Consider the following 72,089-nt stretch of genomic DNA (forward strand, 5'->3'; position numbering starts at 1 on the left):
ATACAACTATTATTGCAAGTTGTTCTTCTCAGGAATTCAATAAAAGAAAAGGAAAAATATAAAACAAAGCAAACAAAGCACTCCGATTTACGAAAAGAAAGTAAAAAATAACATGGAACTATCTCCCCGGCAACGGCGCCACAAACTTGTTTGAGATTTAAAATGTAACCGCAAGCGTACGGATCAGTGTAGCCACGGGTCAAACACAGGGAGAGCAGCCACCTTATTTTTTATTTCTTTTAATAATGCGAAAGTGAACTGATTAATGGTTGTGATCTAATTCTAATTACCGTCCTAAAAATAACGTCCTAACCATTCGTCATCTAAGAATTTAAAGATGCAAGCCACATAATTAAAATTAAATAAATAAATAACTGAAAATAAACAACCCACGCAATTAAAAATAAATAAATAAATAAAGGAAAAAAATGCTGAAATAAAAATAAAGTAAAAGAAAGGGGATAAAGCTAGAGAGAGACTCACAAGTAGGTTTCTCTACTTAGCCCGAGGGATGCATCATAATATGAGCTTCCCTACTTGACCAGAGAGTCACTCTTATAAGGGTTACTCTACTTGGCTTTAGGGAAAGGGAGACAATTAAAATAAAAGCAATAAATTGATGGTTCTATGGCTAGGAGGGGCAAAACCAACACATACACTAGCCATGAACCTTGGGGGAAAGGAATAGCAATAATGTAACGACTGAAAATAAAAATCCTAAATTAAGAAAGAAAGGGTAGTCAGAAGAGGGAATGAGAGGGGGGAGAGAAGACTACTGAAGGAGCCTACTTACTTGAATCAATGCTTGAACTTGAAAAAAAAAATTGCTCCACGGTTCGTGATCTTGTCACCTAGATCTAAGCCTAGAACTATAACTTAAAAAATTACAACTCAATTGCATAAATCATAAACATAAAAAGAACTGAATAAAAATAAAAGAGTGCTTGCATTAATTGACATAAAAAAACTATTACAAAAGTGATTAAAGCAAAAATAGAGAAGAACTAAAACCAAAGAGTGAGAGAGGGAGAGAGAGAGCAACTAAAAAAAAACTAGAAGAAGAATGAATTGTCTCTCCTCCTCTTACATGAGTTGTATTTATAGGGAATGGGGAGGTAGGGTAACAAATTTCTCTTTCCTAAAAGGGAGAAACCCACAATTGATTGTGAGATCTTTTGAGTCCAAAAGTGCTAAGATGGAGGAGAGAGAAGAGAGAAATAAATTTAGAGAAATTTTTTTTGCTTATTTTCTTTCCTCTTTTTTTTCTAATTTTTTTTCTTCTTTTTCTCTCTCCTAGGGACGATTTTTTTCTTCCTTTGTGTGATTTGGACAATCTTTGGTGATGATGTGGAGGAGAGAGAAGATTTGGACAATCTCTATTTCTCCCTTTTTTTTTTCTTTCCTTTTTTTTTTTTTCTTCTTGCTTCCACGATTTTCCTTTCCTTTTTTTTATTTCTTTTTCTTCTCTTCTTGCTTCCACGATTTTCCTTGCTTCTAATTTGATGTGGAAATCCCCTCCATGCCCTTAGTGCTTTAAGTGAGTGAAAAGCATGAAATCTTCAACAAAATTCTCTAAAAAAAACAATCATGAGATTCGAACTTGAGACCTCTTGGTGAGCAAGGGAATTTTGTACACCATAGCTCACCAACTACGCTAGGTAGTTGTTGTTACCAAAAACGAATCTTCAATCAATTAAGGATGTAGTCCATCGATCCTTGTTGGTATTTGGAGTATTCCTTGTACCTCTTGGACAATTGCAAATAGGCTGGTTCTGCATCTCGGTTCAGTTCTGATCCATTATTCTTTTTCTGACCCGAAAAGAATAATCATTTGTACGAGTGACCAAACGAATATGTACTTTTAATTGAACACGTCTATCTTGCTCAGAATTTTATCCTCTTCGCAACCATGAAAAGAAATAGGACCTCTTTACTTGTAAAATTGAAGATATAGCGCCCGATAGTCCTTAAGGCCTTGAAAATATAAAACCTGCAAAAAGAGAGTAAAACCCAAGGTAGCTCCATTCTAAATATGTAAAATGCATGTTTTACTACCCTAGATTTCACACATAAATGTGCTCATCACCCCCCCCACCACAAAAACCCCCCTCACCTCACCTCACCTCAGGCTGGCTCCTATAAATTGAATTGTGAAGTTGCGCGTAGAAGGCAATCCATATGGATGAATGAACTTCATCATCAGGAACCACTTAGGAACTGCACTGGCGGCAAAATCTAAACCATACTCTTTCAATTCAGTCCTGGAAGGAGAAGCTATGGCCATCAAATGTCCGTCTGGATCAGGTGGAATCTCAGTGTGGGTCAGGTAACATAAGAAAACCATTCTCGTACAATGACCTAATCCGGATTCATCAAATGTGTTATGCTTCAGACTATTATTAACTACATTGATGAAAGGATCCATGTGGAGTCGGACAACAAATATATCATCTCCTACCTTGCAAAGAATGTTAACCAAGTGCCTATGGCCATTACCTAATTGTAAATGACATTGTCCACCTCTCATCCCTTTTTCTGCCATGCCTTTTCACCCATATTCCCAGAGACAACAATTGTTTAGCCAATACTCTGGCTAGGAAGAACCTATCCTAAATGTGTAGGATAGATTGATTACTCTCCACTCTAGATTCAGGATTCCTGTAATTCTAATGTCACTCACTTTTTGAGTATTAATGAATAGTCCAATTTTTCAAAAAAACGAAAAAGAATAGTCCTATTTTGAAAAAGAAAAAAAAACCTAATTTGTTACAAGCTTCTAATAAGTCTTGATTCAATCTAATTAACAACCATGTCTACTTAATCTGATCAAATGAATTCACATTCAAAGTGAGAGGGTTTCCCATGCTACCCGTGTAAAAAGAATCTCCTATGCTACACCATCGGTAGCACACAAGACGATATCATAGGTATGAGGCCCACAATGGTCAAGGAGGAAGAAAAAAAATGAATAACAAAAACCATGTGAGAAGACATAGAGACAGCATGAGGATCTTTTTCCCATGATCAAATTCTATCTATCTAGGTCGGAACCAAATTGATGTCATGTTGGTTGAACCAGTTAATAAGGGGGTCATAGGTCAAAGACATCATAGATAGATTTGCTTAAAATCAAATTTGAGCAGCTAAAGTGGAAAAATCCACTTTTGTGTTGGCCAAGACAGATTCATCCTTACATAACTAAATTATAATATTGAGGTAACCCAGTTTTGGGTTCACCATCAAGTAATTTGTGATTATGTCATCCTTGTGTGCATGTGGTTAGACCATAAGGGTTCCATTGATTTTCTCAATTGTTACATCAAAATGGTTGTTCTATATGTCCTATGTGAACCCCATTTAATAATGCTCCTAAACACTAATTAAATCTCCTTATCACCAAGTTAACCAAGATGGAAATAAATAATTAAGTCAAAGCTTACATATTTAGAACTCTATTATAAAATTATTGTTTAAATTATTGTTGTCATTCTCTTTTTTTTTTTTGGATTTAATAACTAGATTCATTAAACTTACCAAGAAAAAACCAGATTCATTAAACTAGAACTTAGAATGTAACAAAAACATTCATGGATGTGATGAAAGGTTTCCTCCATTAGTCACCCTTTTTGACCCACTTGGATAATAACCTAGTTAACCATTTCAACTTTTATATAAATAGGAGAAAATTTCTGATTGACCATACGTCATGTAAACTCAATTCAATCATATATTCTTTTTTTTTTTTTTTTTTCGTCATGTAAACTTGATTCATCCATATTTTTCCTCACCCCTTTCTTTTAGGGGGTGTTCTAACTCTATTCACCGATATCACATACAATGTATTAGATTCTTCCTCTTGTAGTTTTAAACATTGTAAAAGAAAATTATATTATCCATGATATTAGAATTTTATCCTACCAAGTGACAAACTCATTTTTCTCTAAAACTAAGATAAATATAGAAGACATCATGGGATACATTTTTTCTAGAACTATTTTTTTCTTTAATACAATACAAAATGTAGAGAGAGAGAGAGAGAGAGAGAGAGAGAGAGTTTTGGGCTTAAGACGAAGACCCAAAGCAACCCCAAAAGACCAAAACCCATTTTCGTGGAACTCTATACCCTCATCCATTCTTTAATCCATTGATATATAATAATTTCATTTAATTAAAAAGTCTTCCGAGTAACCCAAACAGAACCAGACCCAAGCATGCACCCATCCATGAAACTTCCCTACTATTTTGGCCCTAAAGATCGGTTCCTAAAATATTATCCTCTCATTGGGGAGTGGCATTTACGTCTTATATTAGTTAATGTTATCATCTTGATTAATCAAAGAATATTAGGGTTGGTTTGTTTAGGTTTTGTTGTTTAAGTCTTTCATATATATATATATATATATATATATTTAACTAATCTTGAAAGTAACCAAACAATAATTCAGATTCCTTCTTCCACTCGTTTAGCAAAACTAAAGGGAAATTTCGGTCTGATTCTAAACGCTAAGATAGTTTAAACCATACGAGCTCAGGAAGTTTCCTCTAAGCTGCACCTATAGACTTGGGCTTAGGTGGTGGTTGGTTCAACAATATATCCCCAACAAAAGGAAGAGATTAGAAAAAACAGGGCCAGTGGGGAGAGAAGGGCCCATCTGGGATGGCTTCATTTTTGAGTGGTGTAAGGAACATACTTTATTGATAATGGATTGAGTTTTCCTTCACCCGTGGAAAAAGATACGTGTACGCCAAATTTGTATAGTTAAGGATACCTTTTTTCTTTCTTTCATTTTTTAGAGAGAGAGAGAGAGAGAGAGAGAGAGAGAGAATGAGATTGTTGTTAATATGAAAATGGCTTTCGTTAACATGTTAAGCAAATGACACTCTATTTTAATTTGAAGTGCAATTCTCTATTTAATATAACTTCTTTTTAACCATTTTATCAAATATTCAAGGACCAATTTTCCTTGCACCCATGGTGATTGGGAATTCATTCATGGTAGGGGTTGATAGCGCAAGAACAATATTGGGGCGAGGGACGTATTTCCATGAGGCTGTGTGATCAGGAAAACTTTGTCCAATATGTAATATCCATAATTTTTTAAGAAAAACTTTGATAGGTCAATTAAATTGAGCAATTGGTGCAATTTTAAAAAATTAAACTGCAATTCACCTGACTTTATCCCTCTAATGTGAATACTGGCTAGATCGGCCGATTCAGCCAAGGTTGATGAGCTGATCTCAATTCTGGTCCGATCGAATCGGTTGATTAGATCTATGTACCAATTCTATGATCGGTTCTGGTCGATTACTTACTGATTCAACCCGATTTCAATTCAATTCAATTCTGATTGAAATTGGTGGGATCCGATCCAAATTCCAATTCTGGATTCTTGAACCCTGATCTACCTCTAAAATTGAAAGCTTATCTTCAAAATTACATTATCTTTTTACTGGTGCAGAGGTAGGTGTGCCTACCAGCAAAGGAGACAAGCTCTCTAACCTAAGCTGCAATTATAAAACAGTAGGAGGGATAAAAGAATGAGAAAGTATTTGGTTTTCTCGGCCTTGTTGTGCCACATGGAATGATGATGTAACAATTTAAATTATTGAATATTTAATAAATAATTTTGATTGTCACTTGTCAACTTTTAGTCTCAAATTCAATTATATAGACTTTCAGCATTTTTATGTACCATTACGATCTTTTATCCCAATAACTCAAAAGATTAGGAATAACAAAAGATAATACATATCAATATTGGAACAAAGAACATCTGCCTAGCACAATTACTACATAGTTGGTGAACCACTAGTCAATAATAATCGCTTGTCCCCATAGCTCAAGTTGTTAGGAAAACTATACAACAATGTATATATATACACAATACTATCGATATTTTAACATATGAATCAAAATAGCGTGGGATATGCCTGTCCACAAAATTTTCAATCTAACTACCTCATAACCTTTCCAATGTTTCCCGCACAAAATCCCAACCCCTTTCCTACAATAAATTCATTTCCCAGGGTCTTTACTTCAACACCCAAACGTCCAAACGGAACCTATATTAATTCCTAAATCACAAGTACATAATTCATTTAAGACTCATAATTCAACTCATAAATTGTGTTACCCAAAAAAATAATAAAAAAAAAAAATTCGACCCCTAACCCTAAGTCATAACTCATAACCAATGTTTCCTCTCTATCTATATATATATATATATATATATTTAAACAAATTTTGGAATTAAGTAATGATGAAACAAAACCATCTGGCCTTGCCAGACAGAATCCGCCTGTGTCTGTCAATATACCCTTTTAGTATTCTCCCATCACACACAAAACACAACCTGGCAACCGTATGGTCCGTTACTATTCCTCTGCCCATCGAGCAGGCAGGCGGCAGGCCATGAGAAAATACATAAACAATGCCAGAAGCAACGGCAGCAGCAGAGCAACCACACGCCAACTGTTTTCTGGTCAAACGGTCAACACTGTTAATCTAACCTCATCTCTTTCCGTGCCCCCATTACTGGATCATGTACCACTGTTTTCCCTTTCTCTCTCTCTCTCTCTCTCTCTCTCTCTCACATATCGATTAATGGAGAAGCACCCCAGTTGCCCAATCACAATTCCCCATTCACCAGAACAACAAACCACCCACCTCATCTCACCCCACCCCACCCCATCCCATCCCCTCTGCTCCCAGAGAGGAGGGAAGGGGAAAATAAACTCACAAAAACCCAAATCAAAACCAGACTAAAACCACAACTATTAATCTTCATCTTCATTCTGATTTGATGATCAGTATTACTTGTACAAACTCATTCAATCAGATATATTAAATTATCACTTGAAAAATGAAAATTGAAAAGCAATCATCACTGCCAAAAACAGAAAAAAAAGCTTTTTTTTCTTCCATTAGTAGTGGTAGAAGATGATAAGCCATCAATGATCAATCTGTTCTTTTTTTTTCTATAGTGAAGGAACAATTTATTCAGTTATGTTCATGAACAAATGGGTTAGTAATGAATCTAAAAATCGAAATATTACCAGACCAGAAGAGAATCTTCCATGGAACAAAGAATTAACAAAAAAGAATTCAGTTGAAATCAGACCCTTCAGTTCTTCCAAGCATAAACGAGTAATGAAAACCCAGATGGGCTCTGCAATTCCTTCTCCTCTGTACTAGCCCATTCCATCACAGAAGAACTGCAACCCGACGAAACTGAAGACATCGACGATGACGATGAGCTCCCGGTCTTCAACAGACTCTTCTTCATCTTCTTCCACTCGAACCCATTCATCCCAAACCCACACAGCTGCTGTTGCTGCTGCGGCAACATCACCATCCCTCTCTCATCCTCCAATTCCTCCATTTTCTCGAATCTGAACATGAACACCGCATGCCCATTCTCAGCATCATCGAACAACCAATTGTAAACGTCCCAAGAAATCTGAATCGGGAACCCATCCACTTCAATCCTCTCATTACCTCTGAACTTCCACTTCAATCGCTTCACCTGCAAAACCCTCTTTCCTTCGATACTGAAACGGAGCATGAGCTCATCCCCTGAACCTACTCTGCAATCAATGGAGATATCTCTGGTTTTACCCCCAAATCTCGCTTTCGTAGTGTAATACTTGTTGCCCACAACATGCTCCCTCCTCAGAATCAAAACCTGGGTTCTCTCTGGCTTCCTTGCTCTGGTTCTGCTGTAAGCTTCCTTCAAGGAGTCACCCACGACAAGAGTCATCTCGCCGTCGATGACAACAGCGACGTAGGACCCAGACTGGGGTTCTGGGTCTGAATTAAATTTGACTTTAGTGAAATCCCAGAAGATTTCAACCTTCTTTGTTGGGCTTCTAAGATTGAATCTCTTCGAACCGCGTCTGCGCCAGAAGAGAAAGGGCTTGATGTAGAGGCGGAAGGAGGACAGATCCTCATCATGGTCGTCGAATCGGAGGTCGATATGGAGAGCCCTGCCGATGACGTTACGGCACCAGGTGAGAGCAAAGACGCCCAAGTCGGTGTGATAGACACAGGTGGTGAGGTTCGTGCCGCCGGATGTTGGCGGCGGCGCCGGTGGCTCCTCCGTTGATGGGTCAAGATCCATGGGTTGAGTGGTGGAACGGAAGCAAGAAACAAAGGAAGAAGAGGAGGAACGGTCAGACATCTTCTTGTGTCTCGTGGGGTTTAGGGTTTTTAACACAGAAGATTTGGGTATAGGAATAGGAAGAAGAAGAGGAACCAGAGAGAAGAGGAAAGGGAAGGGAGAGAGGAGACCAAGTGACTTGGAATTTTAGATGAAAGGACCACTTTTTTTTGTATTATAGCTTTTGGCTTGTGTGATTTGCTTTTAAATAAGAGATGATTGGATGGACTGAAGAAGAGAACAGTGCTATCAAATATTTATGTGATCCATCTGATATATATGTTTTGCGTTGTTCTATTTGGACTTTGGAACTTTGAATAGTTTTGGGTGGCTGAACTGATTTTCTTCCCTTAATAGGTAAGTGTCTATGAAATTTCTTTTTGAATCACAATTTCTGTTTGGATTGAGGCCATTGATTCCTTTTTCATGTATGAACTATGAGAGGGAAATGAAAATATTGAGCGTCTAAAACAAGGGTCTATTGAACACAAAAACCATGATCAGGTGGTTTGAGAAAGGTCTCATAAGTTGTATATTTTTTTTTGACTTGGGCCAATTTACCATGTAAAACCTATTGAGTTAGAATTTTCAAATTTATTTTCTATGACCATTTCAATTTGATTGGCAAACGAGGATCCACGTAGCCAAATTCCAATTGGGATAAAGGTAAGTTGGGTTGACTTATATGATATGAACCAAATAAGAGATTGTCTACATCTTTGTCAATACATATAGATAACTTTCTTTCTTTGGCCATATGAGCTGCCCTAGTCACTATTGAGATTGTACATCTCAACTTACAAGAAAAAAAAAAAAATAACATCAAATTTAGACATAATATTAGTAATACACAAGAGATTATCAAAAAATTCTCACGACCATCATTGTTGATTGATTTGAGTTGACTTATATATCAATTGAATTATAGCTCTTGTTACTTGAGACTTGTATTTGGTTTGAATCATACATCTTATCATTTATAGCCATGTAGTAGCAATTGAACCAATATTTTTAAGGAACATCCAGAATAGTTATGATTTATCCTTCCCCATGGTAGATCTTTTCTAGTGTTACTTGAGATGTCGACGGAATTCAAAAAATAAAAAATATTTTTAATTCTTTTTAGGTTGTTCTAAGTGTCACTATACCTAGTAAAATATAGTGTTTTACTATTTATCACTTGAAAATACATGAGTTGATCTATGTGATAAATGACTAAACATACTATTTTTTTTATAACTTTGCATACATATCAATGGCCAAAGTTAGTCTAAAGTAAGCAAGTAAAGTTGTTCAAACTCTGAATCAAAGTTTTAATAAAATTATCAAAATGCCATCAAATGGAGATGAATAAAAAACACAAAATGGCATCTTTTTTGTAATTTTAGCTACTCTCTATTCGTTTGAAGTTGAAACTGTACCATGAGATGCTTGCATAATCCTCTATCATATGCACCAACTTATGTCCTACCAAGTGGTAAATAGTGAAGTATTATATTTTACTAAGCATAGTGATGGGAAAGAGAACCCCTTTTTAATGACATTAAATTGGATACTGATGTGAATTTTGTTTTCGTAGTTATTTCGACTAAATTATTACAATCAATCTTTTAAATTTTATATAAAAAAAAAAAAGATACTATTGGTCATTTCTAGTAAATCCTGTGATATGATTTTAATGTATTGTAATTTTTACAATGAATTGATAGACTATTTCAGTTCCAACTCAAAAATCAACTAGAAACCAAAGAAATTGACAACTAAGTTTTCACCTGAGATTAAATTCTGTGACACTTTTTTTTTTTTTTAAATTCAATGATACTTCTGGTTAATGCATAAATACCCCCTTTTTTTTATTATTTATTAATACAACTTTATGGGTAAAAAACTAAATTACAAGCACACTAAAATGAATACTCAACTTATAACTAGTAAAATGATCAAATATTAGTTGTATTTTTTTTCTTTTTTCCTTTTTTTTTGATAAATATCGATTATATAGTTGTCATGGACCAAAATATTATGTAATTTAATTAGGAGTGAAATCTAAAAAAAAGGATTGATTAGCATTTTTTTTTTTTTCTCTTTGTTATTAGAAGTTGCGTCCACAGTTTTGCTTAACCTCTAAACTCTACTCAACCACACCTTATCCCTATCAAACCAAATTTTCAATCAAATATAATATTAGAATATATAAGATTAAGATAAATATTCAAGAATACATTTATATCTTCGAGGGAACAGGAAAAAAAAAAATACTTAGACAACTAATATTAGATTGCAACATTCAATATAATATTCAGCTGGGAATATTAAAGATATACTTATGATTATTATAAAAAGGTTTGTGATTATAACTATGAGACCAAGTTGACTTCCTAAAAACAAATTTATGATTAGAGAACAATACCTCATCAAACATTCCTTATTAGAAATGGCACAGCATGTGTATACCCATCATTTGTTAGTGTGAAAGCTGCAAAATATTTTAAATACAATATATATAAATTGTAACCACATTATCATTTTTTTTTTTTTTTTTTGGTAATGAAAAAAGGGTGTTCCGTGGTAGTGATCATATCCCCCAGGATAAACCCCAGTACAGCAAGCAGTGTTTCCGCAGGACCAATGGACGATAGTGGGGCATGCCAAGACTCGAACCTACAACCAGCCGACTCAAGCGGTGATGGGTTGAGGGCATTTTCACCGTTAGGCTACCAACACCATTGGTCGTGTTTACTTCCACGATAAACGTGAAAGCAATTTGATCTAATTTAATTTTAAAAATAGATAAAATATTATTGTCCCAGGGTATAGTTACTTTTCCAATCTTCGCAAGATACCTATTCACCACATTGGCAAATGATATGTCCATTTTCTATTGATGGATAAAAAGGACAAGGTCAAGATTACTCATATGTCAGATCAAATATGTAATCTTAAGGATGTGAGTTTGTAACCGAAACCATTTACCAAAATCAAATCGATCTGGTTACATCAAAACCACAAAACTGTTTAGTAAATGATGTGGTTATGGTTTTAAGTTTTAGGCCGATTAGCTATACGGGTCGGGTCGATTTTAACCACGAAACTCGTTGGTTTCAAATTGAATTAAAACCGTTTAAACATATCCGATTAATCCGTATAACAATTAAATAAAGCAGGGGCAATAATCCGTATAACAATTAACAATTAAATTACGTGTCCATCCTGCTTTGGTATGATTTATTGCAATTTAGTTCAAGTTTAAGCTTTAGATCATGAACTTGTAATTCATATATGTTACTATGTTATTATGTTATCATATATGAGGCGTTTTGGCTGAACCACCTGTCATTTTAATATTTTATGTTATAGAAGACTGGATTTGGATGTTATATGATATTAGTTCTATATGTTTGAGAATGATCATGCAAAAAAATAACACTAGATTATCAAATTAAGACATACCATCGTCAATATAGAATTTCTTATTTATGGTTGCCAGTTATTTTTGGATAAGTTTATGATCTTCAATTTAGAGATGGTTGTAAGTTATAATAAATCGATTGTGAACCCTTTTACAAACCGTATGGAATAAACCAAAATCGAAATCGTTTAAAAATGTGAAATCGACATCGTTTAGAAACCATAGAAACCGAAACTATTTACTAAACGGTCACGATTTCATAAAGTGAAACCATTTAATAAATGGTGCGTTTATGGTTTTAGTCAAATAAAAGTGAACGAAACTTATCCGCACCATTTAAACCTAAACCAAACCGATTAACACCTTTATGTAATCCCATATATTATTGCATCATGTATATGTCCATGCATGTGTACCCGAACTCTTACTATTATAGTGTACAATCCCAACTTTGAGTAATGAACAATTTTAATAGGAAAAAAAAACAATGAAATGAAAGACCTATATCTATCTTTTGACTTCTAAAAGTGTCACAAAACTTATGACATCAATTTTCATCCAAATAATTACCAAAAAAAAATGTATCCAAATGAAATATTGTTTGATTTCCATTCTCTCTCTCTCTCTCTCTCTCTCTCTCTCTCTCTCTCTCTCTCTCTCTCTCATACACGCTCAAAAAACATACACACTTCCTCTTACTTGTCCTGCATTAATTGTAAAAAGACTTTCATGCTTCAAGTTGTAAGTTTTTTCTACAAGGCTTCATTTATTCCTACTTTTAACGCGTGTCAAGATAAATTTTCAAGTACAATCCTATTTTTTTTCAAAGATTTCACCAGAGGATTTTCATTTTATGTGGCAGAACTTCATAAAAAATCCTTTTAAGAATTTTTACTCAATTTATTTGTGTTAGATGTTAATTGTATGTATGGGTACCTTGGTTGCTTCATTACAAGTTTAGTGGCCAGGAGTTTGATTCAAAAAACAACCTTTTTACAAAGTGAAGCTATGGCTAGGTCAATATGACTCTCCCCCCACAGTGACAGACACCCCTTTTTTTTTTTTTTTCTTCCTTTTGTGTGTGTGCCCGTGCTCCACGCATACTTTGGAGATTGATATCCTAAAATTTTAACACAAATATAGGTTTCATCGTACTAATGTAAAAAAATTAAAAATACATGAATTATGATTTGCATGTATTTCTGAAGAGATGGCATTTTCTGAATTAAATGTATAAGATAAAGCCCAAATGTTTTGTGCACTATTATGCATCATTTAAGATCGCACTCAAAACATCAAATGAGACAACAAGTTGTCGAAATTAAATGATCAAAACTCTCTCCTCCTATTTGACGAATGTTTCCTTCTACATATGCCACGGCGCATAAACTCCTTCCTCATAAGATAAATAATATAATAATAATAATTTTTTTTTTTAAATTCTATGACTACCAATTAATTATTAAATGGATGATGGTATTAAGAATTTATAATGCCAACTTTTAACAATAATGGATGTCTTATCAGACAGTTAAGAACCTCATTGATTCTTACTCCCAATAAGCTTTCCCATTGAGCTACTATTGGTGCTTTAGCACTGTTAAAAGAAAGCTTTCAGACCAAAGCTAAGGCTACCAAGTCTTTTTCCTAGTGGATATGGAAATTCATGCAAGTCCACCCATATCCTCCCTTTTAACCTAATATCAAAGTATACGTTTTGAATTGCTTTGCCCATCTTTATCGACTTGTCCACATACACCTTATACCTTCTTTGTGAATAGTGACCCAATTTTGTTGGTTTCCAAAAAGGGAATAGACCACAGATCCTAATTTTCATTGGGTCAAATTCCCACCACTCTCATGTCTATACAAAAGATTACGTATGGGTAATCATATAGAAATTGTACTTCTTAGTAGTATCGATGCTATCATTGGTATGATTAAGTAATTATCCTAAGTCCTAACTGAATTATTTGGGTGTACACTAATTATCAATGGGATCAGAGTTGAATAGGGTTAGCCGAAAATCAAAGTCTACCAGAAATTTGGTCTAAAATTTTCGAAAATTAACATGCTTCTATTAGGGTAAAGTTATTCAAAACAGTCCAATCTAATAAGCTTCTCACGACGGTTCAAATACTTTCACATGGTAAATTATATGACTAGATCCCAAGGTTCCATGCTTACTTGTCAAGTTTCAATCTAAATGGTGTTTTCCTAATAATAAAATAAAGTTTATAAAATCTAAAACTATGCAAAATAACACATGGCTATCCTTAAGGTGTACAACTAATCCCATAGCCAGTTGTTCGAAATTGACTATATACCCACATGGATCAAAATGGAAACCTCATAATCTTACTTTAGCGTGTCAATTATCAATCTAGTTTTAGTCTATTACTAAGCCAATTCAAAACCAAAAACTGTTAAGAAAGTTTTGGTTTCAATCTAGTTTCTCATCGGTTTTTTGTTGTGATTTTGTAATCGAGCTACTATTAGGTTCAATCGGGTCCTATTTCGATTTTAAATGTATACAAAAATCAATGGAAATTTTTTTTTTTTTTCTATTTCTTATCAAGTTACTATCAGTCTGGTCTGAACTTTGATACCCTTACCTTATTATGATAGACTACTATCCGAAAAACATTTGCCTTAGTATATAATTCAGTGAAGTAGGTTGGATATGATTGGGATTATATTGTAAACTTGGTCAAAACACCATTATCCAGTGTGACATCTTTGGGTCTGCATCTAACTCAATATGAATTGGCCTAAATAGTTCACCTTTATCGATTAACAATCTTTATTTATTTATTTTTTGGGTAGAATAATCTATCTCATGCCTTTATATTAAATATGTCAATAGGAACTTATTGGAGTATTAATTAATTGATATTGAACTTTTTTATTACAATGAGAATGAAGGAGATTGGTAAAAAGTGAAGTACTTATTGGGCTAGTCTACAATGAAATGGATTTGGGGTCAACATATTTGTGCAGTCATTCTAATGATAGACTGTCTCATAAAACCATCTTAACCCTCAATTTAATTCCACTTACAAATTATGTTTTAATTATGTTTTTCATTTGCAGTAAAAGATATGAGTGAACAAAGTTGTCCGTCTAGCATTCCCACGTCCACACATAGTTCCTGTTTTCATGGGGTTGTGAAATGACGGCCTTGCCCCTTAAACGACCAGCGCTCCTCCTCCCAAAATATATTAATATGATCATATTGAGCAAATCATTGTAATTGAAGCTCAAAAAAAAAAAGTGCCAAACTCAATTCCTTATACTTGTGGGATACACAAATGATGAGTGAGAACTTTGGGTGAAAAGGTTATCTTTGATTACATGAATATAATAAAAAAAAAATTAAGAATATAAATATAATAAACAATAAACTATACATATATGTTGACAACCAAATCTCTATAAACTTTTTAGTAATTCGGTATATAATTCCTTCACTCCTTATTGCCAACAATTTTTCTTAAGGTTGCCATAATGTTTACGTGTCTTGTATTGAAATTTTGAACTGTAGTGTAAGTTTTATGTTGCAACTGCAATTTAAATAGTTTCTAATTAAACAAATATTTTGGAGGAACTTTTCTTTCCCCATTAGTGAAAAAAAAAAAACTCTCTTATCTAACATGTCAATTTGTTCAACATTCATTCAACGGTAGGGATACTAACAGTTATCTAATGCGCATTAGATCCAGATCCTAAGGAAACACATGCAGTTCTATCTTTATTATTACTCCTTATATATTAGAGATCCAAAAATATCCACTACTGTTTCAAGACATCCATCCAAGTGCAATGATGAGCAGTGTTAAGTACGTACCTCCTTCACCTATCATTAGGCATCTTTCAGATTTACTGGCTTATTGATCCCTACCTTCAGTATTTACCATAAGACAGGATATGGATGGGTCCACATGATGAAGGCTTGAAGCCTTGAATTATCAACTCATTAATATAATTCCAACTGAAAAATGGGTGAAAAAAGTGGCTGAAATTTTAAAAAAAATGTCATTTTATATTTTTATATTCAATTTCATTCTGATTGTACTTTTGTAATTTTATTGAATCTATTAAGTTTGTCTCGAATTCTTGACCCGTTTTGAAGATTGACCCGCTCTGACATATTTTGGTGGCGACCCAAATGAAAAGTTTTCTGAGATCTATGAGGACGTAGCACACCACACTGGTGTGTGAACCTCGTTAAATCACTATTAGTGTTTATTCTAACAGAATCTTTTAACCAGACTTTAGGCCAATTACCTTACTTATATATTGGCTAAAAATTTACCATTGGGATGGGCATGAAGTCTTCTATAATATAGATCTACTTGTGTTTGTCATGTGATAAGATAGTAAAAACTAGGAGTACTAAACCTAACCACACCATGACTAGAAGCGTTACAACCTACGCTAATCAGAGAGTCGATACCCTTTGAGAATCAGGACACCTACCGATATGTATACATTGCATTTCACTGCTGCTATTAAGAATGCATGGAGGGGTATTTATGACAGTTAAATATGATAAGAGGTCATCACCTAAATATACGGGTAGGTGATTCAAACTCACCTTTTGATTTATGATATATTTGTTGAATCTTTTGGGGAGAAAGAACTCTACCAGGATCCTATGAAATGACGTATCTATCTCTGTTCTGAAAGGACATATATAATCACAAGAAGGCACTAACATAAACTATGCAGCCAAGCAAGGAACTTAATCCCAATATTTTTTTCGGGGGAAAAGATTCTCTAAACAAATAGGATAAGGGACACACCAATGAAGATTGATAGATAGAAAATATACAATTTTTTTTTTTAATATATATTTATGGGACATCTTTTATCCCAAGTCCCAATATTGTGATGGTAATTAGAAGACTTGGAAACAGTCCAATCCTCAACAAACCCCAAAAGCAGGAGACACCAGACCAAACCCCACACTTAGTTGTTCTCACTAACTAAAACAAACACCACAAGACACCACACACACCCCAACCTGTCTAACCAATCTCTTTCATAAACCAATTCATATCAAAAATTTCTCAACGGCTCTTTGTGCTTATGTTACATGTTTGAGTCTATAAGAGGCCCACTTCACAACGACTCACTCTACACCTAACTCCTCTCATGGTCTCCTTCCCTCCCTCCCCTAACCCGCCGAACCAAATCTGAAAATAGTATCTCTTTTTATAATCATCTTTTATTCCCTTTGTTGTTTTAGACAGTCAGCTTGCTTCACGGACTTCCTCTTTGTTTCTTTCTCATGTATAGTGGTTGATCCCCCCCCACCCCTTCCCGTCCTCGAGAAACCTAAAAATGGTTTCTAATCGATTTCTCTTTCATTTTTGCATTCCCTTTGGCACATTTCAGAAGTTGAACATTTGACCTCACAATTCTGTTATGATGTTTCACTTTGTGAGGGAGTACAAAAATAATCCATACCACCAAACGCACGTGTGAAAATCGTCTGCAGTATCAGTGTAATGAGCATCGGGTGGCTGGGAGCCCCTTAGGACACTCGCCTAGAACTCTTAACCTTTCGATACTTACCGTACCTCACCACTCACTATAGAGAATGTGGACTCCCACACACACACTACCTATGCTTCTTCACTCATCAAAGTGAAAAAATAAATAAATAAAAAATAAAACATAAAAAATACAAATTATTACCAAACACGACCTTAACAACTTCTATCATGGATAATCCTGTTGAATGATTTAGTCCTTGGACTTCCTGACTTGTTAGGGTCAGGGACCATTTTTATTTAACTTCTTCTACACATGTTGTCCTTAACAAACACGATTCAAAAGGAATAGCATCCTAGGGCAGGTACCTAAAATCCCTTGTTTCTTTAGGATCTCCTCTTTTCAATTCTCCCCTCCCCTTCCCTCCCCTCACCTCAGTCAAAGTAAAATGAGTAGTGAATTCAGTTGACCCGGTTGACTGACTTCTGACTATTCTGAGTCAAATTCGGTTCATACGCTGTTGAACGTTGAATGTCTTCATCCATCCACAGTCAAAATTTGACAAGTCTCTCTAGAGAGTCTTGACCATAGTATTATTAGAGGAGAATAATATTTTACTTCTTCAATTTTATTTTATAATCTTTTATCACACTAGTAAGAAGGTTCCCTACACCATCCTTGGGTTTACAACCTCTATAAGATTTTAGTGTTTTTCCTAAAATATCCTCGTGATACTCTTCCACACTCGTCAATCTAAAGCCGTATGATGAATGGATTCATCTTGATCCACTAGTTTATGTATACTAATTTTTTTACTAGTTTACATTTGCATCAAAGCAAACAGAGTCTTAGGAAGAAGGTTTCGGGGATATCTTAGGATTGTAAACTAGTTTGGAGGGAGCATAACATGGTCCACTTACCAACTAGTACTACTTGTTGAGAACCCACAATCTCTTGAGCTTTAAAAGCTAAAGAACAAAACAAGCATTATTGGACCCCCACCATGTGCTAGGATTCCCTCCTCCTTATAACCACACCCTTCCCTCATCCCAATTTCCCACTTCGTACTTTTCCTCTTCAGCCTTCAGCCGTACCTTCAAACTTCCTTTCCTACCAAGCAAAACCCTAACTAAAAATCTAACAAACACCCTCATATCAAGTGCAACTTTTAACCATTTCTTCCAACTTTTAACGTTATATATGGATTTGTGATCAATCAGTTAAGTATGATTTAAACCTCAATAAAGTAATAACTGCTTGGATCCTGAATCCTGAGTTATAATGAACAAACAAGTCCATGGCTAATGAAGTCACCGGGTTCCCAATGCTAACCTAAGGGGGGAGCGGGGGAAGGTGATGGCTAGGAGGCGTGAATTCTAGACCTCCTAGTGAGCATAGGCTTTATTGTGATGAGTTAGTTGGTTTGGTCCCAATTGAGATGTCTTCACATGGATATTTTATTGCTTTCTCTATCTAGCCTGAACCATGTAGGCTCGAAGTTGATGATATCATTCCCCGTACCCAGTTTGGTGTGGTGTGGGAAGGGAAACACATCTATGCCTATATGACTATTTTATGGGCATTTTGGATCCAAGCTTGAGAGTTTGAGAGTACTTTCCAACATTCACGAGAAGGGGGAGTAATACTTAGTGGATTACTATCATACAAAAGATTCTATTTGTTCCCCCACCTAATGAACTTTCCTCTATATAACCAAGACTTGGTTAGGTGCCTATTTTTGTCATATGGTAGATCAGGTTGAGTCGAAATTTTGTGGATAGATAGGCCCCATGTATCTAGTTCACATATTAAGTTTCAACTCATATGGAGTTTTCAATATGGCAAAACCAAACATTGAAAAATCAGAAGAGGTTTCGTGGTGACTAGGGTACCAATAAGAGTATGTAAGTATACAACCAATCATTATAATAAATGATTGAATTTGAATCATTAATGAAGAGTTGGCGAAAAATGAAACTTTGAGACCAAGATTTAAATTTATAAGATAGCGGAGGTGAGTCCCCGCTAATGCATTGCCACCTCAATAATTAATCGGTAATTTTCAAACAATTAATTAACTTCTCATTCCCATAAAACTTGGGTTAGGCTTAACTTCTAGAGAGAGAGAGAGAGAGAGAGTACCGACAAAGATCACAAGGTCAATATTATCACAAGAAGTTGGAAGTAGAAGGGAAGCCAAGTCGACAAATTTTTTGATCTGTGGGACATCCTTTGTTCCACATCCTGTGTCACAGTTATGAGAGCTTGGAAGATTATCACCAGACCCCAAGACACTTCCTACTGGCCATGAACCAAACTCAATAATCAAAACAAACACAAGACATTACAACCTGTACGTCTAACCCATTTCTCTCGTAAGATCAAAATCTTATGATATATTCCTCAACAGCTCTTGTGCTTTACATAGTCTGAGAGACCCTTCAAAAGGAGCCACTCCACACCTCTCATCCCCACCCTCCCAAATTATTTATTCTACTTCTGTATTATATTTTTAGGGATAGGGATCTCTGAACCAACAACATTTCCTTTACTTTTTCATAATGTAATTTTGTGTTTACAAAAATTTCTACGTCAGAGCGTTTAGGGAACGCCTTATGCTCGGAGACATTTTTTGCATATTTCTAATACCAACTACATTGGACATTTGGGGATTTAATCTTCTATAAATGTAGCAATATTGGATTTATGGACATTGGTTCATTCAATTGGAACGTTTGTTTACACCTAGGTAGGTTTACCAATACTAGTATAAGAAGAAAAAGGCACGCTACATCAATGAGAGTCTAGAAGATAGTAACATCCATATGGGGTTCATAAAATCAAAATAGTAGAGAAAGTATCAATGTAGGCCCCACTATTTATTATGTGATCAAAAAAAAAATATTAAAATCTATACAATGGCAATGCATACTTCCTTTTCCTTTCTTTGGTTATCTTCTTAGTAAAGTCTTCCCCACAGATTAGTTGATCTGGTTATTTGGTTTGGTGACTCTATCGAGTGGAACTCTATTCATACGTTGTTGAATCTTGAATTTTTTTCATCCATCCAAAAAAAACTATATATCATGGATTTAGGGGATGGTATCTTATCGGCAGTTTCTGATCGACAAGTATTGATCAGCTTTACCTTGGTTTTTAAAAAAATACACTTTTTTTTAATTGTTTTACCCCTGAAACGATACGGATAACTGATCCGGATCAGTCAAGGATTGAGGATTGGTCTCAACCGATACCAATATGATACGGCCGATATAGCCAATACGATACCGATACTTGAAACCATGCTATATATGTTGAACCAAATTACATATCTTTAAGTTTTTTTTTGGAAGAAAATTTTACTGAAGAATATAATCATGTCTACAACCTAAAGCTTCAGACAATAAAGTCTTAAAAAACAAGGATGAAATGTGGCCATTCTGTCAACTTCCTAACTAGGGCATCTGCTATACAATTTGCAACCTTTGGAACACAAAAGAAAGTGATTAATTAAAAAAATAGTATAAGTGGTTTAATATCATGCAACACAACAGAAAACTCTAAAGGTGGGAGTCTTGAAGAATCATTGATCAAATCAACAATCCCCTTGTTATCTGTTTCGACATGTCTTCAAGATTAAACCATAGTAGTAGTCTAAAGAGTAGAGGAATATATATGTAATTAGCTGGGTAACCGAACCCACCTAACAACTTATCCATCTACCAAATGTTGATCAAGGCTTCCAACAAAACGTGATGTTTATTAAATAAAAATAAATAAAAAAGAGAGATCAAATTCTATTAACCAGCCAAGAAATGCTTAACTTTCAAAATCCATTATTCTAGAATCCCACATTAGTTTTTTTTTAATTTTAAATGAAGAAACTGTAATTTATTAGTTCCTTTTGTTCACTTACACATTAGCATCAAAGCAAACAGAACCTTTGGAGGAGGGTTTTGGGAAGAAGGATGTATATTAGTTTTTGGAGAGAGCAACATGGTCCATGCACCACGTAAATTGTAATACTATTTGCACATAGAAAGTGAATTGGGAGGGGGGGACAAATTTTTTTTTTTTTTAGGTTAAGGGCAATCCTTTTTGTTTTATAAGTTTTAAAAGTTTAAAACATGACCAGCAGTGGACCCCCACCATGTGCAAGGATTCCCTCCTCCTACCACACCCTTCCCTCATCTTATCTCACACTTCTCTTCCACCAAACAAAACCCTACTTAACTTAAGCTAACAAACATACTCAAATCAAGTCCACCTTTTGACGATGATTCTTCATTTGTTTCAAGTAGTTTCTTTCCCTTGTCTTTTCAATAATTATAAGAGAGATTTTGTTCACGATCGTGCATGATACATGGTTATGCATACAATTGTTGGATGAAATGAAATGGGATTCACACTCATACGTAAAATCTTTTACCTAATAATTTTAAGATCTTTTCTACATCCATTAGAAAAGGGGAAACCTCCCCACTACCCCAGAGTGAAACCACACCCGCCTCACAAAGCCCCTTTTTTTTTTTTTTTCTTTTTTCTTTTTTTTCTTATTCTAATATGTCGATCCCAAGTTAATGATACCTTGTTCGAAAAAATTATCAATGTAACAAGTAGCATGCAAATTCATCCCTATACTGGAGTCAGGGGGAACCCTTTCCCTTAGAAAAGAAGTTGAAATTATCGATGTAACAAGTAGCATGCAAATTCATCCCTATACTGGATTCATAGGGAACCCTTTCCCTTAAAAAAGAAGTTGAAAACACACCAGCTATTAGTCTTTTGGTGACTTTAAATAAGCATCTTATCTATGGCAAAGATTCACTTTATCGAACATAAGGATATACTTTTTGGTTAGTTTAATCTTAAGTTGCGTTTGGTAGTATTGCAGTTCTAGAAATGAGATTTCATGTCAAAATTCAAAATTTCTGTTTTTATGTTAAAAAAAAAAGGGTAATTTACAGTGCCACCCCTGGAGAATGCCAATATTAGAGGGACATCCCCTCTTTTTCACCAAATTAGATTTGGACCCCCTGCCGTCTGTCACTGGGGAGTCAAGAGATAAAATGACCGTTATACTCTTCTCATTGAAACTCATTTTAACCCTTCTTCTATTTTGTTTCTCTCTTCCAGAGAGTAGGTAGGCCTGCCAATGGCGGCGGCGCCGAAGTTGGTGGTGGTGGCAAAGGGGGAGCCTTTGAGCTGTACTACGATGATAGGGCTAGTTCAGGCCTTCATCCGCTCCTTTGGCTTTCTCCCGTTGCACTGATCGCACAACACGAAGCGATGCCCTCTGCATTCGTCGCAAACACCTGTCTCCGCCCCCGGAAAACCTTCAACAAACCTCTTCAGCTCTCAGGTCTCAGGTCTCGTGAAGTTGTTAGATCTCTTCTGCTTCGCCAACGTACCTACCGCTGTCTGATTCAAAAAACAGAAACTCTTAGACCTACAGAGGGGAATAAAAAAGTAACCCAAAAGCAGAGAAAATCTGCAAGAGAAGAAGAAACCAAAGGAACGTCGGCAGTAGGTACATCGGCGTTCTTCGACTTTCGTTTCCAAACAGATTTTCTGTCTATCACTTATTTTGATTTGTTTCTTTCAAGACCAACCATTGATGTAAGGAAAGAACTGTCTCTGATGATTTTTCAAGAAAAAATGTCTCTTTTTTTTTTTGTGGGTAATTGATTGTATTTGTTGATCGGCTTTCGTGGCTGCCCATGTTGAATGAGTCCCCAGAGATGGGATCGAAGAAATAATTATTGATGATGCCATGGTAGGCAGGGTAGAGTCCAGTGACGATCGAGTAATGGTTGGGAAACGTAAGGGTAGGGAAAACAAAGATGTGCCGTTGGCGATCAAACGACCTATGTTGGGGGTAGGGATTTTGAATTGATACCCAAATCGGAACTCATCGGAAGAGATGAGGAGAACAACGGGATGATCGAGCTTGGTGAGAGGGCGAGCGGTGGTTTCTGTTTCTGTTGGAGTTGAAGATTGGGAAGCAGGAGAAGTGGAAGCGAGAAGTGTACGGGTTGCCGTCCGTCGTTGCAGCTTTGAACGATCCCCAGTGAAAGGGGAAAGAAATAGTAACTTATTATAAGGGTAATTTAGGTACTTCATATTTAATAAGGGCATTTTGGTATTTTAAATAAATTATTATTGCTGACATCAGCATATAAGGTATATTCCTTAACCGTGACTGACGGTAGGGGGTCCGAGTCTAATTTGGTGAAAGAGAGGGGGTGTCCCTCTAATATTGGCATTCTCCAGGGGGTGGCATTGTAAATTACCCAAAAAAAAACCCTTTTTTTTCCTAAAAATGGTGTTTGGTAAAACTATTTTAGAAACAGTTTTACCGAGACAAGGATCAGGGTGAGAGGGGGATCGAACGAGATTTTTTCTTGATGAAAAGGGTTTTTCAGTCCGATTTCACCGGGATAGGGATGAGGGAGACCAATGATTAGTAGTGTAGCACTCCGGTTCTTCACAGTTTCAAGGAGATAGAGAAGGTTTTGGTTCTTCAGAGTTTCAAGGAGACAAAGAAGGTTTTGACTTTGGAAAAATTACGAGGGACATATGTATGATTTTCAAATGGAATGTTTCTCAAATATTAACCATGTTTCAACATTTTCCATATATATCTTTTTTTTTTTTTTTTTCACCCAATTCTCTTAAAAAAAAATGAAAAAACAAACCAAAGACACCAAATGGAAGATTATGTTTTCTTATTCCCGTAAAACCAAAAAAACGCAAGAACCTTTTTCTTGAATAACTACCAAATGCAGCCTTAATGTTTTAGCTTGCTAACTAAGCTAATTTGATAATTTTTAGAAATCCTTGTTATTCACCTTGACTTCAGCTTTGTTATTTTGAGGTTGTTAATTTTTAACTCTTAATTAACTTGAAAAACAGATTATCGTATCACATGTGAACTAGCTAACAATGTTACATAAACTTATAGTTCAACTAAGTAGTAAGCAAGGAAGTAAGTCCTATCACTAAAGGCGCCCCCCCCCCCAAAAAAAAAAAAAAAGTTGTATCTTGAATAAGAGGATATGCATATCTTATCACTTTAGGGTTGGTATTTTTATTTTCAGGATTTAAATCCGCATCAAGGGTTGGTATTCAATTAGATTATAGAAAATCCAAAGCCATTGATGGAGGGAGGATTCTAGTAATCTAAAATGTTGACAAGAGAGAGGACCCTTTTGTATTCTAGCTATATATTCTTTCTTTTCTTCTTATTGATTCAATAAAACCTAACCACACTAATATTTTGCATGCATGGTTGTTGATACATTAGCATTTGGCAACTTGTACCTGCAGCTTTTGAACTTCCTTTCTTGTCAAAGCCGGTAATTATTTGAAGATTCAAACACGTTTCTGAAGGGGAGGGACTAGATTTTTTATTTTTTGTTTAAGTACTTTTGAATCAATCAATAAGTCAATTAACAATATATGAGAAGAAATGTATAGAATTTAATTCAGGCATTGAAGAAAGGCCAAAATGGATGTAGGATATTATTGTGTACGGCGTAGGTTCAAAGTCAAAGTTCAAGTACATGGAATTGACCTCCATTGATTTTGATTACAATTGGATCAGAATAGACTAGAATCAGTTGATTCTTTAGAAAATTGAATCGAAAAGAGGAAACAAAGATTTCTCAAAATTTCTGTGATTTTTTTTTTTTTTTTGAGTTTTTTATTCAATAAATTTATGTATTTTACTTGAATAAGTTCATGAAGTGATTTTATTGACCAAAAAGGGGTGGAAATGGCCTAAAATATTACTCATACCTTTTTTGTAATCATTATTAAAATATATGTATATCACTTAATCTCAAATCCGTTGTAGTCTAGTTGGTTAGGATACTCGGCTCTCACCCGAGAGACCCGGGTTCAAGTCCCGGCAACGGAATTTGTTTATTTTTTTCTTTTTTATTTTTTTTTGGTTAAGGATAACACTATTTTCAAACGGCAAAACTTCACGGGCAGGGTTACATGAATAACTTACATCAAATGGGGGATTAGGCATCAGTTATTCTTCTATTCGCCCTTCCCTGGTGGTGGTGCCGGTTGTCATCGTGGTGGTGGTGCTAGTGGCCATGGTGCAGTTGGCATCTGCAATGGCGAAGGAGCTAAAGCGAGGTGAGAATGTGGGCGGACGTGAAGATGGAGATGAGGATAGGTTATTCCTGGGGCTGACGAGGAGAGTAAAGGAGTAAGGGTGAGAGGACTGACTAGGAAATGAATTGCCTAATAAGGAATTCCAAGCATCGCATTTCAAACTTGAGGTACCTTATATTTTATTTATTTATTTATTATTATTATTATTATTATTATTATTTTGGTACAAAGCTCATATTAAGCATCATCGTTATAATTTATCCGAACAAAATTTGGCTATTGCCTGAGTTGCAGCTACTACTAGCCAAGGGAATGGAATCCCAAGGGTCCCATGACTGTTACCATAGGCTTGCAGTCAAGTAGCTGCCACCTGGACTACAGCGAAATTTTTTCCAATTTATCCCCCCCCCCCCACCAAAAGAAAAAAAGTCATAGACCAATATAAAAACTTGTATAACATAAACTCTCTCTCTCTCTCTCCCCCTCCCTCTCTCTCTCTCTCAACCAAAAATAAAAATATTGAATATCAGCCATCCATGGTTACAAAGGTAAGGGGAACGTATTGATCCAAACAAAATCATTAGCATGGCCCTTGAAGGAACTTGACATGCGAGGAAAGGACCCTACTATGATTATTATAATTGAAAAAAAGAAAAGAGGAACAGGTTTCCTAATTGCCACGTGTTAAATTGTGCTAAATACCTAAATTTAGTAGATTTATTTTTTAGATCAATTTAATTTCCCTGTGCCATTATAGTGTTTGGTTTGAAAATTGCTTGTAGAAGTTAATCTTTGGGCCATAGCACAACCCCCCCCCCCACCACCAAAAAAAAAAAAAAAATGTCGCAATCCTTGCATTGACTTCACAACGCCAAATTCAATCATATATCTTCTCATGTAATGGGTATACACTCTCACGCATCACTTTGGTAAAACATGCACCCTTTTCCTAGTCTAGAGCTTTTCAGTACTGCTTCATTTTGCCACTTGACAAAGTCCACTTAGACTAAAACTTGATATGTGCGAAGGGAACCATGGAAATCTACATGTCCACCAAATTTCAACTCCATATAGCATGCAACATGCCAAAAATAGGTTGGCATTGCTTTCTAGTGCTTTATTTTGCTACTACAAAGTTCAACCAGAATAAAACTTGACATGCGCAGAGGGAACCCTGGGAATTTACATATCCACCAAATTTCAGCTCCACATGACATGCAACATGCCAGAAATAGGTCAGCATTGCTTCCTGGTTGGGCCAACAAGAAACCCTGATCTTGTTTCTTTAAAATCCCTGTTCTTCAAGACTAATGTAGTTTTCATACCCCCAAGCATCATTTTCACTCAGCAATGTAAGACAACTGAATTAACACAACTAGATGATCACTTGGACATGACCAATAATTTTTAATGCCAACAAAATACTACCACATGGCAGAAACAATCGACTGACCCCTCCTATACTGTTGGGTCTACAGCCTTCAGGGTAATAGTTAAAACTATGAACTACATCGTCGTACATCAGCAAGTCTCTCATCTCAATGACTCCTTTTACATGACTCTGTTGGCTTTCAACAATGAATACATTGTTCAAGCTTCTAAAGGGAAAGGTTTAATGGATAAATTGATTGATTCTACTAATCCACCAGTCAAGATTTAAAGGACTGCATATCTCTGTTGAATTCCAAAAATCAATTTATGTTATCCAAACAGTTCATCAGATAGGAACAATAATCTGCAGGACAATATAGCATCAAGGCTGAAAGAACAAAGGAGGCAATGAATGTATTAAAGGCTCTTTCCAGCATCTCCAGACCAGAAATGTACAACTTTTGCGCCACAGGGCTCTGGCTAGAGTTTCAACTTACAAGTGTATAAAATTTAAATATTCAATATAATCTAAGAACAGTCCTGTACACAGATTGATCAGAGTTTAATAGTCTAAAGATTTCACCAATATTTTTCCCCTTGAGATGTCCAGTTGGTGCCTGGTGGGAACTTGGAGAATATGTATGTTAGAACAGTTGCCTTCTGTAATGATTACTGTAAATTCAGGCAGAGAATAAACATTGGCAGGAAATGCTAACACTAGCTTTGCCTTGTTCTCATCCATTCCACAAAATTGTCCAAGATCAAAGGCCAAGCAAGATCAGGATCATAGTTGCTTAAGTCGGGGAAACTTATCTGCCAAATGAAAAGAAAATTGAAAATAAAAGGAGGTCAAAAGCCAACTTGAATTGTAGATCAAGTCATTCACGAAGAGGACCAAGGCAGTTGAAGATCTCTCAATGATTATTACAGCTTTCAGTTCTGTCCAAGATACACACAGGAAAGGGGGAAGGGGGCTTTGGTTTTTTTTTTTTTTTTTTTTTTTGGGGGGGAGGGGGGGGCGTGGAAACAGTCCAGATGTTTATATGAGAGGATACTTGCAGCAGGACATTGTTTCAGAGGTTGGGACAATACATTCCCTTGGTGCATACATGCACAAAATAGGAACTCATACCATACAAGAACCACCAGATGAACCTCCAAATAGTCAAAAATTTTAGCTGCATCTGAGTATTGTAAGCACAATCTATTAACCTTTTTTTTCTGGACGTATTTGTAGCCTATGATACCTAGATAACCTATTCACCTCTTTCTGGACTTGTAATCTATGATACCTGGATATTTCAATATACCAGCTAACCCATGTCAAACACCACGTGGGTATTGCAGTGAGTATGGTATATGGGTCAGATCCACCAATGTCAATTCCTTTTTTGTTTTTTTTCCTTTTTATTTTCAATTCCTGGATTTACACACAACAGACTTGTAACCAACATAAAATATGAACTAGTACTGGTAAATTTACAGAACACCATTATAAGAAGTCAGAACATGAATGTAGGCAAAAGACAATACATCCATGCCGGTTTAAAACTCATCCCCTTCAGAGTTTTAGCATAACATTTCCCCTCTTATTTAGAAAATTCTTCATGTTATGCTGCAAGTTCACAACTTCATTATTTGGTTACTAAAAACTTTCCAATAATAAATGCATCTAGCTTATTTGATAAAGATTGCTATCTTGCTTACATAAAAGTTTATATGTTACTGTCATGTGCTCTCATGTATGATGTGCCAACCTACAGGACTACTTGTACCAAATTAGCAGGTCAACTAACTAGGTCCACCTCCCCTAGGATATGATGGTCAGACCGATCCATCTCTAAGACACAAATCCACACCCAACACACTCCTAAACCACAATGGCATATAGGGAAAGGATCTCTGAGCTGCCAGCAGCTCCTCTCTCCTCTTGGCACTCTCTCCTCCTGCCCCCCCTCCAACTATTAACCGTAAGTCCATAACCTACCCCCTGGTTGGTGGGTTCTCCATACCGCTAGCTCAGATACCCTGCCAATTGGAGAGCCTGCATCAGTGCCATGCTTATAGCAGAATCAGGGAGAGCAGCTTATCGCAGTCCATCCAAATAAAAATCTTCCTTATTCATCTTTCTAATAAGAAAAATAAATAAAAATGATCAATTTACATAATCTTCTTTTAAATAAGTACATAGGACAGTAGGTTGATGCCCAGAGTGCATCCTAATTTCCATAAACTAAAAGAACCAAAAGACGAAGGAACTGAAAAGGTTTCGTGTACCTCATTGCAAAACCGGAGAAACCCCATCCACTGGTCCATGTTGATTACCTTGTAGTCATTCTGAATCTGCAAAATTAGACATGAAACTAGTTAATTAAGCAATGCTTGAAAATGCAAATCAGTTTGTTGCACAAGTATTTGACATATTATTTAAAATCACATACTGAAGAAGATGCTATGTCACCCAAGATCAGGAATTTCCAACAGGACCTAATCTCTCCACAAGGGTATAGTGTATACATGAAGAAATTTGTATAAAAAAATTTATCAGCAGGCTAGAGGATTCAAGACTCAAACTGCAACACATTTTCAGAAGCAATGTAAGATAGAGCTGGCCATTCACCTTTAAATACTCATTAAGCAAAACAACCTGAGCAAGGAACTGAGATCCTAAAACAAGATACAGCAATTCGCAAATACTATCAATCTCAATGCTCTTTTGCTTCTCCTCTAAAGACAAAAAAACAATAGGTCAGCATAATAGTGGCAAAGACAAAATTGTGCTTGCCTTGGAGAATGCTCAATTTAAATTCCCGAAGACTTACCTGTTAAGCAGTATTGAAATGCATAGGAATAGAAGTCCACAAAATTTGGTGACCTTCTGACCTTTTACGAACATAAGAAAAGGATCAGCACTGAAACATCAATCCTTTGCTAATTAGGGAGCATCCCATATTAGTGATAAAACTCATCAAAAATCAAATAGATGTTCCACAAGGAATAGAATACCTCTTTCTCTAGCTCGGGGAGCGCCTTCTTCAATTTGTTGATAGTGTCAGCTCGTAGTGCTTTGAGGCCTCTTCTCCACTCATCCTATATTAAGAAATAGAATTGCAATATCGAGTCGAACAATGAAAAAATGGAGAAGTATATTTGTACTAATCCCCCAGAAGATCATCGATAAAACTCCATTCATGAGGAAGAAATATAAAGATGAGACCCACCCCCTGCAGATTCATCAACAGCATCCCAGTTCATGAGGAACAAATATACAGGATGGGACCCACCAGGACAGCACCCCAATGTGAGTCTGATTGGGTTAACTTATGACCCAAGCACAGTGTTAGGTATTGGTATCAGATCAGCTGTATTGGCTGTGAACAGTACCGATACCTGGCCGATATTTATATAAGGTATGGACATCCATTTTTCTGCTGAATAAATGATGTTCTGATCCCATATCAGCCCGATATGTATCAGTATTGATATCGCCAGCGACCAACACTGGTGCCTACACTGTGAACTAAACCCTTGGACCAAGATCACCCCAAAGAACTGCGGGAACAAGCCATTAACTAATAGGGTATTCGGATCACCTAAGGATTAGGGTTAGAAAAGCTCATGTAATACAGGATCATAGGCATTAGGAACTCAAATTTTGATACCAAAATTTAGGAACTTCCCAAGTAACATAGGCAAATTCGGGACAAAAGAAAAAAACAAGTTGCCAAAATTAGTAACTATCAAAATAGCAACTAACAGATTTAGAAGGTAGAAACTGAAATTGCAATTAGAAAAAAGGGGCAAAATCAGAAAGTAACCAAAATAGCAAGTCCATATTTAGTAATTACTGGGAGATAGCATATAGGAACCAAAAAATAACACTTCAAACTCAAAATAGAAACATGGAGTAGATTTAGTAACTAATGAGGACAGAAAGAGAAAGTGAATCAGAATTAGAAACTAGAAGAGAAATAGAAAGCGATGGTGGAAGTACTGATGTAACAGCATCAAGGAATCCAATGAACTACCAATACAACTTGTGATCAATGGGAGAAGACGATGGAAATATCAACACTAGAACCTGATCTAAGACCTTGATTGAATGAAGAAGGAAAAGATAGAATAAGACAGATATGAACTACACTTCCCACCTAGGACTTGACTAACATCTCACCAGTCCAACTTGGCATCCCACCAAGCTGCCTTGGCATTCCACCAAGATTGCCATGGACTCTCTCAAGAGAAAACTGCATCTCAAGCAAATCACAGCAAAGAGCTATGTCAAAATCGTAGGAGTAGTATGATCCCTCTACTCCTTTATTTATATTCTTAGCAGATAGTAACTCTTCATGCACAAGCAAGAGAGTTCTAGAGAAAATAAAATAGAAAGCTTCAAGGCTGCTACAAAATTAGAATCTAACTAGTTAATCCCGTACAGAACTCTAATTCCTAATATTTGGGCTTATAGAATTGACTCATTACAAGCCCATGGCCCATATAACCTATTGGGTATTCAAAATTAAGCCTAACTTGACCGTACAACAAGCCCATCTTCTCTTATTACTGAAATTCTGCATCAATTCTCCCTGGCTTAAGAAAAAACTCGACCTCAAGTTTTGTAATGTCAAGGGATTGTGTGATGAACATCCATCTAATGCCCATAGCAGTATTTGATAGCTCACAGATGTTTGGAACATAATCTTCAAGGCGTGGAGCTTTCTCTTTAAAGAACTTTGGTGGCATGACGAACTCTATGTGCTCAACCCCTGAATCAATATCAACTCCACATGTTGTATCTATATAGCAATCAACTCTGGGAGCCTTCTCATCAAAGAATTGAGGCACAAACTCTACGTCTTCAAGAACAGCATCATGAGTGTTGATGATTTCTTATGGAGCAGTCTCGACCACTACCTCATCTTACACTACTTCAGTTTTTTCTGTTTTGATTTCTTTATTGAAGACCTCTTCGGTAGAATCTTCAACCTATTGATCTTCTGTTTTTGGAAGTTTCAAGCACTGTCTCTTCTTCATCAACACAGTTCATGGTGATCACTCCAGTTTTTCAACTTTCAAGCTCCTTTTTTTTTTTTTGACTGGTGTTCTCTCAATTTCCTTTGGCAATGTAAATTTGAATTCAACCATCGCCTCAACATTGTTGGTGTCAAACTTCCAAAACTCTCCAACTTGTGAGCTGAACTTTATATACGGCTTCTTCAAGTTCTCTTCGACTTTAAATGCCTTTTGGTGGTAATCTTGTTCAAGGGAGAGCTTTATTTGGATATGTTTTGGTAGGTACTTGCTCTTCAAGTCGTGTTTCGTCTCTTCCCAAGTCCTAAGCTCACATGTTCTAACGTTGAGCCTCTCTTCATGAACTCCCCATCAATTTTTAGAATAACCAGTCAATAGCAAATATACAAGTCTAAGCTTCCACTCCTCTGGTAATTGTCCCAGTCAAAATATTCCTCTAGAGATCTAAACAGTCAAGGACCAGGTACAGGTCAATATGTCTAGCAAAGTAAGGAACTTCTGGCTTCTCCTTCATAATAACATAAGTCCTAGGAGGTGCATAAATAAATATGTATAGAATCAATATGCTGCACTATCTTTGTCATGCATTCAATCAACTGCTTCAACATCTCAATCACTTGCGCATTAGAACCAAGGGTCTGGTTTGGGTACTAGAGTTACCCTCAAACATGGCTCTGATACCAAAAACAGCAGGCCCATCTTCTCTTGTTACTGAAATTCGGCATCAAAAACTCAAGCCAAACTTTTTTTTTTCTTCCCAATAAATAAGTCAAATAACTTAACTCACTAATCCAATCCCAATCGCTTTGGGTTGCTTCAGGTTAAGTCAGTTTAATCTTAGGCATAGAAATAACTCATTTCATATTAGACATCATTGGTCTTGGATTGCCCAATTATCGATCCAGACATGAACACAAATTTCTTTTCTTTTTTTGTAAGACAATGTCAGACTTTTAGCATTAGTGATCTGCAGAGTTAAACCCTATAATCAGCCCACTGCATGTTAAACATGTTGAATTGCTACACTGTGGGCTGAGAGCACAATTCAATAAAAGAAAAACTACCCCTAGGATATGTAGCTGTGGAGATAAATTAGGGAACTATGAACTGTAAGCTGTGAACAGTGAACTGTGAACTGTGATGCCAATTACTTGGCAACCAGAATAGAGAAACATCACATTCAAAATGCTGAAAGGCTATAACAAGATTCAATAAACAGGGGAATGAAGTGTCATACCAGGGTAAAATATCCTTGCTTTTCAGCCCTCATTTTCCTGGTAGATGCAATCTATTAATTTTGAAGCAGGAACTTGATGCGCAAGTGAGTAAATGGGTCACATGTCAACAAGAAGTAACCTACCAAGCAAGCATCAGTGTCCTGACATCAGTATGATCCACTTCCAGATCTGAACAAAGTGCCTCAATTCCTTCTGGGCTGCTCAGGAAAATACAACGGTTAGATATTTCGGTCCTAAAATAAAACCACATGCTCATTACATTGTAGTTCAGTATATTTCTTTTGGGTGGCTATTTTGGTCCAATCAATGAAATGAAATTTTCAGATAACTAGGTCATTTCATTCGGGCTCCCACTACTGCAGGGTCTAGGAGGGGCAAATGTATGCAGCCTTACCCCCTACTTCGCAAGAGAGGTTGTTTCCAAGTTTCAAACCCCCACCCAATAGGTTGCAATAGTACAATTTAACCGTTGTGTCAAGGTTCGCCCACTATCTATGAATCAAGAATACCACCAAAAAAATTAAGTACCATATAATAGGGAACAAATGAGACGCTACCTTAGAAACCATCTAGTGAGCTTTGGACCAAAAAAAAAAAGGCAGGCTCAAGTGGATCCACTGACCAAGTAAAGGTTAGATAAGATGGAGCAGTAATATAATTAGTTGTAACTTTCCTTTCAGTGGCCATTTTGATTTGGTTCTAAAATGAAAATTTTCAACACTTGGTAGTTTTGATAAAAAAAATTTATGAATTTCTGATTTAAGCTTGAATAAAATATTAAAATATGGATCTCTTGGGTTAGAAACCCTCGAAATGGGCTACATATGGATTTGATGAAGCATACTTATAAATGGGCTTTCCTTTGGCCAAACTAAAACCAATAGATTTACTCAAAGCAAAAAGATTCCAAACACAATTCTCATCATTTCAGATGAAACAAACAGATATGGCAAGAATTCAATAAAAAAAAATTTTCAGTGAAACAGGTGTTTGGCTTCGGCCACCGAAACAAAATATTTCAGGACTTTTGGCTGAAACAAAGTTAATAAAACTAAGTTAATATATTCACCAATAACTAGGAGACGAGTAACTTTATACAGTAGGTTTACACCAAGAAATGGAACCAAAGCCATATCTCTTTGTATTGGTTATGAATGAGTCAACAAGACGCATACAAGAAGTCCCATGATCTATACTGCTTTCCTAAAAGGTGGTATTTAATTGACGAAGCTAGCAGGATGTCCAGAATCTAAGCGGCTTAAGATTAGCCAAAAGTAGAGCAAAATATAATTTTAATAAAAATAGGGTAGAAGAGTTGGAGCAGTTAAGATAGAAAACAAAGAGATGCCCTTGAGCAATCATTTCCATCACCTTTGTTCAGTTGTAAATAAGGTGGTAGATATTGAAGAAAATGTCACCCATAGATTTAAAGCAGGATAGATCAAACGGAAAGTGCTTTTCAACGGCTATGTCATGAAGCAAAGGCAGCAAAGAAAGATTTTCATTTCAAGGCTTCTAAATTTCTTGTAGACCTAAAAGATGGAGACAATTGCAATTAGGATTAAAATCAGTAACCTTTTTTTTTTGGGTGGTGCCTAGGCATCATATGTTGTTTATATTTGAAAATAAAAATATTAACAAAGCGAGACTCAAAGAATATATCATGTCACAATGTTTTTAAAACCGAATCAAATGTTGGATCATTCTAGGTTGGTAGTCAGCAGTCCTGAAGTCCGATTTCTGGTCTACAAAGTAAAATTGTTGAAAATGCAGACGTACACCATTACGCAGAGTGGTTGGGGAGCTGGAATCTTTCCTAAGTATCTCATATTCAATTCTTACAGTTGCATGTCTTCCAACAACTTTTTTATATTTTGAAAACAGTTTCTTTATTTGGTATCTACTACTTTAATATTGTCCCAACATATTATCAATTTATGATAGTATTTTAATTAGTGTCATTTCTGTAGTTATTGATTTTCATTAAAAAAAAAAAATGTTTCAGAAACAAGTTTTACCAATCGCCACAACTGTTGTTTTCCTGTTCCGAAACCGTTTGTGAAACCAGTTCACCAAACACCACTTTTTTTTTTTAAACGTAATTTTGACACAAAAACTGAAAATTCTGTTTTTGACATGAAACGCCATTTTTGGAACTGAATGACTACCAAATGCAGCCTTAAAAAAGAAGAGAAATAATAAAAATAACACTTGGCGCCTTGGTCACCTAGGCAACACCTAAGCACTTAGGCACTCCTCCATCACCTTGAGTCGCCTTGACAACTATACTGGAATGTCTGTTGGGGCCTGCCAATTTCAGGTCCAACCATGGTCTAACAACCTAGTCAAACATTTTGTGAAAACACTGACCTGTGAATCGATGAATATGGGAATCTAAATTTTCACACTACTATTTTTTTCCAAATCTAAGTATGAATTTAATAGTGCTTAAATGCAAGAACAAAAATAATATTGTAGATTAATAGTTTCAAAGGGCGGCATAAATGCCACACATATTTGCAGACTCATAAAAAGAACCTAGCAAAGAAGGACCCCTCAAGCTTTAAAGATTATTTTCCCTATTCGTTTGGGGGCAGTACCAGATTACTTAAGACTGTCCAATTTGGGCTGTTTCACTGTTCCAAAAAAATTAATACATTTTGTAGTTTGTGCTTTCAAAGAAAAGTTGCACAAATTCTTCTTCATAAACAGCAACTAAATGTTTCTAGTCCATGGGGAAAAAACCATTCATAGAGGTCATTTACTTGGATGGAACAAACTTACTCAATCATGCCAGAGGACTTGTTCATGTATGAACTAAATAGCTGCTCAATCCGCTCCAGCTCCTTAATAATGGCTTTACTAGAGGCTGAATATCGTGCCAGTTGGTCAGAACCACCAATGTGATGTAATGACAAGATTACAAATCTAAAACATCTCAGTCAAGTAAACAGAGAATGAATAAATAAATAATCTACAAAAGAAATGAATATTAAACATTATAAGACACTAGAGAGAAAGCCTTAACAGAAAGAACAGTTACAAGAAATCCCTCAATTGAAATTTGCCTCCAACACCCATACGAGGAGATACAGTCCTATCCAGTTTCACCATAAACAAGAACTGTTGGTGGTGGACAAAGTAGAAATTTGAAAAAATTATACATATGTGCATGACTTTAATTAAACAGCAACAAACCAAGTTTAAGAGTGGTGTACATGAATCAATGCAATATTCGAGTCTCCAACTGCCCTAAATCTTAGCTTTTCCATTTCCATATCAAATCCTCAACCTCGTCTATTCCGAGACCTTAAAGAAAGCATCTCCAATTTTCCAAAAATTCCCACAAAAACATAAGTTTGCAATTCAAATTACTCAGTCACATCCGAAAGGATAAGGTAGGAAGCAACAGGATAACTCAAAGTGAGACTTAACCCCTCCAAGACCAAACAAGATTGATATTTTCCACTAACCATTCTGTGCCAAAGCAAGCTTGTTACAGAGATTAATTGAACACAACAACAAGAGCAAGATAAATACTCCGACATGCCACAAACCCACGAAAATTACATAGAATTGGAAAATTTTCTAGGCATGAAGCTAATACGTATGATTGGAAGAAGGAACAAGAGGATTACCAGAGCGAAAGAGATCAACGGGTAAAGAATTCATGGCGGAAGCAGAGTTCTGCGACCCAGTTTTCCTTGTTGAAGAGCGACGCATCGTGGCTAATGATAATTCGAATATTTATACAAAAAGAAACAGTTCTAATAAATCCTCGAGCGAGCGAGAGGCGGAGCTTCGTCGCTCGAAAGCTTGTACGGACCCCAAATAAGGATTTAAGCTTTCGTTTTCAGATTAAAAGAAAGCAATGCCCGCCCTGCTTTTGCCTTTAAAGTTACGAAAACGACGCAGACAGGTTGAGAAAGAGAGAGAGAGAGAGAGAGAGAGGGGTGAGCGTATTGCTTTCTTCTCTGCTTCCTTCTTCACAGAAGAATCTCTCGACGTTCGACGAGAAGGAAGAAATAACGTTAGAGCGCGAACCGAAACAAAGCAGGAAGCCGAGCCCTGCACCAAGGACGACGGGCATTTTGGTGTCGGTCCGAATTAGGTTTTGCATCCGTGTGTTATCCGGATCCAAAATCGGATAATTTGGAAGATATCTAGGTGATTCGAATATTTCCAATTAATAATAAAAAATAAAGTAACTAACGACCATGATTTATAGGATTTTTAGGGTGCTTGAAGATTCTTTTTTTTTTTTTTTTTTTTTTTTTTTAGGTCTTAGACTCCAAAGAATGATCAAAAGAGGTAAGACAATTGAGCATGGATTAAGGACATGGAATCAGGTCAGGATCGGTCAAGATTGATATCATTATGATTTTAATCCATATTTGACAAAAATACCCCTGGGTTCTGGGGCCTTCTGAGCACATTTTCGAGGCTCGCCCCTTTCCCTTTGGTTCCTCCTGTTCCTCTTTCGAATCGAATTTACAGTCTAATTTTGAAAGTTTCAGTTACCTAATTTCATCAGGCTTCCTCCTTCACGATCAATTTTTTTTTTTTTTTTTTTTTTTTTACCTTTCATTCATACCGATCCATTGCACAGTATGGGCCAAGAATCGGAATCAATCAAGGTTGATATCATTTGACTGATTCTAGCTGATCCTGTTTGATTCCTCAAATCATGCAACTGAGATACATGGATTGAAAGTGAATCGTATACACCTGGAGGAGAAAGGTCAAGTTATACGAGTTAGGGATAAAAATGAATAGTCAAAAATCTGGATTTGATTCTCGTTTGTATCAGTTTAGGGGTATCCATATCTAGTAAGGGGATATTCAGACCAAATCTGTATCCATCCCGTTTACATCTCTAGTTGGATCAAGTTAAATGGTTAATCCACTAATGTTGCAATTTAATTTGATCTGCAAATAGTGATTCTTTTTTATTAATTCTTTTTGTTTATGGACAAAGTTGTCCTTCACCAATGGTGAACAAAAATTTCTTCAACCACTTTATTAAGTCCATCATATTAAGAAAGGAAATTATCCAGTATCACCCCTAAAACTGAAAATAACTTGGAGTGACCCCCAAAAATAAAAATATGTCTAGTAGACCCCTCACTTTCTCAAAATTATATCTAAAAAACTCATTCCGTTACTTTTAAGGCGTAAGTGATGATGTCATCAGTCATTTTTTCGCTAAATGGCCAATCTACCCTTATGGGTATGTTAAGTTACTTCGATTACAATCTGCTTCGACTACCGCTGTTGTGCTCCAACTACCTTTGCTCCGTATACCTGCGAAGAAGAAAGGAAGAGGAAGAGGATACAGGAGGCGACCCAGATGAGAATAAGGGTTTATTCTCTACCTTCACCGCCCTCCATGTCTGTGGTTCTACTTCTTCTCTTCTTATTGTCTCTCTTATATGTTGCCCAATCAGATGATCTTAACATCAAATTCAAAGCTGCGTTTCGGAGATCAAACACCATTATTTTCGATTCATGGACACCAAATAATCAACCTTGCAATTTCACCGGAATTTCCTGTAATTCGGACGGTTCAGTAACAAGTATTGAACTGGGTAATAGAAATATGGTCGGTGTTATCCCCTTAAACTCCCTTTGCCAGCTTCCATACTTGCAGAAACTGGATCTTGGATCGAATTTCTTATACGGTACCATCACAGAAGCTTTGAGGAATTGAAGTTACTTGCGGTACTTAGATCTTGGGTCTAATTCCTTCTCCTGTACTACAATCCCTGATTTATCCACTATAACACAATTAGAACTGCTAAGCTTGAATTCCAGTGGGATTTCCGGTTCTTTCCCATGGAGTTCACTGGCAAACATGACAAATCTCGCCTTTCTGAGTCTCGACGAAAATTTCTTCGACAATGCTCCATTCCCGCTGGAGGTTTTGAAGCTCCAAAAGCTATTTTGGTTGTACCTCTACAATTGCAACCTCAAAGAAACTATTCCCAAAGGCATCGAAAATCTCATTGGACTTATCTACCTAGAACTCGCCGATAACAATCTATCCGGCGAGATCCCAGTTGATATCGTGAAGCTTACGAATTTGTGCAGCTTGAGCTCTACTACAATCAACTGATGGGAAAAATCCCACCTGAATTTGGGAACCTTAGTGTTGGTCTCACTTATTTCGAAGCCTCCGATTATAATTTGCGCTTCACTGATACAACTCTCACTCTTGGACGATAGGGTTTCAAAACACACCGCCTGAGTTCGCTCTGCGTCACACCTTTGTCCCTGCTGAGAAATCATTGATAGCAGCCAACGAGGTAACTTGAGGTAATAACTTCAATAATTTTCTTCCTTTCAGAAGGAGAAAGGTGGGGTTTTTCTCAGCCACGGTCGTAGATGAAGATGTGGTGTAGACCTACCCACCGCATCTTCTATCTACTGCTATTAGAGTTATAATCACCCAACTAGGGTCGCAGCTGAACTGACAGTGATAATATATAAGGGTTTGGAAGGGTAAAAATGAGCTCTTTTTAGAGTTTTAATTATAAGGGTAAAAATGTCATTTCTCACTTTTAGTTAACGGTGTTAAAAATTATGGGTGCGGTAGATATTAATTTCATTTTTAGGGGTCACTCCAAGTTATTTTCAATTTTAGAGGTGGTACTATTCAATTGAAGGAAATTATATGTACTATTGTCAGATAAAATGTAAGTATATTACATTACCCCCCCCCCTTTTTTTTGGTAAAGTATATCATATATTAACATATTAGGATAGGCATACCACCCACGTGTGATAAGATAGCAGGCGACACCAATGGACATGGGATGCGCATCACAAAAGAGGGGCGGGACTCATTTTAAAGAGAGGAAGAGAAATTGGGGTTTTGTAGAAATCACAATCTTCTATAATAATGTAATTATGTTTTCCTACTTTGTTTCCGAATGAATGTCTGTCTTTCTAACAAATTAGTGTGCAATCACAAAAATAGTGGGAAAGAGATCTGAAATTGGGGTTTTATAGAATCACAATCTTCTACTAATAATATAAGTTTGAATCCACAAAGTAGGTCTTGTAAGAAACTTTCCACTTTTCCACTTTTCAGACCGCTTAGCTTAAGTGTCTAGGTTTTGTTCAGCTATGTGCAAGAAAATACGCATCTTTAGAGTACGTGACTTAATTTGCAAACAAAATAGCTTGGAACCTTATGGTGAAATGGTGAATGCTATAGACTATGTATAAAGAACGACCCGGTGTACAAGGCTCTCACTATGGGTTTGGGAGGGGCACCTTCTTATCCTTGCTTTGTAAAAAAAGCTGTTTCTAAGTTTCGAATTTATGATCAACAAATTATGATAGTACAACTTAATCGTTGTGCCACAAGCTCGCTCACTTATTTATTCCATATATTGTCTAGAATTTTTTAGGCCTTAAAGCCAAGATTTTTATTGAACATTTTACTTCTATGTATACAATTGTGAACCCTCTAGATCCATCTTTTATTGAGTCATTATTTGATACAACTATCTTAGAGGATGAAAATTGTTCTCTAACCAGTTTTGCATTTAAAGGATGAGATTAAGGTTGTGTCTTTAGGATTAGGGTTTATAAAGTACCAAGACACAATGGTTTATCTAGTATCTTTTATCATAAATTTGGGAACCCTCATCCTTTGCTGGAGAGAGAGAGAGAGAGTGTGTGTTTCAAAGGACAAAATGATAGTAATGTACTTAAAGCATGATTTAGCATACAAAAGCACCATTAAGATTTGTCTTTAAGCATGATTTAGTATGCATAATCACTTCTACCACTGGCCCAAGCCTAACTGGAATCCGAAGTCCAGAGACTCCAGACCATTATAAACTGATGTGCTGAACGAGAGTGTCACTTTTAAGCCCATCTGATAATAGTGGGCTAAGAATGGAATTGGCCCCTACTGGTTGTAGTTGAGTAACTTGGCTACTGCTTGTTTTCTTGATCATTTTGGCCCATAAAAATGGTTGATAAATTGTAGTCGATGGGCTATGTTGCCAAGCCATGCAAGGTGAAACAACCATAGGTCATCAAGCAGGAGTTGAGATCCCCTGCACGTCCGTACACTTTGGGTGTCAAATCGCACTGAAGACTTATTGGACCAGTTTTTATTTGGCATATTGTAAACCCCTTAACAAACCGGACTGTATCGAAAACCGATTGAATCTAAAATTAAACCAAAATTGATTCAAAAATCAGGACAAAACTAAATCAAACTGGTAAGAAATCAAAAATAGCCCAAAATTATTTAAAAAGATTAAAAAATAAATAATGGTTTGTATAGAAAATCAAAACTAACCTGATTACAATCGATACAAGAAACCAAAGAAAAACTAAAACCAAACCTCACCAAAACCAAAACTTCCTTATTGATTCAGTTTCAGTTTCACAATTCCCAGACAGAATCCAATTCAACCCTGACCAAAACTGGGCTGAACCGACCCATTGACACCCTATATGGGATACACCAAACCGTAGTCATATTGAAGATCAGATCATCTATCGAAACACCCCGGTCGGGACCATGAACCAGTCAGACTTTGGTCCATATTCTGAAAATTTAATGCCTCCATCAACCAAATCAGACGAACCACCCCCGGTCGGGACCATGAACCAATCAAACTTTGGTCCATATTCTGAAAATTTAATGTCTCCATCAACCAAATCAGACATGTATCATGCCTGAATCAACTTGATCATAAGTGCTAGGTAAAGACAGAAAAGAAAGGCATGGTCGGTGAGGCTGAACAGGGAATGTCTGGTCAACCACCATAACAGTCCATATAAAGACCATGACATGAGTAGACAAAGCATGAGCATGAACATGAACATTTGCATTTTTCCATGATATATGTGTTATTCTTTGGCATCTACTCTTATAAGTACTTCCTCGTTATCTTTGTGGGTGTTTGCCTACCTGAGAGAAGACAAGAAATCTAAGCAATCTATCCACTCATAGATTGAGGTGATGGTAAATGATTTTGTAGCCTTACTTATATATGGTGTTCTTCATTTTTATTTATTTATTTTTTTTAGCATTATATATAAAAAGCTAAGGTGTTGATGTCTTTTTGATCTTCTTCCTTGGATACTCGAAGCTCAATCACACATCATAGAGAAAAGATTTGGCTAAAAAGTTTTACTGCGGCCGCCAACGTAAACCTCCTTCTTTCCTTTCTTGCTTTGATTTGAGATAAGGATTTATGACAAGCTTAAAAGGTTAAGAAACACAACTAAGAGAATTGGTCCTACCATATCATGGGTCCCACCTAAATCAATGACATAACTCATATATATATATATATATATATACATTTTAAAGTAAATTGGACCAATAGGATGACCGAAGAGGGAGTCATTAGACTCATTACCATCGAAATATTTACCATCTTTTACACAAGCACAAGAAGAGTGTTGAAGACCTTCTCTAACATTGGGGGTTATAACTTCTTGGATTAATCTTATACTCAAGTTATTAAACTGATTTTGTAAATCTTTAACTACTCTGTGTGTGTGTGTGTGTGTGTGAGAGAGAGAGAGAGAGAGAGAGAGAGGTGTGGTCCATGCATCCTCCCTCATTGTAAACAAAACCAAGTGAGGGAAATGGAGTTAATTAAATCCATGTGCAAGTTAGTATGCACATGGACAAGCCCATTTTCTGAAATGCAAGCCCATGTGAAGGGATGGGACTTGAGGAGAGAAGAGGATAAGAAGGTATTGAGACATGCCATAAAATTTGGTTATCATCTTGTCAGAGACTTATACATAAAGATGCACCCTAACATAAGGAGATAGAGAAGATTTTATTTAGAGAATATAAGGAAAGTGGTTTGTCTTTTTTTGAGTAGGCCACCAACCTTTTCTTTCAAAGCTTTTGGTTCTTGACTCACTGCAGCCCCCCATTACCTAAATCCTTAATGATTTACAAATCCAAAGGAGAAATTGAAATATGTTTTTGGATATCATGGAACTGTTTAATATCAGGCCATATAATTCTCCCCCAACAATTCTACCTGAGATTCTATTCACCATAATTGGTTTTGACCACTTTTTCTAACAAAGATCTCTCCTTAGACCTTTTGATTCCATTGTTTAATCCCTTGCTATTGATTCAAGGGAATAACTTTACAGTGTAAGTGTACTCAAGTTTCTGACTGGCCTACCACTTCTTTAAAAGGTGCTTCATTGATGGTTCTGAATTGGCAGGTCAAAGTTTCTTCATTGGATTGATAGGATCATTTGATTAGTTTCTCTAGAAATGTACTGGTTGGTCCTGATCAATGGGTATATGTGGTTATGCATGTTTGGTAAGTGTTTCAAGGATTTTCGTCTTAGAAAGCATGTGGTTCTAAGTTCGATTACTTTTACTCTTTTAGGGTCAGTTACATGGGGGTGTTAAGTGTTCTTCACTGTTTTCTGTAAAAGTTGAATGAGAACCATTCAATCCCTATATGATCCAAACCATGCAGTTGTAGGGTCAGTATAGACCTATGAGACTGATAGGGCCAAAGACTTAGATACCCATCGTTAGCAAGAAAACAAAAAAATAGTATTGCTCTAAGTTCACCTTCTTATTTGTAAATCAAAAGCATTAGAACTGAAACAGATTATATTATATGCTAGGATCTGATCTAAAAAAAGGATCTGAACAGTAAGCATTGGGTTGACCAAGTTAGATGGCACCCAATATATATATATATATATATATATATATATATATATGGGTTAGTGATTCAAAGCCAGCAATAGTACCAAATTGAAAATAGTTAGATAGGCATCTATATGTCTTCATCTAAAGTGTAAACACACAGTTTCAGGTTCATGAAAGTTAAATAAGCTTTGATTTGATACCAATAGTTGTATATATGTTATCCTTAGAACTATATTTGTAATAAATTTCAACGATTAAATGATCTTGATTTGATGTATTCCAGTGTTTACTTTTTAGCGCATAATCTGCCCTTAATCAATGGTATTGACATAAATCTTATAAGGTCATTAGACATTTAAGGCAAATCAAATCACTAGGGTTCATTTCTATTCTTTGGTTTTCTGACAAAAAATTTCCCTTTAAAAAAAAAAAAAGTACAGAAGAAGCTAACAGGTTGCGTGTGTGTGTGCTCGCTTACCTGTGAACTCAGAAAATCTTAAGTATTACATTTAAAATTAGATGGTTTAGCTTCAGGGTTTTGATAGTCTTGGAAAAGATATTCAAACTAGCCATCATGTATAAACTCAATAACATGAGATCTCTTAAACCAACTTTGCTGAATTAAAAGTAGGAACAAATAATGAGATGGCCACTTTAATCTTTGATGGTTGTGGGGGACACAATCAATTTCCAAATAGCTTAATAATCATTAATAGATTTAGAGGATGGGACCTCTAATGAATGGAAACTAATACAAAAAAAGAAGAATATAAGAAGATCTATAAATTGAAGAATAAGTTCTACAACTCAAAATTAAATGAAATCAATGAAAATTAAGGGAAGAAAATGATGTTAAACTGAATAGTAAATACCATATTAACTTTAGCTTTAAATAATCTCAACAAAATGTCAAAAACAAACCCAAAAAGGGGAAAAGGGAATGGTAGCAGCTGCTGCAATTGAGCTATCGGTGGTTGGATCAGCAAAGGGTATCATATAGAGTCTTTTATGTTGCTTTGAAATCATTTTTTTTTCTTAGATAAGGATCAGGTTTTCACCAATGAATGCCCCTCAATCAAGTGCTCCATGATCCTATCCATCAAATTCTATTCAGTCATTGGCAATCCATCATCATATTAAACATGAATTATACTACGTTTGATCGGACGAGTAGTAACATTCGAGGGTTGATATTACTTCAAGCTCAATCACATTTCCAGTGGTGACCCACCTAGATGTGTATGACTTAATGAGAACTTAAGTTTGTATCTCAGCAACATCTACAGAGATCATGATTTTAAAACTCGGATCTAAGTCTAATTCTGATTCAAATCAATTCTATGCATACTGAGTCTGACTCGAGGTAGGCCGAGTTAGATTGAGTCCACAAAGTCCAACCAATTCGATGACAGTTTGAATCCGAATAGGAGATGTTCGGTCTTTAGTGCCTTCATATTCTTGAGGAATTATCTCTACAGGCCTTCAAAGTTACAGTGATGCTTAAACTGATCCAGCAAGTTTCAGCTTCTAGCTTCCAATGCCATGGATCCCGCAGCAATCAGGGCATCTAAGCCGTGTTGACGAGAGCTATTAACGTATGCATTTGGTGACATCATAATGGCACAACACAGCTTATTGTGGGATCCATCCTGTTGGAAACTGTGAGACCACTTCACATTGTGCCTCAAGAGTAATCAATTCAGGCACCAGGGAGAGGAGGGAAACCAAGAAGTGGAACAAAAAGTGATCCTTCTGTAAAGAGTCAAAGTCTCTGATCTGAAAGAACTTTAAAGCCATTTCAGCCAAGGCAGGTGGGAATTTGGAAATTTTGGAAGAACTGCAGAAAAGCTGCAGAAAAGCACAAGCACAGAGAAAAAAAAGTGCAATGGTGGTATGTGCATGTGGATGTGGATGTAGCAGCAGCCCACAATTCATCATCATCGACTCCAAAATCAGTCAAATAGTGTTCAAATTGAAGGACATGTGAACTCAACTCACTCACTCACCTCCCCAAATCTCAGAAAGAAACAGAGGAAGGGAAAGAGGGGAACCCACCATTATCATCATAATGAAGAGCCATTAAGCACATCTCCACTCAATTTCACACATGAATACAAAATCTTATTCAGGCCCATCAATCCAAAAAAGAAAAAGTTTTCGACTTTTCTCTTTCCCTTCTCTCTCCTCTCAAGAGTAGTACCACAGAGGTCAGTTTTAAAGGTAAATAAGAATTGAAACTTCTAATTCCTCACCCTTTTTACCCTTTAATTCGATTCTTTTTACACACAAATTGAGCAAAAGCATGAAGCTATGAACGGATAAGTTTGGAATAACTAAAGCTTAAGCATCTTAATATATATTGATTCTCTTACTGTACATTCTACTACCATCATAAGATCAATAACTGATAATTGACTTGGACCAAGAACCTAGAAGGCTGGACGTATACTAGATACCAGCTAGAGATGCTTCAGGAGAGGCAACTTGCTCTGAACGGTTAAAAGAGAAAAATGTGTTACATTAGCAGAGGAGATGGGAGAGAAAATACGATGGGTTTGGCAAAAGGCTACATTACAGAGCCTGAGAAGGAAGAACAGAGCAGAGCTCGACAGACCCATAATCAAGCAACTCCTCAATCATCTGCTCAATATGATCATCTTCAAGTGGTTTGAATTGCTGGGTACTCTCCATTTGAGTTTTCTTCACGACCCAATTCGTCTGCGTCTTTTCCACAGCAGGTTTCTGCTCTGGTGACCATACACCCATTGTGATTTTGGAATCTTGGGCATTGGCATCACGAGGCATGACCACGGAAGAGGGAGCTCTTGGAGGCTCTTTCACGACAGAATTGTTGATTTGGAGAGATGCCAAGTGGCAACGATGTAATTTTGCTGTCAAAGTTGCAGAGAGAAGCTTCGAGGAAGAAGACTGAGGCGCATTGGGGTTGTAAGGAAAATTGGTTCTCGCCCTTTGCCCGCACATGAGCCTCGCAGCTTCGTCGTAGGCACGGGCCGCATCCTCGGCGGTCTCGAACGTGCCTAGCCAAATTCTAGTTTTCCTGTGTTCGCGAGGGACAAAATGTATCAAACATTTGTTCCAAAAGCAACATCGAAACTAACTAAAGAAACGTTTGTTTAGGAATTCGAATAAACAAAATTGTTGGTTCAACTTACAATAGTGGGTGGCGAATCTCAGAGACCCAGGAGCCCCAATGCCTCTGACGAACACCTCGATATCGCTGTTGTTGTCTGGCCATGTTTACTGTGAGAAACGTTTCAAATTACTAAAGTGTTTGTGAAAATGCGTGAAAGAGATATATGATCTAAGAATGGGAATACCGAGCAAGGTTGAGAGGGGAGGGTGGAACAAAGGGGGATTGAGGGGTTTATATAGTTGGGTTTGTTGAAACAATTGAAGAATGGCTGGACCCCATTGAAACAAATGGGCCCACTTTGGTGTTCTTGGTCTTTTTTTATTTATCTTAACAGTTGGCTTATTAAGTGATCAATTAACATTATTTATTTATTATTTATATTATTATTGACTTAAATGATGAGGTTTATCTGAAAGTGACCAAATTCATTTCACATTCTCCTTATTTTTAATGCTAATCTGTCTTTTAGCTTATCGCTTATCTCCCATCCTTTTCCTGACTGCTGCTGAGAAAATCTAAGGCCATCTTATTGTTTTTTTGTCAGTCATAGCCATGTTATTGTATGTTGTGCAGGTCTGTGTTCTCTGTAATGAGCTTATTATTCATACTTTCCTGTGCCAAGAACATGCAAAGCCCCAGTGATCACTACTAAATGGGTCCCCACCCTGAACAACTTACATGATCTGTTTGATAAAATGTCAGATAAGGTTTTTCAGGGGTTATTGCTCATCAATATATAAAATCAATCAGGTTAGATACTTGAGTAGAATTCATCCTCAAAAATTAGAAGTAATTCACGATCATTAAACTATTAATGAATTAAACTGTTAAGGATTTGGATAAAACTCATCTTCAAAAACTAGTCATTAAGGAAAAAATATTTAAATACTTAAAAATATTTATATTAAGTCACTCACTTTTGATGTAAGATTATTACTATCCCCTTCTGCATAGAACCCAGCTAGAAAACACAAAAACCAATAGAAAAAAAGTCTTCAACAACTTGTGAATAAGCTTAAAAATCATGAGAGTCTGCAGATATGATGAGGACGTGCACTGGATCTTATTTTCTAAAGATATATTTGGCTAAGGTGGGCATCTTCTCGTATCTTCCAAAGTTTTTTGTAATGAAATTTCTTTGTTTTTTTTTTTTTTTTTTACTTTTTGTCACATATAGTCGTCGTGGGGGGTGGCAGCAAATCTATGGAACCGTGTGGGCTTCTTGTGATAGTTTTTGTATTTATTATTGTTTCTGTGTTGGGTTGTGTACATGGCTCACATCACACTTGCTAACACGGAAACTTGTGCATATGGCTCCATCTCCCCCCCCTCCCTATCTACTGTTCATCCACATGCATAGAACTGAACCCTCTCTCTCTCTCTCTCTCTCTAAATTAGGAGTGTAGTAATAAAAAATAGACAAATAGATGACGGAGTCCTTTATTGTAAATCTCCTCAGCTGCTATTTTTGACCTTTGCATCCATTGATTCAATAAATGGTACTATACTACGTCCTAAATTCACTACGGAATTAGTCATTGGCACATGATAGAGAGCTATAGTAGACTGACCAAATCAACTACCACTTTGACGACTTACCATTGTTTATAGAAATGTGGGTTTGAGGTGGTAGATATCATCGTGAGCTACAGTAATTAATTATGGTGGGCCATGTGTGGGACCCATCCAGATGATTCCATGAATATTCATCTTACTATGCCACGTATGCACTTATGAATTATGATTTCTTTGAATTTTTTTTTTTTCTTTGACAATTATTAAAAGCACATATCTATTATTAGGATAAAAGATTAAGGTGTACTACAGGGGAGTAGATATAGGATGACACTTACAAGCATGGGATTTATCTCTATAGAGCCTAGGGAAGCACTACAAGAAAACGGGTCAATAGATGTGTAAATAGTATATTTTTTGCTATGTAAATATTTTTTACTAAAGAATATTCCTATAACAAAAGATCAAATTTATTATATTGAAGGGAAATTGTAGGGAACAAGCAGGCGGGAGGATATCCTCAACCAATATAGGGTAGCCAACTCCTTGCACCATCCACTATAGTAAATACTTTTTACTATGGAAAATTCCTACAATAAAAGACGAAATTGTTATAGTGAGGGGAAAATTGTAGTGAACAAGCAGAAAGGAGGAGATCCTCAACCAATATAGAGTAGCCAACTCCTTATACCATCTACTAGGTTGGAGAGTTATATAATAGCTTGATATGATTTTTGTTAAGGTTTTCATTTGTTTGGACGTAAAATAGGCATATGTAAAAGTATAGGCACCATAAAAATTTTGAATTCTAATTTTACAAATTTCTTTTATTGAAAATAAAGAAAATATTTTAAACACTACAGTAGAATCCATCATCAATTTATACCATAAGCCTCTAAAAGATGTAGAATGTTTATAGAAGTAAAATGTGTTTACTCTGTACTTTGGAAAATGACTTATAAAGGGTTGGGTCTCTACAGTATTGGGTGTACGTGGTATCCATAAACCAATAACACACCAAGTTATGCCACATGGCAAATTGAATAAGCACGAAATTTTGTAGACAAATACACTTGAAAAGTCTTATGTTCACGTGTTTTTTCGGTGGTGAACGACTGAAAGTTATATTCACATGATAAGTTTTAACTTGAATGGAGTTTGTTAAGTGGCAAAGTGAAGTATTAGAAAATTTTAACTATTTTAAGAAATTCTAAGCATGTATCGACATTTCTCATCCATATGGTTGAAATTGCCACATCAACCTCTTAGTGTCAAACTATAATCCTATTATATTTTTTTCTTTTTTTCTAATTGCAAATAATTACTAATCTAAACTGTTCTAATGTTCTGATTAAACCAACATATTGTGTTTAATTAATAATAAAATGGACAGGGGATCATATGATCAAACACAAATGGATTCCAAATTAATGTTTTCTAGAAGTGTAAGAGTATGAGGGATTGGAAGCATGAAGGATATACCTGCATTTTCCCATGGTATTAATCCCAAACTTGAAGATTCTTTGGTACTTGGAGAGGGAAAAGGTGAGAAAACACCTGATTTCATTATTCAAAGACTTGCAGTCAAAAAAGCCTAAATTTTGCTCCTTTTGTGCTGTAATGTTCCTTCCTTTGCATTCACTCAAAGAACATAAGCGAAAGCCTATTAAAAATTTAAGTCTCTAAATCAGAAAATGAACATGTGGGCCACCCCCACCCCCCCCTCCCTCCCAAAAAAAATGAAAAATTACATGATTAGTCATTTTTGGGTTTCCTTTTACTAAATTACCCACAAAAAGTTTTGATTAATAAAAATAACCAAAATTAGGTTTGAATTTATAAAACTACCTAGAGGTGTCAACCGGTCGGGCCGGTTCGGTTTCGGTCGGGCTTAATCGGGCTTGAAGACTTTCAAAGGCTACACCGTGTCCGCCCATTTAACTAATCGGGCTTAGTTATTGAGGGCATGGTACACTTTATATTCGGTCGGTCGGTATCGGGCTATAATCGGGCTACCTTAATCGAGCTTTAGTCGGGCCTTAACCGGGCTACGGACATGTTTAATGTTAAACGGGCTTTAACCGGTTTTTAAACGGACCCTTTTTAAAATGTGCTATTATATTCCGGCCCACTCATGCAAGCCCAAAAAAATTACAATAAATCAATAAATGATACCAAATATAACCATTATTTAAAATGTGAACATGTCTTTACTTTTTAGTTTTTATTCTTTAATTTGGGGGGTAAAATAGGTATTTTACAATCATTAAAGGGTCGGGCCAAGTCGGTGCACAATAGGCCGGTCTCGGTCGGGCATTATTCGGTCGGTCTCGGTCGGGCGCCCGATGGTCCAAGTAGCAAAACCGAGACCGACCATTTATAAACGGGCCGGGCTCAAGCCCGACACGTTTAATAAACGGTCCGGGCCGGGCCGGTCTATAAACGGTCGGTTTAGTCGGGTCGGGCCCCTAATTGACACCCCTAAAACTACCCACCCCAAGTTTCGGTTAACAAAAATACCTAAAATCAAGTTTGGGCTTACAAAAAAACCCAAAATAGTGGTTCTTCATCTTTGATATATAATTATGTATTTTTTTTATTGCTGAAACTTTGAGTTGGTAGTTTTGTAAACTCAAACTCAATTTTGGGTATTTTTGTTAACTTAAACTTGAAGTGGATAATTTTGTAAAAGAAAGCTTAATTTTGGATATTTTTGTTAACTGAAACTTTTGATGGGTAATTTTGAAAAGAAAACCCAGAAGTGGGTAATCATGTAATTTTTTCAAAAAAAAAATCCCACCAACTAATCAATCAATCGTAACCATCAAGATCAAAGATGGTCCATGAGATGAATGGTATTTGATCAATCAATTTGTGGGTCCCACAAGCATAATGGGGCCAACATCCAACAAAGCCTAAAACATTACCCACTTTTTATGATTTGCCGAGTAATTAATATAAACAAAAAAAATATTAAATGAAAATTAATTGCAATTAATCACATCTCAAGTCAAGACTTTTAGGGCTGTGTCTGGCGTGTGGGGATGATGATGATGATTCATTAACAAAAATCTGATTGGTGTCTTTTTGATCTTCATTGGGAGTCTATTAAAAAAAAAAAAAAAACATTTAAGTTTGGATTACAGCTAAGGATTAAGAAAAGAAGAAAAAAACACAGAAAAATTGTCAAAAAGGGATGGGTTGATGTTACAGAAAACAGATGGGACGTGGGACCCAGACACCTAGTAGTTAAGCGCGTGGAGAAGGGACCTCCCCACAGCCTAGGATAAGTTGTGGGCCCACATTGGGTATGGATTACTTGATGATCGCTGTCCCTTCCCCCACAACTTACGTACCTCGGCCACGGTTCAATGCTCCATGCAGACTCGGAGCGAGTCATGGCGCTCCTCCCGCTCCTTAGGGAGGTCCGGATCCTATGTATGACCCTGTATCAATCTCCATAATCAACACCTGACAGGTCACACGGGGTCCAAAATTTACCAGAGGTAGGCCCCACTTCACGTGTCAAGTTTCAAAATTTATAAACCAGATGAAGTCTTCAATGGATTCTTAGGATTTTTTTTTTTTTTTTTGGGGGTGTAGATCTTTTATCGATGATACCATTTCGCCATTGGTATGGTGTAAAAAATTCCTCCAACACTATGGGCAATATGGAGAACCTTTTCACCAAATAATAATCATTGCGAGGTTGAAATTACGAGGGCAAAAAAATGTTCAAAGAAAGCTAATGAGGGAATCGTATATGGGCATCAATAACGGTAGAGTTTTGTTCTCCGTTTTCTCATAGATTTAGTTTTATGTTGTCGTAAATATAAGGGAAAAAGTATGAAAAATAAGGAAACTTATGATTGAATTGCGGCTATAACTTTTTAGGGTAAGGGTTCTCTGAGATATGAAGTCAATCCAAATGGTACCATATAGATTCCATGGCTTTGATTTGCCATGTCAGCCCTCCAAATTGGAAAGATTCCTTATTAGATACATGGTGATATAGGGTTTAAGTGATACATAAGATGTTAAACCCCCCGCTCTTCGCGAGACTGAGACTGACTTCAAGTCGCAAAACTACAAAATTGTGAAAGTAGGGAACATGGGGATTCCCTTTTAGATAAAACATCTAGAGTCTAGAAGATGTGGTGTGGGTTATTGTCTATACTATGCATATACACATACACTTGAGGATAAGACATTTAAGGGGATATTAGGGAGTACTTACGTATGAGAAGGGTAAAAGAAAACAGTCTAATGTTGTCTACATTCAGACATAAGTGAGTGTGAAAAGACTATTTTACACCCTATCATGTGGGCTAAAGATGCTTATGTGCGCCTTCCCATTAGTCATGTGCACTAGTGTTGTCTCTATGCCAGATTGACAGGGTTCTTTCTCAATATAAGAATTATTGATGTTTTAATAATGAGATTTATAACGTGTTTACAAAATCACTGTTGAGAAACTTTCTCAAACTTATGATTGTCAAATAGGCAGTTCGTTTCGGTTTCGGTTGAATTTCGATTTTTTGTATGTAAAGTATTCGGTCAGTGAAAATTAAATCAAAATTAGTAGCTATCCTTCCTCTCGCTTTTGATTTATTATTGATTTCTTTTAATGGTCTCTTATCGGTCTGGTCTTAGCTTTTCATATATTAGAAAAATGTTGATTTTTGTTGGGGGTTTTTTGTGATATTTTTTGTTCCGATCTACATGGTCCGTTTTGATTGATCTTATATGTCGAGTTCATCTTTTAACAGGTTCTGAAAACAGAAATCAATATCAAACTAATAAGGAATTTGATCAATCATTTTCAGTCAGACGGTCTGATTTTGCCATTTTGACTATATTGTATGAATAAGTCATTTTTAGATCATCCATTTGTCAATTTTCATGATCCATCTCATACGTACAATTTGAATATCAGATTTTTTTGGGGGGTTTTTAACAATTAAATTATCTTATGATGAAAAGCATTTAGGCTAAAACTTTCCATAGAATAAAGGTTGGTGCGAATAATATATCCACAAAGTTTCATAAATGTATTTGCAGAGATTCAGTTGTAGTAAAATTCTTTCATTACTAAATTTCTCTTTCATATATAGCCACAATTAGATAAAGATATTATAGGAACCCTAATAGATCCTGTTTTACCGGAAGTAGAAGGTCATAATGGGAAAATGATGTAATTCAGACTTATTGCTGCTATCCAACGGTTTCAATGCTTCAATTGAGGGTTCATAATCTACTGTAAAAGCTTAGATTTTAATCTCATTTTTATTTATTTATTATCTAATTCTAAATGATAAATAAAGAAGTGTGATAAAGACGATTCCCATATAAGAGATCTAATATTATGATTTTTTTTTTGGGGGGGGGGGGTGTTGTGGAAGAATTTGTTCTTTCTTCGATCGAACCATTAGAGGGAAAAAAAATCTTTATTCCCTCACTAAGAAAGGTAGGATCTTAGTTTGATTTTTTCTCTTATGAATATCCCCCTTATTGAGATATCTGTATCAAAAATTCGGTGCTTGAATGAGATAGATAGCCTAATTAAGTTCTCATATTATAGAAAACTAAAGCTTAATAAATCTTCTATTTTTTTTTTTTTTTTTGCATTAAATGAAAAAGAAATGATTTCATGGTAGCCGTTCTTTCTTAGTACCTTTCAATTGTGCTTTTTCTCAGGCAAATATGCATGCAATAGAAAAGAACGATGAGAAATTTTCTTTCACTTTCCACTACTTTTGTTTGTTTTAAGCCCTTTCATATAGAGCAGCAAAGAGAGCCATGGATGAGTGTGATGATTAAAAACGCCATGAACCAAAGAATATGGAGAAATTGAATTATGACAATGTAGACTTTGGAGAGCATAGGGATTAGGATTCCGTAGTGAAGAAGGGATACTGTAGTGATAGAGGTAGACCATTTTGCTTTTAAGCGATCCCTAGGTTTGTCCTATTTACAACCCTCTTGACAATATGTTTTATGACATAATAGTCTTTTGGAGACCAAATTAAAAGGTTCTTTGTCATGAAAAAAATGATACTACTTATAGAGCTTTTACTGTTCACTTTAAGAGCTTTACTCACCATTTTAGCTTTGATATCATGTTTTAGTAGCATTCATTTTATGATTGTCTCTAAATCCTATAATTTTGTTGCACATTTCTTTGTGAACGCTTTGCACGTATCATAGGGATTAGGATTTTTTTTTCTTCTAATTAATTATCAAGAAGGCCTTGAACTATCTCTATTTTAATATGGTTGTTCTTTATTTTTAGAATAAAAACAAAACCCAACACATATTTCCCACGGTTAATCATTAGATGTATATATACGTTTACCTAGTTATATATGTGAGGATTCAACACCTGTCGCATTTTCTGTCATTTATAAGTTGAAGAGGGGGTAATATGGTTGTTCTTTATTTTTTAGAGCAAAAACAAAACCCAACACATATTTGCCATGGTTAATCCTTGGATTTATATATATGTTCACCTAGTTGTATATTTGAGGATCCAACGCGTGTCCCATTTTCTATGATTTATAGGTTGAAGAGGGACTAAAGGGATAGATGTTAGATCCTCACATGTGTACATATGCATCCAAGTGAACGTGTACGGAGGATCAATTCTCCTCAATCCTTCCCTCAAACCCAAAAAAAAAAAAAAAAAGATCCTAGCATATGTTTAAAAATTTTAGATTAGGACTCTGGTTTAAACTTAAAATATCCCATGAGATATAGGGATTGCATTTGGCTTAGGTTGGTCAATTGTAGAGAATATTCGGATAATTTAATAGCTTAGTTGAAGACAAATTAATTTATAGACTAACTAGATCATGAGCATATCATTATGATTGTACATATGTGATTAGCTGTGGATTCATGAATTGAAAGAGCACGGGAGAGAATTTGTGTATGTAGGGAAAGTGTTAACACGGTTTCTTTGTTAACCGAGTAAGAAAAGAAAATTGTGGCCGCTGGGTGGCCGCTGGGTGCCCATTACCCAATGGCAGATGATAGAGATGTTTCTTTGTATGGTTTCTTAGATACGGAGTCCCACCATGCATGGGATATGCTACCCCATGCATGTGCTCTCTCTCTCACAGCCCAGCCCTGTCCCCTTTGAATCCGAAGTTCAAACTTTGAAATCTTTGAACATGAGAAGGAGACAACTAGGGCTTCTTATGAGAGGGTTGAAAGCGATGCATGATTCTATGTGAGCCGTGATCATAATATAATTATCCACTAATCCATTTAAAAATCGAGTTTTGTTGCATCCACAGTGAATTTATTCATTGTGGGCGATCAAAGATGCGATTTATAGATATGTGGATCATACAGTGAACTTCATCACGCGGTCAAGGAAAACTTTGTCCATCTATGTAGGGAGAGAAAATATATATATTATATATAGAGAGAGAGAGAGGAATGAATGGTAAGTAAAGAGTAGAGTCCGTAAATGTCAATGTCATGTTAACTGGCGTTTGGTTCCCTTTTTTTCTTCTTGATTCCGCGTCTTGAGTCCTTTCTTCATGGATGTTACAACTAGGTTTTGTCTCTTTGACCCACAAGGGACGTTAGATTTTTGAACTTGAATCTGCAACGGCTTTTCACAACGGATACTTCTAAAATTGTAATTCCAAAATATATGGCCCCACTTGGCTCCCCATTAGATCTCTCTCTCTCTCTCTCTCTCTCTCTCTCTCTCTCTCTCTCTCTCTCTCTCTCATATGATATCAACTTTTGACAAATTTAAGATTGTGTTTGGGAATACGCCCGTAGAAAACGATGGATCAACTGAGATCCCTAATAATGTTGGAAACTCAGTGAACTAATCATTTTTAAACGGCTGGCTCTCACTCTCAATTCTTGAATTCATGCTTTTGTTTTTTATTTTTTTAATATGAACCCTTAAATTCACTCTTTGAGAAGTAAAATGGAATATCCTTCAACCTCCCTTGCCCCAAAAGCAATGGATGGAAGCATTTTGATTTTGTTAAATAAATAGCTAGGTGATATAATATGTTTTTTTTCTTTTTTTTTTTTTTCCCTGCCGTGCGTTCTGAGTGAGAACATGGATTTAAAGCAAAACAAAATGGGAAATAGAGGATCGCAATTGGAGAGCAACTATCATTGAATTCAGGTGTTTGTGAGCACATTTTAAGGAAATCTGTTGGGAAGATAGAGATGTTTGAAAGTAACTTAATCAGTTCGGCATGTTGAAGCTTACAGTTGTAAACCACAAACATTCTATATGATCATAAGCTATGGTTCATGAAATTTAAAATCTATTTTTATACAATTGTTTCAATTGTAAAGGTATGAATGATGTGACTTGGTGGTGGAGCAGTCGAAACAGCCTCTCAACATTTGTAATTCTTGACTCTCGAGAAAATTGCTCTTGGGGTTGGCACAATATTATTTAGAGGAGGGATACTCGGTGTCGTATTACGCAATGATATGTCGTATTACACAATGGTCTCTCCACTAGAACCTTTAAGGCTGCTTGAATTCCGTCCATGCTAGCAGGGAGAGTCCCTAGTTGCCCCCACCCCACCCCACCCCACCCCACCCCACCCCACCCCACCCCACCCCAATCTTAGGGTTGGATCAGGACCCCTTCTAAGACAAGGGTCTTTTTAGTGATATCCGCATACCATCTCTATCTCATGTTAGTAGGCACAATTTTTGTTTTTAGATAGGTAGACTATAAAAGCGGGAAGCGGGAAGCGGGAAGCGGGGGGCGGGGAGCGGGGAGCGGGGGGCGGGGGGGTGGGTAAGGTAACAGTCAGGAGACTATAACTCAAGACCTCCTGGTGAGTGTGGAGCTAATCGCACCACAACCTCATCAACTACACTAGGTAGTTGTTGTTTATAGGCACAATTTGAATTTTTTGACCTCCCATGATCCCTTTTTGGCTTGGTTATGAAATCTCATCCTCCTTCCTAAGATTAAGTTGTTTGTGGAATTGCAATGTTGATGCATTGGTCATTAATCAGCTTCCCTCTCCATATAATCGATCCTAGGGTTTTTGGAACAAGATCACTTAATTAATATTTGAGGTGCCAATTTTACTGTTTTTGGGTCATCAATCGATTCTAGTATGATTAGGATAATCGATTCTTACTATTTGAGGGTTAATTATCATGCATCAATTTTCTATTAGTTTTTAATTTTATTTTCCTTCAGATGCTTCAATATTTCTAAAATTCTTCATGTCAGAACATGTTTGATTTTTCCTATTTTGAGCATGCATTAATATTAGGTTAGGACTTGGGATTAATCTTTTTCTTCTACATGCTTAACCCATTTTTCTTAATAAAACAACTCTGTTCGTCCGGTTTTGGACTTGATCACACTTGGGCCTATCCTTTTAGTCTACTGGCTTAGGATATTATCATGTGGCCTTGGACTCGGGCCCATGTGGCAAGGAGTCAGTAAGTCACTACTTGGTTATGCATGTTTCTACAAATGGATATATACCCTAACGTATATCGGCGCATCTAATTGTAAGGGTGCAATCCTAGTGCTCCTATTGGGATCTTTGCTCCTCATTCGTTGAGACACACTCACACCATGGGGTGCCTTCAAGGGTCACTTACATATTAGCCGTTGGATTGAAATATTTTAATCCAAACCGTTGGAGTCGATGGATACACCTATTCCATCAGGTAGCACGAAGGATGCACCCTATAGAGGAAGGAGGAGCCCAAAAACGGTTTGAACAACATGGTCAAATTCCTCTCTCTCTCTCTCTCTCTCTCTCTCTCTCTCTCTCTCTCTCTCTCTCTCTCTCTCTCTCTCCATATTGTTATGACTTATGATGCCCACGTTCGTGTTAAAACTATTATTGTTTTTGTTGTTCTTGGGATTGCATTGCATCTGTTGTGGCCTGAGCACAACTCCAAAGTACTCAAAGGGGCACATCAAACAAGCACACATTTGATGGGAGAAGCCAAACGTTGTTTTATCTTAGAGCTAGATTTGCATTCCAACTCAGTCGAATCAAAAGGGGCAAAAACTGACTTTAGAAAAGTGTCAAGTGGCACATCTTCATAGCCTATCGACATTCTCAGGGTAAGTTTGCGTAGTTCTTGCCCCCTCAAACCTCATAAATATGAGAGCCTCATGCACTGGGTACGCCTGAAATATCTTTCCATATAGCTTCAAACCTGAGTAGTTATTTAGTAATGGTGTATGATCAGAGCTGCATGCTGGTTCATGCATGACTCCTGAAACTAGAATTTTTCTTTCCATGATGTAGAACATAAAGATCTATCAAGCCTTTTTTGGATCAAACCACATTTCCATCCCCTATTTGACCTTGTAAATGGGGGGCCACTTGAATTCAAATCCATAAGAGCACATTCATCCACAAAGCTTCTAAAGGCTGAGATTTGAGTTGGGTTTTAATTCTCCCACCTTCCCATTATCATTCACCATATAAAGTTTCATTAAAGTCTCTCACTATGAACCATGGAGTTTTAATAAGCCTGCCAAGATATGTGAGTTTTTGCCAAAAATCTGACCTGCCAGAAGTTTTTGGTGGTCCATGGACCCATGTCATTCTCCATATGGGATCAGTGTGAGTGCCACTTGCCATAACAATCTACACATCTAGGGGAGTAAGAAGAAATAAAGAAGGAGTGGGGTTGGTGGGCTCTGCTTTTTGGATTTAAATAAAAAGGCACTTGGTAGGCTGGGCCTACTTATATGGTTAAGTGGTTTAGAACTTAAAGAAATACCCATAGGTCCAATATCCGAATAAGCTCCATTAATATAGAATTTAAAAGGGAAGGAATAGGCCCACCAACATATGTGGCATCTTTTGCCCATAGAATATTCAAAGATTGTGAGAATATCTGGGCCGGACCATTCTCAAGATGATTAATTAGTGTATCTGAATTTAATCTAGTACTGAACAAATTTTGTAAAAAGGTAAACCTTAGTCAAAATCCAAATTTTATATGCACATTGTCTAAATATCTATCATATCCGATCAAGGGAAAGCTATATTATCTAAATAAGAAAAATAAAATTATAAAGAAAATATGGGAAAAAGAAAGCTACTTGGTCGCATAGTCTCTACACCAGAGTGGGAGTCAATGAGAGCACGTGCAAGGGCATCAAAATGAATAAGTTTTTTAATTAAAAGGGGGTGGGCAGTAATTTCATATGCCTATGTCTAGGTGCAAGGGCCATGCTGCTAAGTAAGCGATCTCTTCCTCCAAATAAATATATATAAATACATGGTTCTCTATGATGGTCCATTTAGAAAAACTTCTTTTGACCCACCTTATACTTGTCATGTGGCAGTTTTGTTGGGACTTGTGGATTTCATCGTTATATAGTTTGTTGTACACATTGCTTATTGTTCTAGGGAGTTCCTTCGTCATATTTTATTTATTTATTTATCTATTTGATGAAAGGAATAGGGGTTTCCAACTGTTTGGATACTTGTTGTCATTTAGTCATTGGTTAATATTTTACTTCATTTGACCTCACCACACTAATATAGTGCCTTCAAAAATTATTTCAAAGTCCTTTTCTTTCGAGGGAGGGGGAGAATATTGATGATCGGGTAATTTTAGCCTAATACTATGGTAGGTCATCTGATAGGATCTTGAACCACTAAATTTGACATAAGGTTAGTAAAAGCCATCTATCCAATATATGTCTATCTTTCTTTTAGAAATTTCACAGATATCAATTGATTTAGCAATTAGATTATCGTGTCATTAGGCTAGGGCTATGTTTTTAACCATAATTTTTTTTTGGGAGTAGTGTAGGCTAATGAAGCATAAGGGGTCTACTGAAATTGTGGGACCGAAAAGAAACTTGGTCATTTATTACTTGGACTATATTGGCGATTTATTCACATACTTGAACAAATTAAATTTTGCAAGATGCAAATTCCACAATTGTGACTTCCTAGATTTCTTATAATTTGGATATGCTATTTTGAGGTCAATCTATTAGGAATAGAGTTGCATAGTTATGATTCATTTACATTAACATCTAATTGAAGAAAGGATCTAATGAATCTAATATATAGGAAGAATATATATAATGAAAATTTTTCTGAAATAAATATAAGTACTTCTAAAAAAATTTAAAAATAGACAACTGAATTACAACTCTAAAAAATATTTGTAACTTTAGAGTTTAAGGCCATACCTTATCCAATAGTTAGCAGGACTAAATCACCCCTTCACTTGTTTAAAATGGAAAAAGTATTCGAATACCATTCTAGTGTTTCATTGATGTAAGAAACAGTTATCTTCTTGAATATTTGCTAATTCAATTTTCCCTCCTCTGTATATTGTATTGAATTAGTTTTTCTTGATTCTATAAAAAAAAAAGTTTTCTCGGTAAAGGAAGAAATTCTGATGATGATTTAATGCCATGATTAAACCCTAAGAAGAGTGATCATCATCAACTTCCACCCTTGTTGTTGAAGGTCCGAATAACCCTTCTTCAATCCTAACAAAGGGTGAAATTCCATGGATAAAGAGATTCTCTGTTCACCATTGGTCAAGAGAAACTGGATCCATCTGCACGTATTATTTATATTTCTTTGAAAAGTCAATCTTATACTAATTTCCTCACGTAGGGCTGTAAAGCTTAAAAATTATCCCCGTATATGAACAAGATGACATGTCATGCAAGTAGAGATGGGCCTAAAAATAGGTTATCCAACATTTGGTTCAAAAAAAAAAAAAAAAAAAAAAAAAAAGCCCTCCATGGCTCAAAAAGGAAAACACCACATGGAGAGACTCCATGAACAAGGCTAGAGCCTAGAGGACATGGTTTTAAAAAATCAGAATTAAATCAATGAAATAATCAATCATAACTTATTCATTAATATTCTACAATTTTACTGACTAGAAAGAAGAAACGATAAAAATGAAGATCATCAAACATGATAAGTGGGTAATTCCGAAGATGGTTGCTAGGATCAACCTCTTGAATGGAAATTGTGCTTTGCAGATTTGGATTTGAATCGGATGATTTGCCTAATTTAATTTCTGGAATCATGATTGGGAATTGATTGAAGGAAATGATCTACTAGGAGTAATTGGCCAACTCAAATCATAATTAGTGACTCCTGAACTATGGGGAGCGGCAATAGACTCAAATGAAAAATAAAAAAAAAACATCTATGTGAAGCTCATAAAAATGTTCAAATGCACTTTAACCACAAAAATTGTAGGTGTTGCCATTTGAAACAATGGGGCCCTAAGTTTTTACCAGGTCATTGTTCAAGTATTGGGATAAGGATCCTTTGTCGTGTGATACAGCATGTAGTGCAGATCCAAGGGCTGGAAGCAATTTGGGCTGCATGTCTAAGGGCACCCAGCCTTGGATTGCGCTACACTATAGTGCACATTAAAGAGGAGCCCGATCCTAGGTACTGCTAATACATTCTTATGGGTTGAGTCAGATCATAGTTAGTTAAAACAAGAACGAAAAAAAAATTATTGAATATAACATGTTTAAACTATAAAGATTATAAAAAATATGCTAATATTTTTCGAGGTGGGGAGGGGGGGAACGAAAATGGATGATAAGAATTTTAAATGTTTAGATATGAAAAATATGAGATTAAAAATCGATAACACAAATTGTGTGACCAATTCATATCTTATTAATTAAATATTAATATTTGATGTGTAAATTATAAGTTTATATAATATTGAAGAGACTCAAGACATCACATGTAGCACTAGCTACGCCTTAGTGTTAGATCAAACACCAAGAAACACGAAAAAAAGAGACAATAGATATGCACGACACAGAGATTTAACGAGGTTCATACACCAGGGTGGTGTGCTACGTCCTTGGGCGAAGAATAAGATGTTTTATTATACAGAAGAGAGATTACACCCAAGCAGCGGTGAGAGAACTCGCCCTGAAACCCTAGCTCGGAAAAACCCCAAAATACAATGATTTTCTCAACATGCAACAGTACATTATATATATATATATATATATACTCCAAGTCGCGGGTCGACCCATTGGGTCGCGATCGATTCGGTCGAACCATACCGCACGCCCCCGCACCCCCATACTAGATCAGTAATGGGCTCCGGCCTTGGGCCTATCGGCCCAACCCCTCTGCTTCCATCATAGATCTCAGAAAACTTCTCATTCAGATCGCCACCAAAATATATCGAATCGGGTCAATCTTCAAAACGGGTCAAGAATTCGAGACAAACTTAACACTTAGTTTTCTCAAAATTCAAGATTTAAAAGTTTTATTTTTCTGGTGAGGTAAGACTTCTTTTAAAATAAGGTTTAAATGACTGTCGTATGTTTTCTTGGGCATTTATTACCATATCTTTGGAACCAATATAAAAACCTTTATAACTAACTATTGGCCAGATATGAACTTATATGTTTGTACGCAAGTCATAATTTTAGTTCGCATACTATATCGAAGTTATTGGTCACAATCAACGCAAAAGCTTGAACCATGGAACCAAATATATACAGGAAAGAAAAGTTGTTATGGATATATATGCCTAAAGTAAATCTACAAAAAGGTAGGACGGCCAATTTGCTTACTTGGAGAAGAGCAATTAAGACTCCCTCTCAAGTTGGAGTGTGGAGGTCACGAACATCTATCTTAGATTGTAATAAGTGAAATTGTTCATGGTCAATAGATTTGGTATAGTCAGGGAGTTGATGCGTCGTGGCAATTTCACGTGGGTCGATGAGATCATATTGAATATTTTCCTGAACAAGATAACAGTCTATTTAAATATTCTTGGTGCGTTTGTGGAGAATAGGATTAACTGTGTGATATGGAGAACCACTTGGTTGTCACATATAAGGGGATGGGACTTTGGGAAAGTAGTCAAAGTTCATGAAGTAGGGTTGACAACCGAGTGAGCTCACAAGTAGCAATGGCCATGGTTCGATAGGGGTGTCAATTCCTAAATCGAACCGGTAAAATCGGCCGGACCGAACCGATAACAACCCGGATCGAATCAAACCGAAGTCTTATTGGTTCGGTTCGGTTTCGAGTATTGTAACCCCAAAGCCAAACCGAACCGCACCGCAAACCGGATGAACCCGAAACCAAACCGAAACCGGCTCAAAACCCGGACCGAAACCGAAACCAAACCGGTAAGAAACCGAAACACTCCAAAATTCATTAAAAAAATCAAAATTTAAATAGTTTTGTATACATTTGTATGGAAAATCGAATACAAACTAGACCAAAAACCAAAACCAACCCGGTTACAAATCGATTTAAGAAACCGAAGTTCAACAATTCATCTTTTGGTTGTTTCCTAATGGCTCCATACCGGTTTAAAAAACCGATCCAAACCGAAATGAACCTAATAAATCCAAACCGGTACCAACCCGAACCCAAACCGCACCGAAGCCGACACCGGACCGAAACCGATAAATCCTTAATGGGTCGGTTTCGGTCACTTCCAAACTCACACCGAAACCGGTGGAACCGGACCGAAACCGCACCAACCCGGACCGTTGACACCCCTATGGTTCGATATTCAGACTCTACAGAAGATCGTGAGATTTTTTTTTTTTTTTCTAAGACAAGTTTTATCGGTAGGAGTATACAATAACCTGTGGTGGAATGCCGCATCATTGGACAAAAAGCCTAATCGGAATCACAATAAGCTTCTTGATGCAGTGTTGAAGTAGTAGAGAAAGATGGGTCCAAACCGGGTGTGGACTATTTACAACATCAAGATGTGGTCATCATGGTTGTTGCGTGAATTGACTAAAGATATTGACTCTGGGAGCAATAAAAGGCCTGATTAACCATTAGATAGATCAATCGACCCACCGAACATCGATAAGGAGTAGGATCAAGCAAAATATCACCAGTATAATCTATCAACCATACATTTTGCTCCATGGGTGTATTAGCTGGTCGAGAACCTATGAGACCGCTATCGTAGAGTAGATCTAGAGTATATTTACATTGACTAATATACATGTCTTTTGAGGAATGAACTATCTCAATGCCTTAAGAATATTTGAGTTTATCAAGATCTTTGATGTTAAAGTGCTGAGTTAGCATTGCTTGGCCGAGCTTTATCAAGGCAACATTGAATCCCATAATGACAATATCATTCATATATAGAAAAACATAAACACAGGCAACGGAATGACATGTCATGCTAAGAGAAGAGATATTGACTTGATATCAAAATGTATTAGTTGATATTAATTTAAATAATACAAAATAAATAAATAAATGATAAAAAAAATCTAACTGATCGCGTGGCCCCATAAAGATGACATCAACTGGGGTGGATTTTTATTATTTGATACGACCACACGACCTAAGTAATTCCATTTTTTCCCTCTTGAAATAAAAGCAGAGGTTGTGATTGTCTAAATAATCAAATCAAACCAAACCAAACCAAATCCATTTTAGAGAGAAAACAAACCGCTTTTAGAGAGAGATAGAGAATGTGTTGATGGGGTTCGTCAGGTCCCAGGTTGAGTCAGGGGCCTCATGTGTCCTTAATAATTGTCAATTTGTCACATGTATATATAGGCAAAATGATTGCGGTATGTGTAGAAAAATAAGAATGCGAAACATTCGGAGTCCGATGAATGTTCACGTAAGTGATATGATTGACACGTGTTAAATATATTAATCCTGCTAACAACAGAGTCGTAAACAGTTACAACTCTGTTTAATATTATTAATATTTAAATAAATAAATAATAAAAATCTCAATATAAGCGGACTCCTCATTTGATTCCACTTAGAAATCTCGATCCTCTCTCTCTCTCTCCTTGCTTTTTCTTCAAAGCCGTTCCTTCTTTCTTCTTCCTTTTTCAATGCTCTCCAGTCTAGTTGAAGTTTTATTTACCAATCTCATTGAAGATTTGCATACATAGTAAATTCTCATAGGTTAATAATATCTACCCAAGAAGTAATAATAAAATCCTAGATATTCAAGAGCTTTGTTTACTTTATAAATTCAAATTTGTCCCCTGCCATACATGCAAATTTTACTATCCAAATCACTTCCCTGATGATTAATATGTAAACATGATATTTAGATATGTGTGGTCAAGTCTCTCATATGCTCGGTGCCTAAAAATAGTTATGTTGATTTTTTTCTTACCTCATCCTATTTTGAGAGCAAAGCAAGAGAGAGAGAGAGAGAGAGAGAGAGAGAGAGAGATGATGATGGCAGTTGTAGAAAGAAGGAATCGCGTTGAAGAAATAGCAAGGAGCGAGAGAGAGAGAGAGATTTCCTAGTAGAATCGAAAGAGGAGTCCGATTGTATTGGATTTTTATTATTTATTTATTTATTTATATAAAAAAAATATTAGACAAGTTAAATAATCACGTCCGTCATCTCTCCACCCTAAAAATTAGGAATCAGTTACAATATAAAAAACTAATAAATGATTTAAATTAATCTAATATTAAATAGATAATTAATATTAAAAAAAATGAAAATAAGATTATGTACGTCATGCTTCCACTCGCCATATATATATATATATATCATCGAATTGAACCCTTCATAGCTTTTTTTCTTTTTTTCTTTCTTTCTCTCTCTCTCTCTCCATATATATATATATATAAAGGGTTCAAATTCGATGAATCCATTGGCCTCACCAAAAGTAAAAAACAGTGGTTTTCTGAGTCTGTAGTTTGTTAGGAGGAGAGATCCTAACGCTTGCCAATCCGCATACCACTTGGCAGTTGGCACCTTCCTTTTAAGAATGGCTGGAAAAAGGAATCATCGAACCAAAAAAAGTCCTATTTAATTACATTCAAAGCAGACGATTCCCCATTACAATCCCAGCTCGATCACATAAATATAAGGGGAAATGCCCCTCTCCCGTCTCTTTTCGCAGTAATCTACAAAGCAACAAAGGGAGAGAGAGAGAGAGAGAGAGAGATAGAGAAAGAGGGGCTTAGCCATGGGTGGTGGTGGTACGCAAGCTTTCTCCTTGGTTCTTCCTTCCCCAAGTTACAGACCACAAGAACCTGCAGGTTTGATCTTTTCCTCTCTCTGTTATTGTTTTTGGAGAATGGGTTTCTCTGTTTATTTCCAGGTAATGGAATGGGTCTTCTTTGAATCTGATCCTTTTCCGTTTTGTTTCTTTAAAAATTTTTAGGTGGGCTGTTGGTGGAGGAGATGAGATTCAGAACTACCCATGGAAGAGGTGAATCCACTTCTTAATTTTTCTTCCTTTTTTCTTACCTTCTGGATTATAAGTTCCGATTTTTGATCTTCTGATTCCTCTCTCTCTCTCTAGCAGTGAGAGAGTTTGGTTTTGGCGTTAAAGAAAAGATTGGTTTCTCTATCATGCGCCTGGGGCTTTGTTTAGGCCCACAGAATCTTTGTCATCAGAAATGAAGATTAACCCTAGTCTTGCTTTCTAATTATAACGTAAGTGAATAAAATGGCAAATATTTACCGGTCCATCCCGGCCCGGTCCGGTCGAGTTCAACTTGGACGAGCTGAGTTTTGGCCCAATGGCTTGGGTTTTTTACATTCATTGTCCTATGATAGACCTACCCATTTTTTGAGAGTCCGGGCTGGGCTTCGTTCCACTATTGGTTTATATTATCTGTTATTATGCCTTTCTGCCTCATAGCTATGGGTTTTAGTGTTAATTTCAAACCGAAATGGTTTATTGAAATCAAACCAAATCAAACCATTTAAATTGAAACTATTAAAACCCATTAGTATTTGGATAAACTGTTCAAAGCAATAAAACCGATTACAGACCAAATAAAAATCAATAGGATAAACCCTGATTAAACCATGTACAACCCATATAACAATAAACCGAATCGATAAGTAAACTGTATAATTGGAACTGATTAATAATTAGTTCGGTTTTGGTTTCTGTCCATATTATCATGAACTGAACCACACCGTTTTAAACCAGAACTGAACCAAATGACACTGCTGGACTGTGTTTTTAAATTGAATCTATTAATAGGCCCAGTTCTAGTTTTTCTGGTTCCATTGCTGGTTCGGCCAGGTTCTTAACACTATGGTCAAGAATACTTTGGGATATAATTCAGAAAATTTTCATGGGAGAAAAAATATGGCAAAAGGTTCAGCAAGGGAACTCAGGATGGTCCCCTATTGTCTGCCATGTGGCGTGTTAAGTGGAACTATCAGTTGAATGGCTAACTCAATTGGATAATCCCACCATGTATTGCACCATTTCCATCATTTTTCCAATGATCCAAGACATCTAACTCTGATATATATTTGTTATTATGACAACAACAAACTTAGCCTTATCCCAACTTAATGGGGTCGGCTACGTGGATTAAAACAAAACAAAGTAGCTAAAAACTGAGGTCTAAAAAGAAAAGGTGGATGAAGAGATGAGAAAAGAGAGATAAGAAATGAGATTAGAAATGAAAATGAAAAAGACACAAGAAAGATAAAGATTGCAAGATCAAAGTAAGAGGAAAGTGTTAAGATTTTTATGTGGGCTTAACTGATACCGATTGATCCATTGGGCCTAAGCAATTATATACCCACTTTGATTAGGAAACTCCTAGCCTAATCCATTATGGGAATGAATTAGGGTTTTAGGGATTCTATTATAAATAGAAGCTAAAGGTCCCTGTAGCCGTCACTTTAACACCTTCATGGTTTTGGAAGCACAGACTCCCCCACAGGAATAGTGCATGTGGGAGTATTCCAAGGGTGAAAGGCTGCAGAATATCTTAGTGGCTGAGACTCCATTGTGTAGTTCTTTGTTACAATCTTCATGAGACTAATCTTCAAGACATGGGAGAGAGTTACGTGATCAATACTTATGGGACTGCTAAATTTACACACAGGTATTCTTCTACTGCCATTGATTATCATGTATGGGGTAAATCTATATGTTTGTGTGTTCTTGGTTTAGGAATTACACCCATGGTTAATCTTTTATGATTGATTTATGATTCTTATATTCTAATATCAATGGGGTTATTCATATGATTTTATGGTAAAGAATCCCCAACAATTGGTATCAGAGCTAACCCTTATGGTGTTAGAATACAAGAATCATAAACCAATCATAAAAGATTAACCATAGGTGTAGTCCCTAAACCAAGAACACACAAACATATAGATTTACCCCATACATGATAATCAATGGGACTAGAAGAATACTTGTGTGTAAATTTAGAAGTCCCATAAGTATTGATCACGTAACTCTCTCCCATGTGCTTGAAGATTAGTCCCATGAAGATTGTAACAAAGAACTACACAATGGAGTCTCAGCCGCTAAAGATTCTGCAGCCTTTCACCCTTGGAACATTCTCACATGTACTATTCCTGTGGGGGGACCGTGCTTCCAAAACCATGAAGGTGTTAAAGTGATGGCCATAGGGACCTTTAGCTTTTATTTATAATAGAATCCCTAAACCCTAATTCATTTCCATAATGGATTGGGTTGGAAGTTTCCTAATCAAAGTAGGTCTATAATTGCTTGGGCCCAATGGATCAATCGGTATCAGTTAAGCCCACATAAAAATCCTAACAATCTCTCACTTGGGCTACACTGATACTGATGTCTTTCCATTAACACATGGCCAAATAATCCCAAACTGAACACCACTCAAACAAACTTTGATTCAATCAATAATCTCTATTGTTGAACAATAGTAGAAAATACACCTCAATATACGGCATATAACTATCTAATGTTACAAACAATAGAAAACTATCAATCCAAATCGCCTGGAAACATATATATATATATAAGGAATTGATATCATACCTGTGATCACATGAAATATACATTTCCTTGTAGGCCCTTTCTTGATCTAAAGATCAGCCTACCTTGAAAATCTCGCAGGTAGTAAACTTTGATATTAATCAACACTTAGGCAAACCGCCATTTTCTTGAATTAATATCTTACTTTGGCATACCGCTATGGCTAACCGCCACTTTCATGGATTTAGGTTAAATACCACCATAAATCACAAACTTTGGCAAACCGCCTGTGTTTAATCACCACTACCATGGATTTATGTTAAATACCACCATAAATCACAAACCTTGGTAAACCACTACTTCTTTGGACTTAGGTTAAATATCGCCATAAATCACAGACTTTGGCTAAATACTGCCATACATCACAAATTCTGACGAAATATCGTCAATTACTTTGGCTAAGCACTGCCAATAAACCTTAGCAAGACACCGCCTTTAAACTTTGACTTTTGTCGTCTTTAAATTTTGGTTGTCACCACCATGATATCTTTGGTTAAATGAAATCATAAAACTCCCACTAACCAAGCATATCAAAAACCTCAATAACACCAATGTCAGAAAACATGGTTTTTGAGCACTTTGTCAATAAACTTGGATGACATCACATTTGGGCAAATGTCACCTTTACCTTGAGAAACACACAATTGAACTGAATATACCACTTTGGTGGGTTTCATTCATTCCTATAATGTTTTCAATATTGGAGATGAATATATGTACAGAAGTGTATGCTTTAATGTGTTTCTTACACAACTAGGGACAACACAAACAAATGAAGCATAAATATACATAAATAATTTAGAGAACAGGATTTAAGATAAAATCATTCCAAAATTACTCTAAAATCATTATAAACTTAATAGGGTAACAAAATTGTTCCTATTTCCCCTCAGTTGTGCTTTGATCAGCAACAACACCTGTTTGGGTTCCCTGAGAACCAAAACCAGATCAAGTAACCCTAAAAATCTCAGGTATGAAACAGAAAGAGGAAAAGTCAAAACTTAGGAATAGCTACTATTCAACAAAAATTAGGAATAGCTCACACACACACACATACTGTTCTAGACTATGGAGTACTAGGAACTGCAAATAATAATCCAACCTCCTTACTATATTGTTAGCTTTTCCCCTGTTTTGCACTTATTTACTTGCTCATGGCTAAACTTGGAGGAGAGTCCATATTTGTAAACTAACATTGTCTTTATTCTAGGGTTGTCTGAAGGCTCCATTTCTATTTTCCTTTCTCCTACTTCCCATTATAGTTTTTTTTCCCTGGATGATATATTGACTTTGGATTTGTGTAGGTGTTAGGTCATTTCAAGTGCCAGTTAGTCGGATGTATAATAATATTCTGAATAGATACCATGCAAAACAGTGGTCCAGATGTTGTTCACAAGAATTCTTAGCCAAAACCTCCATTGAGAAAACTGAGAAGCTTCCTACGAGGCAATGTAGATTATTGAAGAAATATCGCCTTTCTGCAACAATAGAGAAAGACTATATATCAAGGAATGCGGATGCCGGAAAATTTAGGACATGGCTTTTGCAAAAATTGAATGCATTCTACCTGTTTTCTCGTCCTCATACCATAATTGGCACAGTGAGTTGAACTCTCGCATTCTTCTTGGCATTAATTATGATACATTTCATGGAGGAGAACTTCTTAAAGCGACAACTCAAGTTTTCTCGTTTTTGACTTGCCAGGTTGTTGGAATAACATCAGTTTCCCTTCTTCCAGTTGAAACTATTGCTGACCTATCTCTGACATTTTGGATGGGTTTACTGAAGGTAAGAAGAGAAGAAGAAAAAGTTTTGCAATTCATTGCTGTGGTTACTTTTGACTGGAAAGAACTTTGTTATCTCAGGCTTTGATACCGGGATTATTGATGAACATTTATGTGGTTGGAGTGAATCAGTTATTTGATGTTGACATTGACAAGGTATAGGCAATGCAATTTTTTTAAAGATTCTAGACATTCACATCCCAATTGTGGCAGCTCCTTCTAAATAGGCTTTGGACTCCAAGGCACTCCACATTAGTTTAGTTTCTAACTCTGGTCTTATCCTGTTGTTGGGTATTAACATTTTTGTATTTTCTCAGGTCAACAAACCAAATCTTCCACTTGCTTCGGGGGAATTCTCAATGGGGACTGGAGTAGCGTTGGTTGTTTTGTCTTCCTTAATGGTATTTTTTTTCCTTACAGATGCAAGCTTTCAGTTGCTTAGGATACACATACTGAAAATTTAGGGGCTAGTAAACCTTAATGTGGGCATACAATGAGATCTTTTCATCTTCTAACATCTTGGTTTTTATTTTGTAGAGCTTTGCCATGGGATTCATGTTTCAGTCCCCACCACTCATGTCTGCCCTTCTCATTAGCTTTCTTCTTGGAAGTGCTTATTCCATTGAAGTAAGTTGTCCCCCACCACCATACACTTATTTGTTTAGTTTATTATGCTCAAAACCGTAGTTTCAAAAAAAAAGACAAGACATAAAACCAGACATGGATCTAATTACAGTTTTTCCAGCTCAAACTGTCAGTTTTCATAAAAACCACGAATACAGGATCCAAAAAGGTGGCCCATTCAAGTCATACCTGGTTCACAGGATGGACCACTCCTGTTTGGAAACTATGGAAAAACTTGAGATGGAAAGTAAAATGGATAAAGAAATTCTATGACTGAGAGAAAGAGACTGTTCAGAGATTCTCATCCTTTTTTTGCCCCTAGTTCAGATGCCATAAGTTCTTCAATAGGATGGGCGTAGTTCAATTTGGCACCAAGAAATATTAGGTTCTTTAGCAGAATCACCTTAATCACATTGAAGTTCTATGCAGATATGAGGGAGAACTTCCTATTCTCAATGATATTCAGAGTCCTCATGACAGAAGTTGACCTTTGTTAGTGGAATTTATTTCTTGATCTCTCTTTTATAATTGCTCTTCTTTTTGCATCTTTAGCTTCCCTTGCTCAGATGGAAAAGAAATGCATTTCTTGCTGCAACATGTATCTTGATTGTGAGAGCTATTGTTGTCCAACTTGCTTTCTTTATGCACATCCAGGTACTCAAAATTTTTCATTTTTCCTTCACCTCTACAGAAGATTGACATGCCACTTCCTACTTGTTCAACATGAATCATA

General features: G+C 36.3%; 4 protein-coding genes and 1 non-coding gene across 9 annotated transcripts in view; 2 read left to right on the top strand and 3 right to left on the bottom strand.

The window, feature by feature from the left end:
• Window positions 1-6,888: 6,888 nt before the first annotated feature.
• On the bottom strand, window positions 6,889-8,439 carry LOC122083867. Its single transcript, XM_042651780.1, has one exon. The coding sequence runs from the start codon at window positions 8,178-8,180 to the stop codon at window positions 7,125-7,127; it is 1,056 nt and encodes a 351-aa protein (XP_042507714.1). The 5' UTR covers window positions 8,181-8,439; the 3' UTR covers window positions 6,889-7,124.
• A 16,476-nt stretch (window positions 8,440-24,915) lies between these two features.
• TRNAE-CUC lies at window positions 24,916-24,988 on the top strand. The gene has a single exon. It is a non-coding gene; the product is annotated as a tRNA-Glu (tRNA).
• Window positions 24,989-26,957: 1,969 nt separating this feature from the next.
• LOC122085054 (DCN1-like protein 4) lies at window positions 26,958-36,979 on the bottom strand. Of its 5 annotated transcripts, none has more exons than XR_006141998.1 (10): window positions 36,476-36,979; window positions 35,622-35,706; window positions 32,960-33,034; window positions 32,837-32,873; window positions 29,575-29,658; window positions 29,391-29,451; window positions 29,189-29,295; window positions 29,010-29,055; window positions 28,846-28,911; window positions 27,306-27,381 (listed from the first exon to the last, which is right to left on the bottom strand). XR_006141998.1 is itself a non-coding variant. In XM_042653492.1 (9 exons), exons 1-9 carry the CDS (start codon window positions 36,558-36,560, stop codon window positions 27,286-27,288), a joined length of 696 nt encoding a protein of 231 aa, XP_042509426.1. In that variant the 5' UTR covers window positions 36,561-36,973; the 3' UTR covers window positions 26,958-27,285. The 5 variants fall into 5 exon arrangements, 3 of the variants coding, with proteins under 3 accessions (XP_042509426.1, XP_042509428.1, XP_042509427.1); XR_006141999.1 differs by lacking the exon at window positions 27,306-27,381 and adding an exon at window positions 28,222-28,596; XM_042653492.1 differs by lacking the exon at window positions 29,010-29,055 and having other exon boundaries at window positions 26,958-27,381; window positions 36,476-36,973.
• An 8,853-nt stretch (window positions 36,980-45,832) lies between these two features.
• LOC122084604 (ethylene-responsive transcription factor ERF003-like) lies at window positions 45,833-46,863 on the bottom strand. The gene is made up of 2 exons (XM_042652988.1): window positions 46,683-46,863; window positions 45,833-46,567 (listed from the first exon to the last, which is right to left on the bottom strand). Exons 1-2 carry the CDS (start codon window positions 46,763-46,765, stop codon window positions 46,081-46,083), a joined length of 570 nt encoding a protein of 189 aa, XP_042508922.1. The 5' UTR covers window positions 46,766-46,863; the 3' UTR covers window positions 45,833-46,080.
• An 18,955-nt stretch (window positions 46,864-65,818) lies between these two features.
• The window catches only part of LOC122083709 (homogentisate phytyltransferase 1, chloroplastic-like), an 8,284-nt gene continuing 2,013 nt past the window's right edge, over window positions 65,819-72,089 (top strand). Inside the window, exons 1-8 of the mRNA XM_042651593.1 lie at window positions 65,819-66,201; window positions 66,327-66,374; window positions 70,253-70,548; window positions 70,653-70,736; window positions 70,814-70,888; window positions 71,050-71,133; window positions 71,270-71,359; window positions 71,909-72,010. Of these exons, the coding sequence (XP_042507527.1) occupies window positions 66,129-66,201; window positions 66,327-66,374; window positions 70,253-70,548; window positions 70,653-70,736; window positions 70,814-70,888; window positions 71,050-71,133; window positions 71,270-71,359; window positions 71,909-72,010 (852 nt within the window). The 5' untranslated portion in view covers window positions 65,819-66,128. The remainder of the gene's footprint in view (window positions 66,202-66,326; window positions 66,375-70,252; window positions 70,549-70,652; window positions 70,737-70,813; window positions 70,889-71,049; window positions 71,134-71,269; window positions 71,360-71,908; window positions 72,011-72,089) is intronic.

Source organism: Macadamia integrifolia, chromosome 7 (genome assembly GCF_013358625.1).
Source record: "Macadamia integrifolia cultivar HAES 741 chromosome 7, SCU_Mint_v3, whole genome shotgun sequence".
In the NCBI taxonomy this organism is placed as follows: Eukaryota; Viridiplantae; Streptophyta; class Magnoliopsida; order Proteales; family Proteaceae; genus Macadamia; species Macadamia integrifolia.

Bases quoted from the DNA above. Each gene is read 5' to 3' on its own strand.
- LOC122083867 (XM_042651780.1), bottom strand. From the start codon at position 8,180: ATGTCTGACCGTTCCTCCTCTTCTTCCTTTGTTTCTTGCTTCCGTTCC.
- LOC122085054 (XM_042653492.1), bottom strand. From the start codon at position 36,560: ATGCGTCGCTCTTCAACAAGGAAAACTGGGTCGCAGAACTCTGCTTCC. The intron at 28,912-29,188 runs GTGAATGGCCAG...CTAATTTTGCAG, and splicing joins TGCTTAATGAGTATTTAAAG to ATTCAGAATGACTACAAGGT. The intron at 27,382-28,845 runs GTACACGAAACC...TTCATTTGGCAG, and splicing joins TTCTCCGGTTTTGCAATGAG to ATAAGTTTCCCCGACTTAAG.
- LOC122084604 (XM_042652988.1), bottom strand. From the start codon at position 46,765: ATGGCCAGACAACAACAGCGATATCGAGGTGTTCGTCAGAGGCATTGG. The intron at 46,568-46,682 runs GTAAGTTGAACC...TCGCGAACACAG, and splicing joins GAGATTCGCCACCCACTATT to GAAAACTAGAATTTGGCTAG.